Below are 72089 nucleotides of genomic sequence, written 5' to 3'. Positions count from 1 at the left end.
TAGAGCTAGACCTAATTTTTACATCTGGTTTGATAATTTAACTAATAGTCTGAAAAAACTGCTGACTAATAATCAATATTTACAATGGAATCTGGAAAGGGAAGCTACTCAATACAATTACATGGAAACTATAGCGAGAAGCTTTATCATTCCACTTCGTTAAAATCAATTCATACAGGAAAGAACACGCAATAACGGTCACTCAATCATAGTAGCTGCAATGAAAACACTTTTGCGGGATTCTATCATGAAGATCCTTTCAACTATCAGCAATTTCATTTGAGAGAGCTTAGAATTTTTGGGAGTGGAGGTGCAGTTGTTTTAGCAAACACAACTTCTTCTTGTCGCCTCTATGTTACAACAATGAAAGCAATGCAGTTTAACGAAGATTTTCCAGCTCTTGATATGTATTTTTTTCGAAGTCACAATTTTCTAGTTTTCGACTTGACTTCACCACAGGATGCAGCTGAACAATTGCCTTATCCGGAACTTGAGATTAGATGTTTTTCTAGTTTTCATTATAGCAATTAATAGAAATGATAGTCTTAGGAGAAGAACTATCAATTGTTCTAATTGACCAATCGAAACAGTCGCTGAAAAGGTTTATTTTTCTTTTTGAGTTTTCAGTTTTCTATAAAATATAATTTAAGTTTTTGGGATTTTTCTTTTTATTCTATTTGAACAATCTATTTTTTCTTCGGACCCCGTAAAAATAGATAATGAATGCTGCATAATTTAAAACTCAAGGAAATAATACACCCAAACCATAAAGCAATGTTTTATAACCTTTTCCTGTGTATGTGATTTTGTTGATTCAGTACCTAAATGCATGTAAGTCATCAATCCTACTTCTTTTCTTATCCTAAAGTGTGCTATCAAACTATCAATTTTTTCATTTTAGATATAAATTAGCTTAAAAGTACAATGATTGATGATTTTTAACTTGTAAAATTTATTCAAAGATTTCCTTCTCAGCTTCAAGTACATGGGATCTCACCCATCTGATAAAGTACCTCAGCTAAAAAATCTGATTGCTCGATTGGACAAAACGTGATACTTTGCTATTTATTTGGATAGAAAAAGATGAACTTATTTTTCTAACAAAGTGTATTGGCTGCTGGTTCCCAGAAAACTACAAGAAACTGATAACTTTAGTAGATTTTACTCATTTTATTCAGCATTTCTTCTTTTAATTTCAACCACAACAATTTGGACAAAAATCTACACATTTGCTAATTCTTTGGGGAAAAAATCACCTATTTCTCTGTAACAAAATGTTTCCGAGAATGGTTCCTGGAAAACTACAAAAAACTGATAATTTGTGTGGATTTTACGCATTTCATTCAGCATTTCTCCTTTTCATTTTCAACCACAACAACTTGGATAACATTCTGCTCCGTTTGACAAAAATCTACACGTTTGCTAATTCTTTGGGAAGAAAAAGATCACTTATTTCTCTTTAACAAAATGTTTCGGCGGATTTCTCCTACAAAACTACAAAAAACTGATAGTTTTTGTAGATTTTACGCATTTTATTCAGCATTTCTTCTTTTCAATTTCAAGCGCAACAACTTGAATATAGTAAATTTACTATACGATGCAGTGGTTTATGTACTTTTTTGTAATTTTATTTTTCTCGGAAAATTTGATTTTTTTTGTACTTTCGGCAGGTTTCAGCTAGGTTGAGCATCCCATTATCTTATAAAACATGTCTTGGCTTGCATTAAATCAAATTTTATAGTGTTTTGAGTTTTCATCGAAAAAGTTTCATTTTTTTGATAAAAAATTAAATTCTTGCGCAAAAACTCTTAACAATGACTTACAATGACTCAAAAAAAGTCTTTGTAGCCTCCGTTCGGCTGATGGCCTAGAAACTGTAATGCGTTTATCGACAATTAAAAAGACCAATCTAACTGGAGAGACTTGAGATATTCAACTATTTTGTTGTTTGTTTTCATGAAAGAAGTCCGCAATATTGCTACATTCCTTTGATCTTCTTCGCTGTTTTGGATTCCACAATCAAATACCTAAAACATTGTACCGTTCAAAATTGCTCCAAAAATAAACGAGTTTGCGGAATCTGCAACCGTATTTGCGGAATCCAGAACAGTTTCTGCAATACACAAACAAAAATGAGACATGTGTATAGTTGAATTGAGCTGTTGCGGAAACCGCAACTGTCAGTAGAATCCGCAAATTGTAAATGGAATACGCAAATTGTAAGTGGAATCCGCATTTTGTTTGCGGATTTCGTTTACATACATGTATATGTAGTAGCGTTTAAAAATATATCTTTTAATTACTACACGTTGATCAGCTACCAGTTGGAATGCCAAACGTCTGATTCGGACGTTTGTCAACCCAATAATGAATTAACCCAATTACCAAATTAACCCAACAATTTTGCTCGTTGATGTGTTTTCAAAACTATGATCCCAAAAACTGCTTGCAAATACAAAAGTGTGGCATTCATCGATTTATTAACCATTGTTTTAAGATTTTTTCGTGGACTTTGCTGACAATGAATAAGTCCCTATCTTTAAATTCCGCAAGTGCATAATCAAGTTCACTAATAAACAAAATTTCTGAATTTTTTACAGTTTGTAGAATCCGCTTAATTTTGCGGATTCCGCTCACAAATTTCGCGGATTCCTCTTACGTTTGCGGATTCCATTTATTTTTGGGGAATCCACTTACAGTTGCGGTATTCATACATAACAACTAGCTATATTTGCTTGTTGCGGATTCCGCAACAAATTAAATGTGCCGACAAAATTTACTTTTCAAGTATATGTACGCGGATTCCACGTAAGTCTTGAAAATGGAATCCACTTACATTTTAGAACATGTTTAAGTACTTGTCTCTGGAATCCAGGAACATGCAGACACAAAATTGTGCGCCTATCCAGTGCACAGTTCGGCCTCGTATTGAGGTAATCTTATCAACTCTATTCCTTCACTAGCCTAGATCAAATACGATTTAATGTACTCAAGATGCCAAAACGCATGCACCAAACAATGAGAAAGTTGATCCATGAGAGAATACTCATGGATCGAAACTGTCCATCAATTTATCAACAAACATCATCTTTGTATGGACTTGATCAATGTCAATCTCTTTTTAAATGTCTCTTAATAGTTTGCCAGCAAGATTTTGGCTTTCAAAGTAACTAAAATTCATTTTTTTTCGAGAACTTAAGATTTTTGGTAATTTGGACCCACGCCCTTTCCTCCTTACATTCGGAAGCTTTCAGCACATCACAATTTCTTCTCATTAAGCTTTTCGAGTGGCGAGACATGCTCGACAAACGTAAACACTACGAAGCAGAAATCACTTCCTTGACCACCAAACTTGGTTCACCACATCGAATCTCTTTAACTACATTACCTTCGGGTACCTAGTAACGAATACCCCTCCCCCTATGAAGAAACAAATCAACGGCTAAAGCATATGAGGATTTTGTACCAAAAATGAATGCGCGCTGCTGTCTAATTTCAAATTGAACGATGCACTGCCAAAATACGTTCTGTTTTTCCTCGAAAAATATGACCTCAAACTTCTCTTTTTTTGAAGCCTCCCCGCTCCGAAATTTCTCGGATAAAAATAGATTATATTGAGAAAATTTTGCCGAAAATGTTGCCATTATAATCGATTATGTGTAACCAATTTAGGCAACATTTTCTATTTTAATAGAGAGGAAATAGATTATTTTCATGAAGATTATATTGCATTATAATTCCACTAAAATCTATTTTTATCTCCACATAATCTCAACAAAATCTATTTTTTCGCCCTGAAATCGCAATAAAATCGTTCATCCTTTGATTGTTTATTACTCAGGGCTTTTCTACCGTAGGCTATTGGTTTCAAGATTGGTTTAAAAATCCATTATGTGGTCTAAATTTGACATGATAATCGATTATATTGACAATATTTTAGTCAACGAAAATCCATTATAATCGCTAATTATCCATGAAACTTCGGTGCGGGACCGCTTCATGAGTGTACTGGTTTAAGTATTCCTGAAACTGCCACCACTGAGGCGTCCCCGTCATCCACATACCACTTAATCAAATTTTTTAGAGTTCAAAACGCATGCGTATCTACTGCAACGACCTTAATTACAGTAATACCATGTCTTCTAAATGTCTTGTTTTCTCAAAGGTGCTTGCCAGAGCGCTCATCCGAGGTCAAGAGTCGCAAATAACATGAAATCAGTGGGTTCGGGCAAGCTTCCATATAAACTTAGGCTAGGCGAGAGGTTAGGCATCCTTTACCGTAACGTAATTCAAATTTTGGAAAACACAAAAAAATTGTGTTTGATCCACTTTGTTTTTTTTTTGCCATCACATCTGCGCTTACTTTTGGCGACTTCTAAAGTTCTATCTTATCACACTGTAATTCTGTTTTTGTTTGTTTTCTTTGCGTAACAAATTTTCGTGGTGCAACACGCCTCACCGTCTCCTTTTCTGAACAGTCTTGCAAATCTGTTTTGATGTTCACCAAACTTGAAACTACAAAAATCAGCCTTGTGTCTAAAAGAAACGCATCTTAGTTTTGATTTAGAACATCTAATCACATCAAAAAATAACAAAATTAGCCGGTTGCTGTGCAAGTGCGACTTAATGCTAAAAAAATCCAAATTTTTTTTTTAAATTAGTTTCTTTTTTTTTGTGCGTGGTGTAATGAAAAGATTTTAAAAAAGACTATATTTTATTCATTTCCGATATTCATATTAAAAAAAAACGTGAATTGGAAGTTCGTTTTTTCACAAATGGTTAAAAAACGCACAAATTCCGACAGAAATAAGGCCTTTATTATGGTATATCACTCAACCCAGTTCAATGATGATTTATTGTGGTATTTGAATTTGCGCGGAAAAAACAGGAAAAGATAAAATTTAAAAAAACTTAAGCACAAATTTCAAATTTCCATCCCCATTTTACAAGAAAAAATTTGCTAGTCAGTTTTTTAGTCAGTCCAAAACTTTTGAGATTCATCTATGACGCAGAAAAATTTATTAGAACATGTTTCCTTTGGTGCCTCGCAAGAGCTTGCAGCTTTGACGTTACCCAATTTTTTTTCTAAGATTTCGTGCAATTTTTTAGGACAACTAATTTAGTATTTCAAACTTTCGTCAATTGATAAAAAAACCTTATTTCAATGGAAGTTATGCGCCACAGCCTTGTTTTTGAAAATCGAGATCAAAAAACCGTTTTGGGCATTTTTTAATCAAAGTTTTTATATCCATCTTAAGGATAGTAATTATTGGCGGCTAAGCCACCTCTACAGAAATCTTAGGATTCGTCTGCCAAAAAATTGGTGAAAAACAATATCACAAAACCCCGTCTTACCTCCTAAATCCAGCCCTGATGACTTTTTTGAGCCACAGATTTCTTTTAAAAAGGAGGCGGTAGTCGCCAACATAATTAAACTCTTCTCAATAATTCTAAAAAAGTGTCTAAATTCTAAAAAAGGAACACATTGTGCCCTCGCATCACACCAGAAAATCATCAAGCTCAAAGGTGATTTTATTGAATTCAGTTAATATTATTTATAGCACGCATAACCAAAAACATTAATCCAATCCAGCTTTTAGACTAAAAAATTGTACTATAACTTTGCTTTCATCTGGATTCAAACCTAGCTTTTTGAAAAACTTGCAGACCGTAGGGCAAAAATGGTCTTCATTTTTGGCAAATAAATCATTTGATTTTTTTTCGCAATTTAGGCCGGCCCACTTTTAAATAATTAATTTGCTCCTCAATATTTTGAAGTAGGAGATATGATATTTTGTTAGATATGACTTTTTGATAGTTTTGAAAGCTGATTCTTATTTATTTTTATGTACTTGGCACATTCATGGTTTTTAGACTATTTTACGAACATTCAGCAAAGTTTTTGAGATTGAAATGACATCAAGTGATGGATTTTAATTTTTTTTCTAGGCTCAGCATGTAATGTAATTGAGCTTGTCAAATTTAGACACTCGGCTGTTCCTGCAATAAAAACAATTTTAATTGCATAATGACACTTTCATATTCCTAGCTCGGGTCATCAGGTGTGTTATTATATTGGGAACCCGCTAATTTCCTTACAAAAATTTACTATTTGTTCACCCGTCAGAAATACGTCAGAGAAAAACCTGCGTCATTGCACCATCAAACCAAAAATATTCATAGTTGGAACTGATAGCCGGTGCATTTTTTTCATAGGTCGAAAATTTGACGTTTTGCAGAGAAAGGTGAAAATCACAAAAAGGGGCTGCTAACTATCCAAAATTTGGACTGAAGTCTCAGTTTGAACCAATTCCAGCCAAAGTCACCTACTCACCTTTGTGATATTTTCCCGGCTGAGCGACTCAGGAAAAAAGAACGTCAGAATTCAACGGATCCATAATAAATTTTGACATGTCAAGCTACTCAATCATCGAAAGTCAATTATCTTTTACTTCATCAAAAATCAATTCGTCACGCAGCTCCCAAAAAATGAACTCCGATTACTCTCAACGCATTTCTAAACTTCCCAAAAATTCCAAAACATTTGCAAATTTCAATAAAACATCAATTTTGACTATCATTTCGACTGTTGCTCTATGCACGATAGTTGCGACGCCGGTTTCCGCGTTTCCGAGGCCAGAAGGCAATTCGCGGATAGACGAAGTTGAGAAAATGCGAATGTTTTTCGATCAATTTCTATCGAATTCAAATTCGAAAACGTTCGGAAGAGAAAATCTGTCTTCTCATAACATCGGTGGCGGACATTTGGAGGCTCCCAATTTCTCATTCGAAGAAGCCAACAGCAACTTGGTGAGTTTCTTGAAGAACTTTGATTACGTATTTTTTTATAAAATTCAATTCTATATTATACAACAACCAGTACTCGATCTGTTTAGCTATTTACTCAAAGAGCAGGCAGCAGATAGCTAATCGTTTTCTGGGCTGAGAGTTTTTCTGGACTGCTATTAGAACTTTGAACCCTCCGCCGCCTAAAGAGTCCCTTTTTGCTTCTTTTCTGCGAAATCTTGCTTTTTGGTCAAAGAAATCTTGAAACTTTAAATACAATCCAATTTTGAGGAGAGGCGGAGGGGATGAATCACCAGCGGAATTAAGGGGGAAGGGGGTGGGCAGCCAAAATATACTAATTTTGAGGGGGACGCGCGGGCCGATTTTTTTCTAAATTATCAAATTTTCCTAAAAACACCTTTTTGGTCTAATTTTTTTTTCTAATTTTGCCTGCGGCGCAGAAAATTTGCTCGAAATGGGGAGTGATTTGGGAGACCTCAAAAGTTATTTTGGTTGACCTAAAAAAAGGTCGACCGAAAATCTGCCCCCCTCAAGAAAATGAAAATCCTAGATCCGCCCCTGAGATGAATAACAACAACTTTCTGGTAAAATGCCTACAAGCTGCTTTATCAGCCCTTTTTATGGAAAACTCGTTTGTGTTATTTTGTTGCCTTAACAAAAAGTTCGAAAGCTGCTTTGGTTGAGCTATACAAATGTCGTTAGAATTTTTGAAGCCTTTTTTTGATAATCAGCGCATCTCTTTTCTGAGAGTCTATCTCTTTAATGCGTAAATTGCCAATACTTTTTCTCCTGGCGGCCTTTTTTTCGTTAACAATTTGATTTCTTTGTAACTATCATAAATGAAAATTCGATTTTTAGTGACTGACTGTGACTTCGACTGTGTTTTAGGATGACACCAGCCTAGCTAATATGTATGAAGATCTCAACCACAATATCAACATGAAACGCGGCGGCAAAAGAGGTAATGTTAATATTGGTTTATGATTATTTCTCATATTTAAATTTAACAACTCAAGTTTAACCATTAGCATGAAGCGCAAAAACAGTTGATTAAAAAAAATGCACTCAAACAGAAATAACACTGAATCAGACTATGTCAATTGATTCGATTATCAATTTTTTCTATTTTGTTTTAATTTTTTTTGCTATATTTTCTTCTATTTTTTGGGTAGCGAGACTGAACTGAAGTTAAGCTCTAAACTGTAGTAACATATTAACCAAAAATTTTTGTTCAAAAATGCTTGTCATACAATTTTCATATGTGGAAGAAACTTTATCATACAATTTCGGGCAGTTCTATACGTACAAAAAAATTTTAAGAAAACTCTACGACAAGCATTTTTTCATGAATGAAAACTTTATGGATAAGCGTTTTTCCATCAATCTAAAAATAATTAAATTTCGAGTTTTGCCAAATATTTATGTGTTTTGTCAGAAAACACAATTAACAGGGATTTTCCAACACAAGAAACCCCCCATGGTTAAAGGGAAGAAATCTCACAGATACTCGGCATTTGAGTAGTAACTGTAAGCTATCTTATCACAGATCGCTCAGAGGTATATACAAACGCCTCACACTTTTGTATATGGCTAAAAACTTCTAGCCAAAAATTTTATAGTCGAAAAGCGTGGTATGATTTTTTTTTTCACATATTGATGGGTATCGTATAGTATAAAATTATCACAAATTTCAAATTCGAATCAAAAAATTTCATCAGACAAATTTTTTTTTTGGTATGAAAATTCAAACTAGACTGCGCTATAGACAAAAATAAGAAATTTTGGCTTATTTGAGCATGAAAGGCTCAAATAAAGGCTTATTTGAGCATGAAATTGACATTGCAACTAAAAATTGACAAAAAAAAGTTCTTGAAATTTTATTACTTCGGAAACTTTTTATGCAGCACTAAAAAATTGCTCATCACACATTTTTTCATATATGGAAACTGTATGATAAACGTTTTTTCCATACACTCCGTGTACGAAATTGCACGATAAGCATTTTTCTTTTATGGAATTGTATGATAAATATTTTTTTGTGTATGGAGGTCAACCCGGGAATGCAGACACTTCCTAACGCCATTTCTCACCCGCGTTGACAATTCTGCAAAGTATCCATATCTAAAAGCTTCAGAGGAATTATCCAAATTTTACATATTTCCTTTTTAATAAATTTCCCGTACAAAAATTTGAAAACGCCAAAGAAAATTTTTGAATGTGTTTCTACCGTAATTAAGCATTAAAACAAATTTAGGAAATACTTTGGTTTTCCACCTTGAAGCTTCGTTATCATTTTATGGCGTATTGAAAACATTGAAGCTTCGTTATCATATTATGGCTTCGGAAATGTTCTTCATGTTTTTTTTTTAAACTCCTATATTACAATTGTTTTGTATGAAAAGTCAATATCTTACAAATTTCCTATAAGAAAGTACCTATCTTGTAAGATTGCCAGAGCCTATTATCTAAAAAATTGTAAATTTTTGTTAAAAAAATTCCTAAAATTGCAACTTTTGGTCAACCGTGTAGCTATTTTGAAGTATTTTTCAGATTCGAATAACGACTGAAAACATTATGATTTGATTCGATGCATTCTAAAGCGTTCTTTGCTTCTAAGTAACCACGTCATGCAGTTCCATTCGACATTTTAAAGCAAAGTCGGATCAACAAAGACACCCGTATCATTTCAAAGATTTAACTGCTGCAAAATGTTTGGGTGAGTTTTGACCACATCAATAGGAAAGAATAGCCAAAAAAATTTAAACATGAGGTCAACGTTTTTCGAAATTTTCCTTCGCTGAAATAATCGCAATTTCAAAAAATGGTGACGAACTTCACAATTCTCGTCATTGACAGAATGATACGGAAAATATGTCAAAAATAGTGTTTTAAAAAATTTAGCGGCCAAACCGTGTATTTTGTGAATTGTAAGCGGATTCTGCAGTTAGGACGCTCTCTTTGATCTTCTTTGTTTCTTTCGTATTCTTTGATTGTGCCGATAAAATGTTAACAGGCTCAAAGTCTTTTCTCTGGATTCCAAAAACCTACAATCACGCACCAAATTGTGCGCCTATCCAGTCCACAATTTGGCCTCGTAATCAAACATATTTAAAAAACAAGAATAGTTGATATAAATTTCCCGTAGCTGTTTTTGACAATCAGGGCAGCAAAGTTTTTTGTAAACTCTTGAACGAAAAAAAAAATTTTGTTTTATTGAAATGATGGGCTTAAGTTTTGAGTAGAAACTCTATCAAAGTTGATTGCATCGCAAACAAAAACACGAACGTTCCATTTTCCCAATAAATTGATTTGAAATTTTTATGTAAAAATGATTTAAAATTCAAAATTTTTTTCGAGAAATATTGAGGCCCAGAATAGCAATAATTCTCAGATGATTTAACGAAGACTGTCTAGCTTGTCTCAGGATAGTTCGCTTTTCTTCATTCTCCACGATCCAACTTTTCGTTTTTTTTCTGGAACAAAGCTGAACTCATGATGTTTTTGTTGGGTCTACAAATTTCACGTGGTGCCAGTTTTGCAAAAAAAAGTTTCTGAAATTGAAAAAAAAAATTATTTTAATTGGTGATTTCAAATCATGCATAGTTATTTTTTTTGTTGCAATTTTTAAGGAAAATAACGGAATATATCTGTTGGAATGGTTTGCTTATAAAAGCAGTTGATTTAAGACATAGACATAAAACATAAACATTTTGCATTTACAGTTGATTTATTGTAGCCCAAAATTATTTATTCTAATTTGTATTTTCGTCTGTACATCGGCACCGTTAATTTATCGAAGCCCAAGGATAATTACATCAACCTAATTTGAATACTCGATTTTTTTTTCAGTTGATTTATTGTAGCCTAAAAATTTGTTTTGTTCTACTATTATTTAACTGTCTATCTACATTTGATTCACTGAGACCAAAAGTAGTTACCTTGATCAACGAAGATATCAACTTGATTAGCTCAAATAAAAAAGGTCTCTTAGCCATTCGTGAGGCTTGGAGCATTTTGAAGATTTTAATTATAGTGCTGAAAACGTTACAATTTTTTTTTAATGTTTCCACAAATAATCTTTGGAATGCATTGAGTGATATATCATACTAAACACCTTTAAGATGTGATTGGAACGACACTCGAATTTTTTCTATAAGTTTTCTCGGGGTCTCAGTCAAATGTTGTGCAAACAATGCAAGACTTATACTAAGACAATAAACTTTTAGGTCAGCCGTGACAAAACTTTTTTACTCCAGTAAAATTGTTTTTCTGTGGGTTTTTTTAGAAATATATATTTTTTCAATTTTATGGTTCTTTATGGATTTTTTTAAGTTTCATAGGTTTTCTGTGCAGTTTAACAAACAGTTGTCAATTATGCTTATTATAATTTAATTATCAAATATGACTAAGTTCAAGGCTTCTGACTATGTCCTCTCATATCACGGACAAAAACGACACCATTTGATAAAAATTTACTTTAAAAAAAAACGTTTCGTTATTAATTATCGTGGCCAGAAATTTTTCTGCAACTTGCCCAGAGCTATTTTTTAAGTTTTTAAATTGGTGTTCCAGCTTTTGTGACTTGCAATTTTTATTGTGATTTGAGTTTTTTGTTGTTGAAAACTTTGACCCTATTTGATAACTTTTTATCTATTTCAGCTTATTATGATTGCGTTCACGCCTACAAACTACCCTGTTGAGGCCATGAGATCATCGCCAACGACAAAGCTGCAAAAACTTCTTCACGGAGACGATAAGATTAACAATAAGTACTTGATAGAGATTTGCATTAACCGCCAGCAATTAACATTTGCATCATTATCTTGGATTTGATTAATAATGAATGAAAAGAGTATTGATTACTGATGCTGCGATTTAAAAGCTAATTAAACTTTTGAGCAAATTGTTGTTTTCAGTAGAATAAGGTAACGATTAAGGTTTATGGCTAGAGGTTCGCTTTGCTAGCACATTTTTCTTTCAAAATGAGAGAAAATGTGCTAGCATCGTGTCCCGGAGCTAAATAGACTAATAAAAAAATCAGCGACACCGTTTTATCGCACTTTCTTCTATCATTGAGGCTGCTTTTGCAACTTAAATGGCATTAGCACCATTACCCGTTGTTTTGCCTTGAAGGTTTTGACCTGATATAACCAGTTATGTTAAGCTATTGTTCCAAACTTGCAAAAAAGTATGCCGGCTGTGAAATTTGTTCAGCATGTTTTTGAAGTGATTATTTTTGCAGCACTTTTTTGTAAACTTCCAAAGACAGTCTGAGGCTTTAATTTCCTTTCTTAATTTTTTTAAAGGTATGAAATTCAAATTCAAAATGACATCCAATTTTTGGCTGTTACTGACGTTACTTGACTGTTACTTGACTGTTACTGACTTTTTCGACTGAAATAGGATATTTTTCAAATGTCTTGACCACATGGGGGTATGTTTTGAGTATCATCTGGAACCGAAAAAAAAGATGCATGAATGCATGAATTTTCCTTCATTTGCACCAAAAAGTCGGGAAAATCTAGAATTGATATTTGTAAAAAGGTAATTGCAGTACTACTTTTTCTTCCCCTAAGTCCCATAAGTCAGTAAAGGTTCAATTTCAAAAACATGCATCTCAAATTTTTTTCGGTTTGCGGTTAACAAGATTCCTAAATTGATTATTTCCTAATTCAAAACATTGACACAGTTTTTTGTGCAAATCTACTTTGCTCCTTATTTTTAATTTCGAGAAAAAAAAACAAGATTTTTGAAAAAGAGACAGTACTCGACCTGTTTGACTGTCCTTGGCTTAAAACTGCTTTTTGGTCTCCACTTTTTCGTCGCAAAACTGCGCTTGCTCGACTATTGAAGTCGAAACATATGTCGAGCACCTTGACCTCAGGATGGGATAATGCAAATTAAGGAGTGGGGGAGGTTTTTTGGGGGAGTGAGTTTTTTGGGGGAGGTTTCTGCACCCCTGGTATCCAAAGATATTGAACTAAATTATGGCCCCCCACTGCGGTTGGTGGAATTTCCTAAAATGTCATTTTTTGAAATGAACGAAAGTGAAGCGGCCAATTGGCACTGACTTTTCTAGGCTTAAGCGGAAACCAAATAAAACCTTTTAAACATGATCTTAAACCACAGTGAATTGTGATTAAACTCCGTTCCAATGTTTTCAACATTTAGACAAGGGATTTCGCTGCTGAAATTGCTTGTGGACAATCGAAAAAACCCATGCCTAGTAATGGCAATTTTTTGAGTCTGGCTTCTTACAAAATGCTTCTGAATCTTGGACTGCAGTATATAAAGAGTGTTTTTTTTTGGAGTTTCAGGATAGTTCGAAAAAAATTGGCATTTTTTTGGCATTTTATACCGTTCAGCAAAGACCCGCACCTTGTCATGAATATATATGTCAACCAGGGGCGGATCTAGGATTTTCTCGAGGGGAGGGGGCGGTTTTCCAAAAATTGTTCGAAAATTTTGTTGACCTTTTTTTTAGGTCGACCATATTGATTTTTCGAGCTCTCCTAAAGCACTATTTTGTCCCTATTTCGGCCAAATTTTCTGCGCCGCTTGCAAAATTTTGAAAAAACAGACCGAAAAAAGGCGTTTTTAGGCACTTTTTGGAAAATTTTGACCAAAAAATTGCGTTTTTTCGGCGCGCGCTCCGGCTTCAAAATTAGTATACATTGGCACCGAAGGCGCGCGCCTTTATATACTAATTTTGAGGGGGGAGTGCGCGCCGAAAAATGTTTTCTAAGAAAACTTTTAGGGTACATCACCAAAAATGGATATTGGAAAATAGTACAAAGGTGGGACCCTTTGGGTCGGCAGGGGGTCGAACCCCTGAGGAAGAAAGCGTCCCCCCCAGGGGCGGATCTAGGATTTTCTCGAGGGGGGGGCGGATTTTCAAAAAATTTTCAAAAATTTTGACGACTTTTTTTTTTTAGGTCGACCAAATTGATTTTTTGAGCTCTCTCAAAGCACTGTTTTGCCCCTTTTATGGCAAAATTTTCTGGGCCGCAGGCAAATTTTTGAAAAAACAGTAAAAAAATCCGTTTTTGGGCACTTTTTGAAACATTTTGACAAAAAAAACGCGTTTTTTTTGGCGCGCGCTCCCCCTCAAAGTTAGTATATATTGGCGCCAAAGGCGCCTTTAGAAAAATTTTAAGGTCGGTCGGCCAAAAATGGATTTCTGAAAAAGTATCAAAGGGGGGACCCTTTGGGTCGGCAGGGGGTCGAATCCCTGAGGGAAGGGGCGTCCGCCGCCCCCCCGCCCCCCCCCCCCTAAATCCGCCCCTGGTCCCCCTCCCTAAATCGGCCCCTGGTCCCCCCCCCTAAACCCGCCGCTGATGTCAACATCGAATCTTATCATGCTGCATAATGATTTGTTCTGCTCTTTGTAATTCTTCAAAAATAGCATCAATAAGAAATTTTTTAATTGCAACACACATTCATTAACACACTCAACCAAAATCAAAAATACATCAGATATTTTTACGATCACTCTTGAAAACCTTTTAAAAGCAACATCAAAAAATATCACTTTGACGGTATTTCTTCTCGGTGGTAGGCCAACAAGCCGAACAGCCAACAAACCGAAAATAAAATTACCATTCCAACAAGCCAAAAATTAATAATATTATACAACATAACAGCTGATTTTCACTGTTGTTAAGCAATTGTTATGTAATTCCGATGTAATTTAGGTAAATTTGATGTAATTTCGGCTTCAAGAAATGGCGGTTGTAGATATGGTGGTTTGTTGAACATCCGCCAGTTTTTCATTAAGCCTCAGTGAAAGCTGTTTATATAAACTCAAAAAAAAATTCAATGAATTGCAGGATTTGCAGCTTTCTTTTTAGTCCGCAGAATCCATAAGTAACCACCCCCTATGCCGGCAACTAGAAGTACAATCACTCCTGCTAGACATGCTATGATAGGTGTGGACGCTTGGGTCAGGGCCGGATTGTCAGGTTGAGATCCGTCGCCCTCTGTGTTGTGGTATTCAGTGTCTAAACATTGGGGTGAAAAGTTAAGCAATTAGAAAATGTAACAAAAATTTAAATAACCCTTATATCAATGGACAATAAGAACAAAAGTTGAAGCTATAAAAAAATTTGCTGAGTGGGTGGGGGTAAAAATTTTGTAGGTGTGTGTTGGGATCTAACTAAAATCCCCCCCCCCCCCCCCCCCTATGGTACCTATTTAAGAATCTCCACCCCTATAAATAAATGCAGTAAATTAGCACTGAACTTTCTATTGAAAATTCTAATTTTGCTGCATTCTGATTGGTCGAAAAATCGACCATTTTGATCTACTTAACAATGTCCCCCCTTTCTTGAAAGGAGTGGAGCATGTTAAGGAGATCCAAACACTGCAGTGAAGGGGGGTAAAGTATTGCAGGCGGGGGGGGGGGGGGGGGGGTAAACTGACCTTGTGCGTTCGTTGGTCTGTTCTGGTCATAAACTTGTCCTCCCGCAACCTCACTTTCAGCTTGGGCGGTCCCAACTTCGAAGTGAATGCTTACAGACAGAAGTCCTTTCTTCAGATTTGAAGCTGTCGATGCCAGTTGTCGGCGATGTCTGTTCCTGTTTGACGATCCAGGACAACTCGACTCGTCTATAAAACAGCAGTATATTCTTGATTGATTTAAATCCAATTTTTATTATTTTATCTTGATTTATTTTGGTTTTCTACTGAAAACTTTTTTTTGTTTCAAGAATCAATTAATTCACGTGAAATTACTGATTCAGTACCCGAAAACAGAACTCAAGTTTCCACAGTTTTCCAATCCCAGTCGGTTTCTGAGGCTGGAATGGACAAATCCAAAAGTGTTGAAAAGTGCTGCGTTGTATTTTTACTGCGGCCCTTGGCAGGATGACGCATTAAACAGCGCGGTTGATTTTCTTAAATTTTTACTCTTCGATTAAAATCGCATTTATATCAGGTTGATTTTAATCATGCAACTCTGGTCGTTTGGTGCTATTGCTATAACATTTCACTGGACATGCCAAAATATTGGCTATCGCGCATTTCGCATTTCAGCCCTTGCACCCTTCACTTCTAACGTTTCAGTCACTAAGTACGTCTGAAATGTAGGTCCAAGTGTGCTAGGAGTACAAAATGCCGCCCAAATCAAAAGAATCCAATGTGTGTGGGATATATTTTTCATTATTTGTAATATTTCACCTCCATATTTTTCAAAACATTTAAGATAAACCGACCGACCTTGGCAGACTTCGTTTGAGTCGGGAGATGTGTCGCATAGCGAGTACTGGCATATGTAGAACACACTCTGCAGTGTACTGCCATCTGGGGATATGATCACCTGTGCCTGGTAGGAGAAGGGAACGAACCAGTCCCGTCTGAATTGAGACACGTAGTCGAAGTCACCACTCACAGGACAGCTGTGAAAAACAAACAACGAGTATGACACAGAGACAAACGTGTTCTTGCTCTTTTCAAAAAGTGTTCTAGCGTTTTTTTTCCTTTTTTTCACGCAAAAACTCTTCACGCAATAAATTTATGGTGTATTGAGGTGTGTTACAAGTTTAAGTATAAAGACCTAATATCTTTGTTGCTTGATTAGTCATGGATCCTCATTTTTCTTAATAGTCCGGAACCCTAGTTTTGTAAAATCGAATATATTTTGTGCGTGGTGTGTGTGTGTGTGTGTGTGTGTGTGTGTGTGTGTGTGTGTGTGTTTATGTGTGTGTGGGAGGTAGATCAGTGAATCGATGCATCAGTAAACCAAAAACGGGCGGACCAGATCAGTAAATCGAAGATTCATGATTCAATTACATAATCACATTAGCTTAAAACTGAGAGTTTACAGAATAACAATGTTTTTCCTCAAAACAAAAATTGAAATCAAAAATGCAACAAAATAACCCTTACCATGCGTCCCTTAGTTTTAAATTAATTTTCTAGCTCTGTAAACATTTATTTTATTAATTTTTACTTCCGAATTTGATGTAAGTATTACAAAAATCGGTTTACTGATCAGGTAATTTACTGACACATCGGTTTACGGTGCAATTACCGAGGGGGTGAACAGTATAGAGAGCCTGTTTTGACAAAATTTTGTTCCGCGGGCAAATTTTTGAAACAACAGGTCACAAAAAGCCGTTAGAAATATTTGACCAGAAAATTGCGCTTTCTTGGGGCGCTCACCTTCAAAATAAGTATAAAATCAAAATTATATACATAAACATTAATCAAACGTCAGAGGGATGGGCTACTATAAATTAACTGAACAACTGAAAAAAAAATTAAAAATTGATTAAGGCAACTATTTTTGCGCTCAATGAATCAAATGTAGATAGACGGAAATAATAGTAGAATAAAATAAATTTTTTAGGCTACAATAAATCAACTGAAAAAGAAATCGAGTATTCAAATTAGGTTGATGTAACTTTTTTTTGGGCTACGATAAATCAACTAACTGTGCCGATGTACAGACGAAAATATAAAATTAGAATAAATAATTTTGGGCTACAATAAATCAACTGTAAATACAAAAAAAATCCCTGCTTTTATGTTTTATGTCTATGTCTTAAATCAACTGCTTTTATGTCTTTGGTTAAGTCATAAATCAATGTAGTTTGGTTATTTTTGAAAAATTTGGGATAAAACAAACCTTTTTCAGTATATATAACCAATTAATTCTGAATTGATAGGGTAGCAAAACTTGTAATTTATCATTGCAACCTCTCATATGTAGAAAAAAAACTCGATCGAACTGTGGCTGAAGTCTGGAACACTCACTAGTCCTGCATGATGTAGTTCCTCTGAGGAGTGTAGAGATTGTTGGAGTTTGAGATCCAGCAGGACTCCAAGTTTACTCGGAGGGAGGCGTCGGAGGAGGAGAGGGCAGCTGCCATGAACAGAGTCTCGCTGTCACTCACGCCGACCGGGAATGACCTGAAAATTATATCAATTGTCATCAATTTTTCATCCAGATCTTCATCAAGGTCGGATTCAGAGAAGCAATAGTCGGTTATTAAATAATTTGTAGAGACTTTTCAATAGATCTGACTTTTTAAGTTTTAAATATTTGTTTTGAATTATTACTCTTTGAAAACATTTAGCAACCAGAATCAAAACGAAGTACGAGCTTTAGGCGTCTTTTCTTTGCAAAAACATTTTTTTCTTGATGCCACCATATAAACTCAAATACTCAAACTTAAAGAAAAATGCCTAAAAAATTAGTTAGTTTTCAGAAACCATCATTAGATATTCGGAAGTTTTTGTTTCTGACAAAGTATGTTGTGACTTAGAAAAAGTGGAACCAGATCTAAACTATATTTTTATTATTGGTTATAAATTGGATATTTTATCACTATAAAATAATTAATATTAACCAATCACGATCCATCTAACTAACAACCCACTAATTTGTGAGTGCTGAAATTACTTGTAATTTCAGCACCAGAGAGATTTGAATTTAACTTAGAAATTAGTTACCTCTCCAAGAGAACTTTAGCAATCGCAATAAGCCTGTATACTCTAGATCTATTGAGCCTAGCAGAGACTAGTTAAACACCCTGAGACTAGTAGATATAAGAGTAAGATTAGGATCGGTATTAGACTAAGAAGTTGCACGAATCTATCCGGCCGAAAATAAGATAGCGTGACGAGCAGACGGTGTACCCTATCCGAAATTACTCTATGAGTTACACTTCGGTCATAACTCAAAAGCGCACGCGGAATATAAAATGTCACCAAGATTTCTAGAAACTTTTTGAGAGCACAAGAAAAAATATTTCCAGAAACACTCCTTTGAAGCTCACGCATCCTTTTCTTGCACCTTTGCAAAACCACGGAGTGAAAGTAAACTTAAATTTTTGGCAAATTTTGTAGGACCTACTTGTGTAAGAAAATGGTTAAAATATCAAACTAAACATGTTTTATTTTCTATTGAAGCTATAAACGCTTTAAAATGTGCTCGTTGCTTGAGGGCGCAGCAACATTACCCAGCCCAGAAAAATAACCGTGCATGTAGTTCTTAAAAAGTGCATGTAGTTCTTAAACAGGGGCACAACAGCGGTTCGCCGTGATGAGCTGTACAGCTCTTGTGCTGGTCCTCTCACCCGTGACGGACAATTTTTTCGAGACGGACAATTTTTTTAAATTTTTTTGCTGCACGCAAAATTTTGATGAAAAAAAAGTTTCTCAAATTTAGTGCATTTTGGCTGTAAAGGCGCCTTTCGAAAACATTTAGGGTTCTGCCGCCAAAATAAGACGCCGTAAAGTAGTTCAAAAACTTAAGGGGTCGAATACCTGAAAGAATACCCCCACCCAACTTGAAATCGCTACGGTTTATACTAACGTATGCTGTTGTGTGTAACTTGCATCCGTGTACAATAGCAACTCCACTTTGAAGTTGCCCGAGTCCGCCACTGTCAAGGGGTCGTTGTCGGCTAGAACCGAGTTAATCAGCAGGGAGTCTCGGAAGTACTCGCATCGAAGCACTGCATAGATACTGGAGTGGGCAATTGACATGAGTCCCGATGAGTCATCCAACGGGTCCACGCTGTCATTCATCAACACGTACTGCGTGTAGACGATTGAGTCTGGTTGTGAAAAAATATGAATAAATTAAAAATAGACAACTTTTGGCGTGAATTAATACTATGAGTACTCAGGTTCCCAAGATCCCTTTGAAATGATTTTTAGGTGTGTGCTTATGTAAAATACTCATTTAGTAGTTTATGAAAAATAATTTTAAATCAGATTCAGATTATACCAGATAATCAAAAACCAACAGTCGACTTAATCTTGTTGTTTTTTTTTCTATTTAAATTTGCATTTTTTCAGGAGATTTAGTTAATTGTTTGTATATTTGGAAAATGTCAACAAATGTCAATTTTCACTAACACAGTTAATTTGTTGTTCCGCCATTCGAAATAAAAACGGAATATTTATGCTTGTTTTATTTATTGAAAGAGCATTTTAGAACAATATTTCGATCCAAAATAAGAAATTTTCTTTCTCAAATACGACAGAACATAAAAGCAATAGTATAAAGTCTGAATACTATGGCAAAAAATGATAAGATGAAGAGGCAGAGATTACCATTGTTCGATGTTCTGAGACTGGAGCAGTTGAAGTATCGGAAGTAAATGTGGTAGAACTGGCCATCGGAAGTTTCTTCCAGCTCACAACTATCATCTAGCAGACTCAGTCGCACGTCACCTAAAAAAGTTATTATAAAAATTAAAAATCATTATTGTTCCGACTTTCGATACGAAAGTAACGGAATATTAGTGCTCGGGTTGGGTTTTTTTTCTTCAGACAAATTCGACTTTTTAACTATTATCATTCAAAAAGTATTGCGGTTCTGAGCCTAAATTTGAAAAATATTTCACCTGTGATCATTTTTCGTAAAGTTATTGGGGTTTAAAGGTGATTTAATCCGTCTTAGAAATCGTTCCAAATTGGTTGAAAGAAGCTTATTTGTCATAATTGATTTGTTACGAGGAGCTAAATCTATCCTTTTGTACTTTATATAATTATAATTGTAGCTCCTGCGAATTGCAGAGGAGCTATCAGTAGCAGGGCCTTTCAAAGGTTAATCGCAATTAACCGAGTCGGTTTTTTTGGCCCCGATCAATTAATCGATTATTTAACTAGGTCAACCTCGATTAATCGGCAATTACTAGTTCGAAAAAATTAACGGTCATCAACATTGAATTAACTTGGGTTCTTGTATCAAAAATACAAGATGAACACATTCGAACTACAAATTATTCATGGCCTTCTGCACAGTTTTTCGGTCCCAAAAAGACTTGTTCACTTTTAAAAACAACTGCATTTCAAGATTCGCAGGCAGGATGCTACTCCGCAGATCCGATAGAGCATATCCAGCTGAACTGAAAAAACGTTCAACAATGTCGGATGTAGGAAAAATGAATTTTGTTGACTCGTACTCAGTTACTCCTTTTGCAGACGTCCGCTTTTTCTTGATGATGTTTTTCGCAAAATCTGTTTCTGTGACAGCAACTTCTTGTACAGCATCTACATCTGAGTGTTTGAGTAACCCTTTCACTGCATCTCGTTCCTCTTCGTCCAACTCCAGTTGATTTTGTAGTTTCACGATGGCTGCTTCGAAAACCGGATTTGCAACAATTCTAGAAGTTGGTAGCAAGTAGTGGGCCATTTCAGGGTAAATTGCGACCACTCCACTCCCTGACGTTTGAAAACTGTAACTTGTATAAATCCTGAACAACCCAGGCGATTGTTCGAATGTGTTGATCCGCATCAAGTGAAGTTTCATCACACAACGGCGTGAAAGTCAGCAAGCAAGTAGCGAAGCTAGATTCCGTTTTCTCAGGATACGCAGCAAAAATAGCAAGATAATACGTGCTACCTTTGCTCCAGCCATCAATAAGAAGAGAAAATTTCTTTCCAGATAGAAGATTACTTATCTTCTGCTCAACTTGTTTTGTGACACCAATCATGTGCTTCAGCAAAGTGTTGCGGCAAATCGGTTTGAGTTTCGTATAGTTCCGCGTTTCTTCTTCTTCTACAAATGAAAAAGGCTTGAGGTTGGTCGTAACCCAGTCAATCCAGCAATAAACGTTTTCAACAGGAGATGCGGTGAATGCAAGTTGGGACTGCTTTGAGTCTTGTTCCCACTCTGGATGGAAGGACTTCACATGATTAAACGTGTTTGTCCAACCAGCACCTGCTTTTCGAACAATAATCCTCTCGCAGGGTTCATTGCCAACTTTTCCGTGACATTTCCATGTTGACGAAGTTGAATCTTCGCTTTCCTTGTCAAAGTATCGTAAAGTTACAGTTTTCGGCTCAGTCATCTTGCTCTGAAGTAAACAAATACAAAAGTGAGTGGCTGCAGCTGTGTGAATATACTTGAAAGAAAACTGAAGTGTTGACACAATGTAAATAATCGACGATTAACCGGCGCTCAACGATCAATTTGGACTCACGGAGAAAGCGTCGCAATCAATCAATCGATTCGCGATTAATCGATTAATCGATTATACAATTAACCTTTGAAAGGCCCTGATCAGTAGGCCTTAACAGTCCTGTCGAGGATAGTCCATTTGTATTATCTCCCCACATTCCAAACAGTGTTATTTTGCTGAGCGAAGCTGTTTTTTGCGACTCAAGGCCGTTTTTTTGCGTCTAGAACTTTTACGTGGTACCACTATTGCAGCCTAATTTGGTCAGGTTGTGGTAGACCTGAAGCTGGAGGTCAAGTGAGAGCTTGTCCTCACACACTATCATTGCCATGGCATGGGATCGATAGTGTGTGAGGACAAGCTCTCACTTGACCTCCAGCTTCAGGTCTACCACAACCTGACCAAATTAGGCTGCAATAGTGGTACCACGTAAAAGTTCTAGACATATGGCGTGTGGGGGGATGATTTTCATAAAAAATTTCAAATTTTAGAAAAAAAATTCATTTTATTTTATCACTTTTAATTTTGTAGGTTATTACTGCTCCATAAACCTTAAAAGGCAGTCGGAACATTCAGGGCTTCGCCCTGATACGAGCAGTCTTGTTAAAACATTTATTTTCATTAGATAATTATCCAAATTAATAAATAATTATTAGTTATTATGGGTTTATTATTTCAGACAATTAGAGTCTAAAATTTAGAAATTTACAAAATCGCACCTATTAACTTATTGCGTGGAAGGCTACCAATGTAATGTACCTATTTTCTATCCATTGGTCGTTTTCAGTTAAGACCAGCCAGTGGCTCTTTAGTATCACTGATTAATGCATATATATATACAATTTTTGGTTATATTTTTTTGGGTTGAGAAATGTTGCTTCATCTTAAAGCGACGAGAAAGCCCTTAAAATCAGGTCCCAGTGAAAATTCTGAATTTATGTTTGAACATTGAAAAGTGCACACAATGTCAAGGCTCGACCAAAAGTTTTTAATCGAAACATAGGTTTGGATCGAGCATTAAATCGAATAATTCTCGAGCCCGGTCGAAGAATAACTAAAAGTAATCGAGCATGGTCAACCTTGAACTTGAGCACGGAAGAAACATCAATAAAATTGAGCAGATTGAGAAAATCGCCATTTCATATTTTTTTCAAAATAATTGATACTAAAAGAATACTTGCCACCAACATAATCCTTTCCGGATTGTGGATAAAAGTGAACCTAGGACGCCCCGCTGAGTTCATTAGCCAAGGAACGAACTTAGAAAAGCTATACCCTAAATCTACAGAGAGGCTTGATCTTTTAGATTTTTAATAGGACTTCTTTTGAAAACTGGCGAAGGTCAAATCTGAAAACTTTTTTTGTTTTAATCCCCTTGAAGAGAGAGAGAGAGAGAGAGAGAGATAGGAAAGATTTTAGTTAGTTGCATTTTGATCGACGAAGTGATAAAAAATATTTTCTAGTTCCTATACATATGCGGGGAGCGGAGGGCAGGGGTTAACTGGCAAAAATATCTTTGAGTTCTAACCCGAACTTCAAAATTGGCTGACATAAAAGAACTTTGTAAAATTTTGAATTCATTCTTACAAGATATAAAGTTCGTTTACAATTTCGAACTTTAATATTACCCGGGTTTTCAGGTTGCGGTTAGTTACTACTTTCCATGGCTAAATATTCGAATGCGGTACCCAATGACAATCAAACACAATCTTTCCTTCTTAAAAACCCGTTGTTATTGAAATAAACTAACTGAGGTTGCCAGTGTTAGGCACCAAAACCTCCATCCCGTCCCAATGACACGTCAGATACACTTCATCCGTGTCGCCATCGCCCTCTTCGCTTTCCACAGATCCAGTCGCAAATGAAGCCAGATTGAAACTGTCGCCATCCAGCCCAATGTCGCCCACTTGCGGGTCCAAGTTGTCTCTAATGTCAATTAGGATTATCATTTGTGTATGTGCGGGTGTGTATGTCTATGTATCTGTGTGTGTATGTGTGTGTATGTGTCTGTGTGTGATGTGAGTGTGTGTAAATGTGTGTGATCGTACTCCTCCTGTGATAACAATCGTACGACCGTGAAATTTGCATGTACGTGAACATGATTACCAGAAGTGCCTGCCATGGGCAATGCGAACTTTCCAATATCGTCCAATTTTCATTGAAAACGGCAAAAACGTGGTGATCAGTGGCGGATCGGATTTTGAAAAATTTTTCGAAAATTTGGTAGTTTTTTTTCTAGGTCAACCAAATTGATTTTCCGAGCTCGCTCCCAAAGCACAAAAAAGAACCTGTTTTGGCCAAATTTTCTGCGCCGCAGGCAAAGTTCTGAAAAAACAGGCCAAAAAAAGAGCGTTTTTTTGTACTTTTTGGAAACTTTTGAAGTTTTTTTCGGCGCGCACTCCCCCCTCAGAGATAGTATATTTTGGCGGCAAAGGTGTCTTTAGAAAGTTTTTTAGATTTCGTCACCAAATTAAACATATCTCAAAATAGTACAAAAAGGGGACCCTTTGGGTCGGCAAGGGGTCGAATCCCTGAGAAAAAGGCGTCCACCCCCCCCCCCCCCCCTTAAATCCACCCCTGGTGGTGATAACGGATTGCAGCGAGTTCTATGTTTCTTTTGGAGTCCATTTCAATTAGATGATTAGAATGAAACACGTATAACTTTTTTGAGGAATCAATATCATTTTCATTTTTAATTTAATCAGTCTGTTATGAAAAATTGGGAAATTGAGATAAACATTAATTTACACAACGGAAGCGGTAGTTTTCTACGCACGAATTCATCTTGCTTCAACCAAAAATTACTCATGTAAATGGTACATGTATGCTGCAAACAAAAGTGGAATTTTTAAGCTTGAGTTTTTTTATTCAGTCAGTTTTCGGCTTCAAACTAATAGTTTTTGACAAAAAATTTTATACCCCATTGAAGTTAGCTTTCAAGTTGAGATTAAAATTTTAGTCGATCTGGCTTTTCTCGACACTTAATTCTTTTTTCCCGGTCGACAGAATGGATCATAATTTCTGTCCCATTTTTTTCACGCTACCCGGGATGACCAAAAATACTTGTCATACATTTTCCATATATGGAAAAATGCTAGTCATACACTTTCTGTCGTCTTTAGGATTTTCACACACAGTCTTGCGAAGCTATCCCTTTTACCGTGCTAAAGCAGGGGGGCACTAAGGCTCGGTATTAACGACAATCCCGAAAGGGTTATTTTTAGTGGTGAGTTGTCCTCTACTGTATTCTATTGCTCCCCCTTAGTCAGTGATGCTCTTGCTTGCTATATCTGGCTTGAAGTCGCGTATAACGAATTCCTTTCTCTCAAATGAATTCAATATATGTATAAGTCTGAATGAATACAAAGGGCCTACTAATTCGGCCAGCATAAAATTTAGCAATATACAACAGAATGGTTTGCGATCTGTACACACTTAACAATTTCTTCTCTGCGTACTCGGTCAGTACACGTGTCGACTAAGCTCTCTGACTTGTACTAACTTCTGCTCTAACTAATTTTCCACAAGGCACTTCGACTTACGTTCTTACTTCACTCGCTGTGAAACAATTAACAGATGAGTTCAGATAGCGACCACACTGGGACCTACTGAATCTTACGCTCGTTAACTCGTTCTCTTTTTAATCCGCTCTCTAACCTCCACTTCTTCTTATCTCTATTTGTGCTCCGTTTTTGTTAATGTCACGCCACTTCATATCGGTGCTGTCATCCCCTTAATCACAACTGCCCCCTATGGTTTTTCCCTTTTACCTACTCCCCCTGTCAAAGCTGACGGGTCCCAAGTCCGGGGTTTTTATCGACTTGTTCACGTTTTGTAAATACATCCCCCTGCGGTTGGCATCGTAAATCGGGTAAGTACCGAAGTCGTATGATTCTTATCAATTAAATCCCCCCTTCGCTACTTACTTAAATAACATCTGACTACTTACTTAAATAACATCTGACTTCGGTGTCAAATCTTGACCCAAGCAACAAAGTCATACGACCCCAATAAACTAACCATAACCCGATTTTGAACCAAATTTACTAATATTTTCACTATCATGTTAGGATAAAATGCGCAGAAAATACGCTAAGTCGAAAATTTGCTAGAATTACCAATTCTACAGTCTTCCCTTCTAGTCTATTATTCTCCCGAATAATGTTAGGTTTTTCTCTTCCCCTTTTTTTTCTTCATTAAATACTGAATTACTGACTATATACAATCTATACTTTATTTAGGTATAAGATATAGTTAAGTTTAAGTTTGAGATATAAGTTTAATCAGTTCCTTCCTTTATAAATTCCTTGGTTATTAGCGAGAGTTTATAAACTGTCCTCTCCTAACTTTCGGCCCCCGAATTGGTTGAGGATTCGTCATATTCGTCTGACCAATTCCCCTCTCCCCATTGGGCCTGGAGCGCCCGATATTCTTCCGCGCCAATGGTATGTCTGATTTCGTCAAAGAGGTCCCTAATTTTGGGCCTATCACTCGGCCTCCTCCTCCTAGCCCTTGCTATGTCGGAGAGGGAAATTGAGTGGGTGCTTGCAGAGTCCTCATCCCTCTCCCAACTGAGAAATCTCTCCCGCCCAGACTTCTCCGAAGGCGGTTGACCCCTCGGTCGAGCAAGTGTCAGTTGCCGTGTCCCGCGCTGGCTCATGTACATGAAATTGGCCCGCAGTTGAGCAACTCTCCAGATCGGGCTCCCCCGGATTGAACTTCCAGAGAGCTGTGCTCACATCCGGCACCGTCTCTTCGACTCTAGGGTAGTGTCGGAAAGGCCGTGGGGCACCCTGCCTTCGCAGAAACAACCGGAACTCATGCCAGGAGGCGGTGTATGCCAATAGGTGCAGGGAGGCACCACTCTTCAGTGAAAGAGTTATATACTCATCTTCTTCCTGGCAGACTAGGATGGTGAAGAAGGCTCGGAGGATGAAGGATCTCCACACAATTGTCATTTTAGCGACTTTTTTTTTCTTTTGTAATTTAGAGAATATATTAAAATTCGAAGGTTTCTTAACGACTGAATTTTGGTAGTAACAATGCACGGTTTCAGCCTTCGTGGTTCTCTTTTTCCCTTATCTTCACCTGTTCAGATGTTCGTATCGAGGTGACACGACGGCCCGTCAATCAATCGGTTGCCTTTACTTAAGATTGTAATCTGTCATGTTCGTCGGTTAACCTGCAAGCCTGGTCACGAAAGTCTTGTATGCTAAGAATTAGCCTGAGCTTGCGCTAAATTAACCTGATTAAGTGTTTAATGACCCTCACTAAATTGTATCGTGTGATCGCAAACCTCTAGTCAGTCCCCGTCAAATAAAAGCACGTATGATTATATCATGAATGAGGGGTCAGCTGATCTGACTCGGGGACATGACTGCTATCAAGTTACTCCTCACGGTGTGATCCAACCTCATCCATTTAGATAGTAATGAATGTTTGAAACGAAATAATGATATCCATGAGGTGGGGTCACACCCTAGTATAGTAGCACCGAATACGATGAGCATTATATTGAGTTCATGAATATATAAAATGTTTTAGACTCACAACCGGTCGGACTTGTTCTCACCCTCTTGGTCGCCTCATCCTCCCCTCCTCACAGACTGGTGTCCATCAGCGCGCTTGTACCGATCCGGGGTCCACGTCCAGAAACCCCCTTCCACTTGCCTCGCATATAGTTAAAGCCTCGTCCCATCAGCGGTGTGCTCGACGCCCCACTTCCCTCTGTGGTCCTGGTAAGGTTCACTTCATCGAATGATGAGCTAGCGGGTACTCTGGGGGGTAGGTATATCTGCCCAGAGAACGAATCATCTCTGGAGGGTCCCTGGGGATAACTGTTGGGTCTCTGTCATCCACCCTCGTAGTTGGGATCGTATCTAGGTGGCGGCACCCCTCGATGTCGTCCTGGTGGCGCACAACAGTAGGAGTCCTCGAAGTCCGCGCCTCGTTGGCGACGCCTATTAATTCCCAGTAAACGCGCCCTCCCTGAAAAACAACGCCAGTACGCGCAACCCAATATTAAAAAGACTGCGACCAACAGCCAGATCACCAGTCCTAGTTGTACAGGTCCACTGCGCATCATCTGCCAATGAAAAGGGGTGTGTTTGCGTAAAATTTCATCAGCAAAGGGTTTGGCAATCTCCGATAGGGCTTCTTCGTCCACCGACCCCTCTGGCAACTTGATCAGATTGAGTCGGAGTGCTTCGACCATCTCGCTCCTCGCCTGCTCTCGTAAGATCTCCGGTATCATGACTCCTGGGAGGTTCTTTTCAGCTTCCTCCAAAGTCGCAAACAAGGTCCGGATCAACGGGTGTTGTCTGATCATCACCGTTAATCCAGTCTCGTACTGGCAGGTGCGTGGATCTGGCACTAGGACCAAAGCACCATCTGGCGTTTCGATCCTACCATCGCAACTAGGTCGTAGAAGGCAACTTCTGCAACCGGATATGGGTTCACCCCTCCACTTAGCTCCTCTGCTGTAGTTGAAAAGCGTATAATCATCGTCCCCTGAGGTTACCAAATAAGTTGAGTCGTCCAGGTACACAGCCGTGGGGATTTCTGGCAGAACAATCACCTCCTGAGGGCACAACTTCAACGCATTTGTAGGCAAGTCGAAGAAGAGACTTGCTAGACAAGATGATTCACTACTTCGGGACATCGCGAAAGGTCGGAAGCAAAGCTTCAACCGGCTGCTTCCACTGCAGTGAGCTGAGATCACTTCTCCAGATACTTCTGCAAAGTTGTCCCGTCTCTCCGACACCAGCAAGTGCGTATTTACAAACTTATACTGAGTCGCTGTCGATCCCCCATTCGCCGGCTGGGGAAGAGGAGTCGTCCGATAGACGTCGTGCAGGCCCATCGTGTGGTGTACAGGAATGTTAATCAAAACGTTGATCCCCGTTTCCGTGATCACCGTCGACTGCACCAACTCGAATCCATAGTACGTCATCAGTTCGTTCCTGGGTATAGCCTCTTGCATCTTATCCAACTGAATTCCATCTAAGATACTCGTCAGTACTTCCGGGGGAACAAGAGTAGCGGGAATATCTCCTCGCGTCAAGGAACTCAACGCATCGTCCAAGATATACCTGTAATTGTGTACCGCCATTTTGAACGCTATCAGTTCGGCTCTGATGGTGTCAAAAGTCGCTGAGTGGTTCGCAATCACTGTGGAATACTTCAATGTTTGTCCATAGAGGGAGTTCCACCTATACATCTTACAGGCACTTTCCTCCTTTCGTTGGTCGTCAGTCCCACCTAGAACATGCCTCAATAATCCCCTGAACAGTTCGAAGTTTGCATTCGAGTCGTGCGATATAATTTTCAGCTGGGTCTGCGTCTTGTTAAGAGAGTGGCCCAAAAGATGCAACCTCTCCCCAGTCTCGAGTACGATGGTCCGGACAGCCCCATCCAAGAACGAAGCTTCCTTGCCCAGCTCATCCAAGTTCGAGTCTCCGTCACAAAGACCAAAGAAGGAGAAGTAGTGACAAAACCCTTCCTTGAGTATCGGAGCTAACACTATGGCCGCCGCAACTCCTCCCAGCGCTGGCTTGATCCACCTTTTTACTCTCGTGGAGCTCCTTTCAAGCTTGTCGACGAACGTCGTAGCTCGGTTCTTCATCTCGTAGAGCACGGCCTCTATTTCACTAATTTCGTACTCAATGCCTTTGAATGCCAGGTAGGTTAGATTCACAAATGCTTCCGTAGTGATGTTGTCACCGCAGATCTTGCCATCCCATTCTTTCCAGCGATCCGCCAACATATACTGATGTTCCTGGAAGGCTATATCGAGGAGTGTCCGTTTAATCGCAGGGACCACGGGGAATGGTACCGAAACCCAAGAAGTTTCCATTGCGCTCGCAATGATGAGGGGAGTCTCCGCCATGAACACTGCTCCGGCGGTATGGTTGATCGTCACTGCCGATGAGGGCCATACTCCAAGTAGCAAGAGGATTGCCAGCCCGACCAGCCATGAGTTCATATGTAGATTACAATTTACGATCTAAACAGCAATAATAATAAAAAAAAAAGAAAGACTAAATGAATAAGACCATCGCATCCCTAAGTATCTATTTTCCCCTGGAATTTGGAAAACCTATAACCATTAAAGTATAACCATTAATTTGATTAAAAATGTCCCTTAAGTTTTAAGTTTTGGTCTCCCCCCTTATGAAGTTATAGCAAAATTTTTTTTTTTTTTTTTTTGAATGCCCTATTTTTAAATTTTTTTTTTTTGACGGAGAGAAAGTTTTAATAGTGTTTGTCTGATTGGGGTTGGAGTTAGCCCCGCTTGAACTCATCAATCCCAAAGCGAACAGGAGGTCGCCGTCTACGACTAGGTCGGCCCTCGCCCTCTGCCTCGTGCTCTCCCCTCAACTCCAAGGACTCGTTAGGTTCTAGCGGAGCGAGTTCCTGGTCCGCTGGCGCGTTCAGATGATCGTCTCCCCTTCTGGTCTCCAGTTCGGCTGCGTCGTAAGTCTCCACTACTTCGACTTCGTTTTGGTTCGGATCCTCTATTGGGTTAGGGTTCTCTAGGGGTTTGTCGTTCAACCGGGCATTCGGAGGTAGTCGTGAGGCAGGTAACCTCAATGGTCTTAACTCGTGGGTCTCTCCAATAGCCATTTCCAATTCGTCGTCTCTAATTTCAGGGTCGTCAAAGAATCTGACCGACCGTGAAGGGGTCGGACGCTTAGGGTGGGAAGTCTCGTTGGATTGCATGTTCTCCCCTACATACGGCTTCAACATGTTAAAATGCAAATACCTGGTCTTTGCGGGGGTGGAGGGTTTGGCCACCTTGTAATTCACTTCAGAGACTTTGGCCAAGACCACATAGGGCCCATCCCATGGTAGGAAGAACTTCTTCGACTTTATCTTCTCTTTCGCCCAAACCCACACTTTGTCTCCCGTCGCGTACGGTTCTCCATGAACTCTTTTCCGATATTGATCCTTCTGGCGTCGCTGATTAGTTCCCAGTAGCTCTCGAGCGCTGCTATGGGCGTCTCGGAATTGCTCGTCGAGCCATTCTACAAACCCATCCTGTGTCGGAACTTCGTCGTAGGGTTTTGGGTAGAACAGGTCGATTGGGTACTGGCATTCCTGTCCATGTACTAGATTGAAAGGGGTCGCACCGGTTGTTCGGTGGACGGTAGTATTATAGACGAAATTCAAGAAGGGCAATACTGTATCCCATGTCCGGGGGTTGTCCGCGCAGTACTTTGAAATGACATCCGCGATTACCCTATTATGACGTTCTACCTGTCCATTGCCTTGGGGGTGGTACGGGGAAGTGCGGGATTTATCGATCCCCAGCAGTCGGCACATTTCGAGGATGAGATTACTCCCAAAGTTCTTCCCTTGATCGGTATGCAGAATGTTCGGTGCCTCAAACTTGAGTACCCAGTTCTCGACTATCTCCCGGGCCACCTCTGCCGAATCCGTGGATACAAGTGGGACGGCAATTGCATACTTCGTGAACAAGTCCGTCATCACTAAGATGTGCTTCGCACGAGACTTTGCTGCCAACGTCATGGGCCCTAGGATGTCCGCCGCCAATGTATTGAATCGGATCCCCACTTTAAACGGGACAAGCCCAGCGACCCTCTTTTTTCCTCCTGTGCTCCGCGCTGCACAAGTGAGGCACCATTGTATCTTCTTCTCCACGTCTGTCCTCATAGTGGGCCACCAGAACCGTTGACGAAATCGAGCGAGGGTCTTTTCAACTGCAAAGTGTCCGCCGCTAATCTGCGAGGAGTGCAGCTGGTTGAGGATCTCCTTCCGCCCGGTTGCAGGAACAATCGTCTGCAATACCGGACGCAAGTCATCCCTTGGGAACCATTTTTTATAAAGCACCCCCCCTCGGATACTTAGTTCGTTCCATCTAGACCAGTAAGCTAGGGCCTCGGGTCCGTACTGTATCGCCTGCTCTTTGGGAATGAGGTTTGTCCCCAGAGATGGCATATCACCCGCGTCGCCTCCCGACTCCGCCCAATAGAACACTTGAGACATCGCGTCATCCTCTCTTTGCAGAGTCGATTTTTCAGAGGGCGTCCGTTCCCAGGTAATCATTTCTTCCTCGTCCTCTTCCTGGGTCTCGCTGATCATTGTGACAGTTTCGACTTGGTGCTGCTTTGCTTTCTGTAAGGCCAATTCGAGAGACATAGGCTCTGGGCAAGACCCGAATGCCTTCTCCTTCTCCCCTGGCATCCAGTCGGGCCCTTCTTCTAGCATCCTGGAAAGGCCATCCGCATTTCCATGTTTAGCCCCAGCTCTGTGGACTACATTGAAGTCAAACTCTTGAAGTTGCTGTTGCATTCGGAAGGTCATTCCATCGGGTTCCTTCTGCCTAAAGAGCCATTGAAGGCTGGAGTGGTCGGTGCGAAGGACAAATTTTACCCCCCAGATGTAGGGTTTGAACCATTTCACCGCTTGCACCACAGCCAAGGCTTCTCTTTTTGTCGTTGAGTAATTCGTTTCTGTTTTTGATAGTACCCTGCTAGCGTACACAAGTGGTCTCTCCTCCCCGTTATTGACGTTCAAGAGTACAGCGCCCAAGCTGGTATTGCTCGCATCCGTGTCCAATATGAAGGTTCCCGTATAGTCAGGAATTTCCAGAACTGGGGCCGTAATAAGTTCTTTCCGTAGTCTATCGAAGGCTATCTGACATTCGTCGTTCCAGATAAAGGGCACCTTCTTTTTCGTCAAAGAGGACAGGGGACTCGCAATCCCGGCAAAGTCCTTCACAAATCGACGGTAGTAATTGCAGAATCCGAGAAAAGACCTCACCCCCTTAACTGTTTTCGGCACTGGCCAGTTCTCAACCACTTCAACTTTCTTGGGATCCACTTGGATACCTTCATTTCCAATTATGTGGCTCAAATAAGTCACCTCCTTCTGTACCAACCTGCATTTCTTCGGCTTCAGTTTCAAATTTGCCTCCCGTAGTAGCTGGAAGGTAGCCTTCAGGTGTGCAAAATGGTCGTCTTCGCACTTGCTGTACACCAGCACATCATCGAGGAATACTAGGGCCCACTTCCACATGTGGTCCCGAAAAAATTCATTCATGAGCCGCTGCAACGTTCCTGGAGCATTGGACAGCCCAAAGGGCATCATAACGTACTCATAGAATCCTCCATCCGGTGTCACAAAGGCTGTCTTGTGTCGGTCTTCCTCGGCTACTGGCACTTGCCAATACCCACTCGCCAGGTCGAGGGAAGAGAAGTACTTCTGCCCGTTAAGAGCATCGAACGTTTGATGTATCTTCGGAATCGGAAATGCGTCCTTGACCGTTACATCATTCAGCTTCCGATAATCCACACAGAACCGCCAACTCCCGTCTTTCTTCGTTTGCAAGACAATTGGTGCACTATAAGGGCTTTTTGAGGGTTGAATCACCCCTTTCTCCAGCATGCTCTTAACTTCGTCCCTGATGATCGGCATTTTTGCGGGAGATGTTCGATGGGGGGGGGATCTTGATAGGGGCCAAGTCTCCAGTATCAATCCGATGTGTCACCAATTTAGTTTGGCCAAGTTCGGCATCTGTCAAAGCGAACACATCCCTATAAGTACTGATCAACTGTTTCAGCCGGTCCCTCTCCGTTCCTGTCACTTCGGGAGCTGCCAGTTCTAGAATCTTCTCTATATCTTCATCTAGATGTTGTTTAGCCCGTACCTGAAAGTCCATCGACCCTTCCTCTTGCATTCCCTGCACCTCGGGGTCCTGACTGACGGGGGGCAAACCTTCTACAACATCCCCCATGGCATATGGTGACTCGACGTTTGACCCACCAAGAGAAGTGTGTGGTTCGGTTAACGGGGTACTATGCGACGAGTTTACATCCCAGTAATTATCGTCCTCTGGCGAGTGTTTAGGGTATGAGGTCACCTTCAATATTTCATATTGCAGGGGAACTATAGATCCCTCCTTCCGTCCCGTCCAGAGGTTGTCACACTGGAAATCTAACGAGCATTCATGCTCCTTCAAAGACCGAAGTCCTATGATCATCTCCACTTTCAGCTCAGGCACCACCAGGGCCTCGACCTCATCGTCGATTGACCCTAGCTCCAAATTAGCCGTCACCCATCCCTCGACTCCCACTTGCCTTCCATCCGCTGTTTCTAGTGTCCCTTTGTAGGGCCGTAACGGTGGGGCTGTAGTCAAATTATGGTACACCTCGCTTCGTATTAGGTTGATCGTAGCTCCCGTATCCACTAGTGCTTTTACCGGTAGCCCGCCCAAAATCGCTTCCGCTATTAGCCCGAATGGCGCTTCGGGCACTCGGCAAACACTCACGAATTCCAAGGAACTCTCTGTCTGACACTGGATACTCGTGAGTTGTTTAGGTTCTTCCGGTCGACTGGGGGTCGTTTGGTGGAATAAAGTCTGAACCTGCTCTGTTCCTCGAAAGCCTTCGCCTCTCATTTGCACCTGAGGGCTCGTCGTGGGGTCCAAGCGGTACATAGAGGGGTTGGAAGTGGCGGATGGGTAATTTACTCGCTGTTGATTCTTTATCTCGGCCGGGACAAAACCTCCCTGATGCATATTCAATGCCCCGGCCCTTGGTAGTTTAAATGATCCGAATTCTTCTGGGGACACTCCTTCGCAAAATGACCCGGCTGGCCGCAGCCAAAACAGTTCCCACGGGGTATCTGGTTTTTTATTCCGTAACGACCTCCAAGGCCAGGAGATAAGTTCGATCTATTCTCGCCGGGTTGGGGTTCGTATAGTTGTCGGGGTCTTTGGGAAGGTTCCGACCGCGGTAAGTTTTCCGGGTGGGGAACGGGGATGATAGAATTAACAAACCTACCCATCATGGCCGTCATGTTCTGCATCTGAGCTAACAGATCATTCTGGACACTCACCAGTTGGTCGATGCGGGGGTCATTGCTCGCCTGCTGACGTCCCTGACCAGCTCCCACTGGTTGGCTTCGAGGGATCTGTCCGCCTACATTCCGACCAGCCTCAGCACCCGGCTCTGGGACATTTTCGGCAACCCTCGCAAGGTGCAACTTTCTCCGGTTCCTGGCCCTGGACGTTTTATTCACAAGATCCAAGGCTTGGGCACGGGCAACTGCTTGCGCTAGGCTTCCAAGATCTTCTCGCAGAAGTAGGTCTTGAAGGTCCACGTCAAATAGCCCGTCTATGAACTGTTCTCGGTTCATATCGTCTCGAGCTTGAGCTCCCACATTTCCATTAGCAACATCTCCAAGTGATCGGATTCGCCGAGAGAATTCCCTCAAACCCTCCTTGTCTCCTTGCATCAGACTTTTGAACTCCGCCCTAGCCGCTGCTTGAGTTTGGAAGGGCATCATACGCTGGTCTAGTTTGGCCAGCATCCGTGCAAGTGTTGGAGCTGGGAAACCGTCTTACTCCTCTCTGAAGTGGGCTGGCATGCTGGTAAATTCATCCAGAGCCCATCCTGTCAGACACGTAGGCAACACCATCCGAGCCTGTTCATCTTCCCATCTGTTAGCATCCGCAACCCAGGCGAAATGCTTCCTCCAGTCGGCCCAGTTTTGATAGCTACTGGAGGGAAACCGATCGAGGCGAATGGTGCCAAAGCCAAAGACTCCTTGCTGCCTGTCCAAAGCATTCGCTGCCGCCACAGCAGCCTCTGCCAATGCAGCTCTATCGTCGTTGTTCATCATCGTGTTTGCTCACGGGATGATTGTTCGTTCGTTTGCAACTTCAGTCTAGGACAAAGCCCACCCAGGAGCGCCAATGTCGTCTTTAGGATTTTCACACACAGTCTTGCGAAGCTATCCCTTTTACCGTGCTAAAGCAGGGGGGCACTAAGGCTCGGTATTAACGACAATCCCGAAAGGGTTATTTTTAGTGGTGAGTTGTCCTCTACTGTATTCTATTGCTCCCCCTTAGTCAGTGATGCTCTTGCTTGCTATATCTCGCTTGAAGTCGCGTATAACGAATTCCTTTCTCTCAAATGAATTCAATATATGTATAAGTCTGAATGAATACAAAGGGCCTACTAATTCGGCCAGCATAAAATTTAGCAATATACAACAGAATGGTTTGCGATCTGTACACACTTAACAATTTCTTCTCTGCGTACTCGGTCAGTACACGTGTCGACTAAGCTCTCTGACTTGTACTAACTTCTGCTCTAACTAATTTTCCACAAGGCACTTCGACTTACGTTCTTACTTCACTCGCTGTGAAACAATTAACAGATGAGTTCAGATAGCGACCACACTGGGACCTACTGAATCTTACGCTCGTTAACTCGTTCTCTTTTTAATCCGCTCTCTAACCTCCACTTCTTCTTATCTCTATTTGTGCTCCGTTTTTGTTAATGTCACGCCACTTCATATCGGTGCTGTCATCCCCTTAATCACAACTGCCCCCTATGGTTTTTCCCTTTTACCTACTCCCCCTGTCAAAGCTGACGGGTCCCAAGTCCGGGGTTTTTATCGACTTGTTCACGTTTTGTAAATACATCCCCCTGCGGTTGGCATCGTAAATCGGGTAAGTACCGAAGTCGTATGATTCTTATCAATTAAATCCCCCCTTCGCTACTTACTTAAATAACATCTGACTTCGGTGTCAAATCTTGACCCAAGCAACAAAGTCATACGACCCCAATAAACTAACCATAACCCGATTTTGAACCAAATTTACTAATATTTTCACTATCATGTTAGGATAAAATGCGCAGAAAATACGCTAAGTCGAAAATTTGCTAGAATTACCATTTCTACACTTTCCATGCAATTCCATACGTACAGAAAATTGCATGAAAGGTCTATGATTAGTATTTTTTCATATATGGAAATTGTATGACTAGCATTTTTCCATAAACCAAAAATATTGATTTTTTTACATTTTAATTTCTCAAAATTTTTTGGTTGTGTTCGTAACCGAACACAAATGACATAAACCTTGATTACTCAAACGTAGTAACCAACGGTTTGGCCGTTTCGCATTAAAAATGCATTGGAAACAGCCTGATATGTGTTACTTCTGTCTCAGACAAATAATATAACGAAAGCAATGAACTTTTGAATTTTGGCAATTTTTTTATGGAGAGATACCAATTTCGATACCAAAACAACCAAAGATACCTGATTTCGTCCAAGATTTGAGTTTCATTGAGCATACTCAAGTCATCTGCTGATCGCCTGGCTCGATCTCTATTTACAACTATGTTTGTGAAAGTGAAGTTCATATACACGATGAAATCAGTTTTGGAGATCCCGATGACAGACGCTGAGACCAGTTTTCCTCGCAGCATTTCGGATCGATTGATTGCACGTGTGATCTGAAACGAATAATCAGAAAAATCAACTGCGCAAAAAATGCTCTTCGATAAAATACGAAAAAAATGTTTCCAAAATTTTTTTAAAAAAGTATTATAAATATTACTATATTTTGATTAAAATCAAGTTCTGATTAACCCATCAAGTTTTTTTCTTCCGGCTTAGCGTTTTAAATTATCTCAAATTTCCATTGAATTTTTACTTGTGAAATTGCGGCTCGAAGTTTTGGTAGTGTTGGTACGCATTTGCGTTTTTTATTAGATTCATGTTAAAAATAGGTCTATATTTCGACGACATCTATACCTGTTGCACGATATTTTGTGTGAAATATCGGTATGTCTCAGAGGATTTGTTAAGAAGCTCGTCTGTCCAAACTTCTTTGACCAGAATTTGAGCTTCGAAAGATCGCTCTGAAAATCAAAATGCAGTTGATATAATTTAGTCTGTCAGATTTGTGATGCAATTTGAAACACAACTGCTTTTAGAGGAAATCTGAAAAAAAAAATCACGCCATGCATTTAATAGTACTCACCGTCTAAAACAAAAAAAGGCAAAATTAGAATCGATACTTTTAAGTTTTAAACTTCAATTAATCTGGCAGTCAAATTTTTGGAAAAACAAATTCAATCCAAACTGTTCAAATATCTCAGAATTCACATTTATGTTCTAAACGCTCTGCTGGTATGCATATAAATTTTAACCTTGACCTTGCTGGTTTCTTGAATTTGTATATTGTGAAAAAAGTTAGTATACTCACATTGGCATTGAAAACCATCTCCGTTCCAAATTCCTTCAGCGCTGCAATCACAAAAATAGCTGCCATTTGAGTTCACGCAACTCGCACGTTCGTCACGACCACAGTTCACGAAATCACATTCGTTCACGTCATTGCAAAAACCAGTTTCAGTCTCCAATCTATAGCCCGAAAAGCAGTCGCAGTAAAAGAAACCGATAGTATTCATACAAACGCCGCGACCATCGCAAGATATACTCCAACACTCGTTAACATCTTCGCATACAGATCCTTCCGACGCGTTAAAACCTTTGATACAATTGCACTGATAGGACCCTACAACGTCATCACAACTGGTTGAATTGACACCGCAAAGATTCAGAAGTTGCTGCTCGGAACATTCGTCGACGTTGGTGCAGGGTTCCGATACATTGCTTCGGAAGCCGTCGGAACACTCACATAGGAATCCCCCGTGTGTGTTGCTGCAGCTTGTGTATGTATCATTTGCTCCACAGATTTCGTCTCCGAGATCCAGGCACTCATCGTTATCCTCGCAGGTACTCCCGATTCCTCCAACGTATGCAGGGTAGTCACAGGAACAGTTGAATGAACCAATCAGGTTAGAACAGTTACCATTGAACTGACAGAAGTCTTGTTGCAAGCATTCGTTAACATCTTCACAAACTTCACCGATGCCACCTAGACAAAGTTTCATCGTATATTTTAAAAGCTTTGAAGTTGAGCGAATTAGTTAATGGAACGATGTTTGCTTTTGTGATTAAATGAGATATAAAGGAGAAATTCCAGGCAAAATTTTAGCCACTATTAACTGACGAAGACAATGCACACTGTGGAATGAATTGTTTTTACCATTAAGTAAAACAATTTATAAGGGAAGATTTTGTCATAAAGCATAATTTACATTCTCGAATTACACTCAACGGAAGTTTTATCAATTTTGTAAAATTCAGAAAAAATAATTCATAGTGATTCTGTATCTAACATGTGTGACTTCTGAAAAGTGATTTTATTAAGAAAGAAGTTATACCTTCGTATCCATCATGGCACAGACATGCATATGTTCCCTCCATATTAGTACAGTTGACAGCCAGATCGGCTGAACCACAAAAATCACTAATAGTACACTCGTCTACATCAGCGCAAGGAGAGAAAAAGTCGGCAGAATAACCAGGGTTGCAGCTGCACTGGTATCCAGGGGTCAAGTCTACGCATCCGGCACTTTGGGCTCCACAGGGATTTGCAGTACATTCGTTGATGCCCTGGCAGACTCGGCCAAGGCCAGTGGTGACATATCCTGGATTTTAAAAAACATGATCTAACTATGTCAAAAACGTGATGTAATTATGTCAAAAAATATGATGTAAATATATAACTTAGGGTGATAAAGTCCGCCTATGGAATTGACCTCAGAGAGCACATCACATAGCTTAATATTAATAGCAGCACTCTTTGAAAATGCATAAAAAAGTATAGATCAAAGATATGAAACAGATTTGAAAAATTTATTCAAGTAAATTTCAGTTTTGGCAATTTAAGATCATTCGAGTACGAGTTTTTATATTACTAGTTTAGTATAAAATCAGGAAAAAATTTTTTTATTCCTATTTCTTATTATATATGATGATATAATTCAACCCTTCTCTGAAATCTGAGATATTTTCTACCATATTTTACGCATAACATTGAATACTAAATGACTTCCTGGGTCGAGGTCCGCGACTAATTCTTCGACTTTGTATGTCGCGGAAATGTTAATTCCGCGACCGAAAACCCATAGTCTGGACAGCGTTTTAAGTCGCGGACACACTCTGGAAATACCGTATCTCGGTCGCAATGGTCGAGAAATTAGTCGCGACGGCGGAAAAGTTTTTAAGCATAGAGATGATATTTGGATACTTTGGATGAAAAACAAAAAGGGTTCAAAACTGTTAAGGAACCTGTTTCTGCTTCATCTCAAGTTATCTCTGATTTTGCGAATTTTCTCTATTTCGAGAGTGGTCAAATATTACCAGGGTTGCAGTTGCATCTGAAAGTGCCGTTGAAGTCTTCGCAGGATCCGTGCAGACAACGTCCAGGGTCCTCCTCGCATTCGTCAATGTTAGTACATGCAGTCTCATTTCCCCCCTCGTACCCATCAGAACAGACGCAAGACCAGGAGCCGTTGGAGTTGACGCAGGAGTCGAAGTGAGTTGAAGGTCCACAGATTGACTGTTGTCCAGACTCCGTCTTAAAAGACGAAAAACATTTTATTTTTAGTATGATTGTTTCAGTGTTAGTATTTTTGAATTTAAGTTTTTAAAAACCAGGGAAGGTTCTTGTATATCAATTAATTTGTTTCATTTGTCGTCCCGAATGCCATCCTGAATTTCCCGCAAACTAGCTTAAAAACCACATGAAGACTATTGAAGACTAAAAATGACTATTCTAAAGCTACGAGCCAGAGGGATGTTGACAACCGGTGAAGCCGCGCATGGTACACATTCAAAGTCGGCTACCAAAATCAAAATCAAGTCGCTTTCAAGCCAGCCAAAAACCCCTTGAGGATTGCAATTTGGACCGTACGCACGCTCTTCAAGCCCCCAGCTAGTCGACGATCTGAAGACGCATGTGATTGATATCGTTTGCCTACACGAAACAAGAACCGCTGACGACATAAAAAAGCACCCATTCTCAAAGTGTTCTGCTCCGGGAATGAGAGCAGAGGCATTCACGGTGTATGAATTGGCATCCAACATCCACTATCCAACCATGTCATGGAGTAGAAAGACTGGGACCCAGTTTATACTACCCGAGATTTCATGCGGTGCCAGTAGCACTCATCATCATCTGTGCATACGTCTCCTCCAACAGATTATGTGTCAATGAACTGTACCCCAAAAAGATACGCTGAAGACAATGTTGGTTCTCCACTGAACAAAAAAAAAAAAACAGGTCATAGGGAGCTTCACAATAGGAACCCCGAACGCCAATGAAGATCGACTTGCCAACTTCGCTGTACTTATGGTCTTGTAAGTTTCAACACAACTTTCCAGAGAAAAAACCTCCCAGTCCAATTGGAGCTCAAATGATGGAAAGACCAAGATCAACTACATCGTTATTTCCAGACAACGGAGAATACAGCTATACATCGCTCAAACCGCAAAAAACTTCATTGATGTTGACACGGATGTTGCCACGTCATCTCTGAGAACCATTTGAAGCCTAAGGCATACACGCAAAATATCAAGATAGTCAGACACAACCTGGAGTGCCTACGCAACCGGCTGCAGCCAAGGAAATCGAGGATACGCTACATCAAATGTTTGACGCTGAGGAACGATGTAGACGATGTTGAAAAAAACTGGAGACGAAGTGGAAACAAATTGATCACAGAGGAAAAATTCTTCCAAGCAGCAGCGCAGAAGAAGCTCGGAAAATATTCGCGCAGAAGTTCGAAATTAGATTGAAAACTTGAATCAGCAGCGACACACTCAAATTGAACGAGAAATGCGACAAATCCCGTAAGCGATCAGCGAAGGCCGAAATGCGGAGCATATTAAAAAAGGCAGTGCGTAGAATTGGAACAACGTACTACGATAAACGTTCGTAGGAGTTGTTTAAATCAGCGAATTGTGCAACCTTGAGAACGTCTTCTCCGTAGCCACGCAACTGACAGGCAAGTGGGCAATATCAGCGAAGCTGTGATGAGTGCTGACGGTCAACATATCTGGGACTCCAAAAAACGAATAGAAGAATGGGCCAAGCGCATCGTACAGCTGCTGAACCCATCTCTGCCAGAAAAGACCAACTTAGGAAGTGAATTGCAAAAATTCTTCACCGATGTAAACTCTGACCCGCTACTTCTCAATGAAGTGAAGCAGGCAGTAGAAAGGCTCAAAAAAGCAAAGCAGCCGGACTGGAAAATAACCCACCAGATTTCATTTTTGATGGTGGCTCAGCGATAGCCGAGAATCTCACGGGTATCCTTCGATGCGCATGCGACAACCATAGAGGCATTTCTCTGTTAGTAATTGAGTACCAAATTCTCGAAAAAGTTGTCAAAAACAGTCTCAAGCCCACTTACGATGGGCTGGTTCACCAAGCAGGATTCGAAAGAACAAAATTGTAGGGATCAAGTTTTTACAATCTGTCAGAGCCTGGATCAACGACAGAAGTTCAAAGATTGGCGTACCTTATTTTTATTGACGTCGAGGATGTATTGGACAGTGTCAATAGAAACTACATCTGGAATGTGAAATTCTTGGACTCCCCGTGTGTGAAATTCTTGGACTCCCCAAAAACTCCTGAACGTACCCTGAATGCTTTACCCTTATGATTTTAATCTTATTATTGATTAGATAATGGAAAAGAACTCCGCAATGATAATGCAGGAATGGCATTAGATGACATGAAAATTACTGAACTGGGTTTTGGAGACGGCACTTGCCTTTTGGACGGCAACAAAATCGACAACAAAATCGGGAGTTTTAAGAGCCTTAAAAAAGTATGGTATCAGAGAAGTATCCCCCAATCAGTTGGAGTGAAGGTATACAGGACGTGTCTGAGAAGCGCACTCTTGTACAGCTACGAGAGCTGGCCGGTCAATTAATCTGATTTAAGCAACATCGAAATCTTCAAATATCCTTCGACAAATTATTCACTAGGGACAAGATCTTCCAACACATCTCTAGCGAAAAAGGACTTCGTGGATAAAACGATAGAAACGTGACGACTGAAATAGCTAGAACACGTACTCAGGATGAAAGACACATATTGCCCCGATGCATCATTCGTTTTCAAAAAAATGATGAACAGGAAAAACCGCCTGGTTGAGTTCAAACAATCTGGAGAAGAAATATTGGCGATGAGCTCAAGAAACATAAGAATCCCTTTAGCATGACGGCGAACGAACAGGGAGATACTATGGTTTGATTTGCGCAAATAAACCGCTCGGAACAGAAGCCAATGGAGAGCACTTATTTGATGTCTGAAATGTGGTGGGCAAAAGGCAGCATTGCTCGTAAAATTCTTGTCTTGACCTTGACCTTTTTGCTAATTATTGTAATTGATAAGTATCTATCTTGGCTGAGCGGTCGAAACAAATGTTTTTTTTTTCCGGAAAATCTCTGAACGCTAAACCTCTTTAAATTCATTAACTTCAGCCACAGAGCTTATGGTTTAAGCTAAGCCCTTGGGTTCATTAATATAATTTAATAACTGTTAATAAATCAATGGTTTAACAAAAGTTTTTGCTTGATGGTTTAATTTTTTTTAAAGTGAGCTCACAATGCATTCGTCCACATCCTGGCATAAAACATTGGGCCCACTTTGGAACCCGGAGGGGCAGGAGCAGTTGAAACTTCCGACAGTGTTGGAACAGACTCCTCCGAACAGACAGTCCACTGAGTCACACTCATTCAAATCCTCACACGCCATTTGCACGCCTCCTACAAATTAAAGGTCATTGAACAGGAAAATATTTTTATAATATGTTTAATTTTTCAAAACAATAGAAGACAAAACTTAAGAAAAAATTATAGCCGATTGCAGTGCAAGTAGTGCAGAGAGTTCTGTCAACAAAAATTATTAAAAACATTTTTTTTGCAAGCTGTGATTTTTGTTCCTTCGGCCATGAGCGCATGGGAACAAAAGCCTAGAAACTTCGACATTAGAAGTAAGCTTTCTATATTTTAAAACAATTTGTATCGCAAAATTAATCGAAAAACAAAGAAAAAATCAAAACAATTTTGTATTTTTTTTATTATTATTCTTTTTTTATTGTTGTTATTAATGGGCTAAAAGAAGCGTCAAAATGTATTTTTCTTGAATAAAACATCTAATTTCTAAAGTATAGACATGCTCGCTAGGTTTATTTGCTGGATTTAAGACCAAAAATAAAAAAATGAACCGGTTTTTCTCTTCACTGAGAATATATATTTTTTGAAAATTCGTTAATAGTGTTCAAATGACGACAGCAAGTATTTTATTTTATTAATTACTCGAACACTCCGACGATTATTTGTGGCAACTGATTTTGCGTGGAAAACAAAAAGAAAAGAAAAAACTAAAACACAAACTTTTTCACCGCTTTAAGTTGTCGGAACAATCTGATGCAATTCGATTTTATGGCCTTGAAGCTTTTCTTAGTGGTTGCGAGAAAATATTTTTGATAGTAATCGTTTATTTTTTATCGAAACTTACTTTATCGTAATTTAATCGTTAAAATATCATCATTGACCTTTATTGAAAATTAGAATGTTCTCAATTTTTTTCGAAAAAATTTTAAAAACTTTTTACTGGCCAAAATTTCCGTGAACAAATGGTTGTTTCCGTGACCGAAGTTTGAGTCAAGCAGTACCTTGATATCCATCCTGACAGAAACATTGAAACGTTCCATTGAGATTCTGACAAGAACTGACTTCTGAACCACAAGCATCGACACCTCCGTTCACAGCACACTCGTCCACATCGAGACACGAAGTGTTGTCGGAATCCGAGAGGAGGTAACCCGCGTCACACGAACAGTCGTAGGATCCGACTGTGTTTGAACAGTCGTGATCGCAATCGCTCGTGTTTCGCGAACACTCGTCGATGTCTGAAAAAAGGTGTTGTCTTTTTAGATAGCATTTTTTGGAGAATTTGACGAGAAAAATTTTATTATTGAGGTTTGTTATTTGTCAATGGAATGGGTTTTAAATTTTTTTCATTAAAAAAATCAAGTTTCCGAACATTTTAACTGTTATAATTTTCGCTAAAAAGTTTATAATTAATATAAATTGTAAATTAAAACTAGCCGATGCATTTTCCACTTGTAGTGTTAACTTCCCATCCCTCACTGCAGATACATTGGAAGGACCCGTTTAGGTTATTGCACTGGGAAAAGGGTCCACAGAATTCACTCTGCAGCTCACACTCGTTGATATCTGAAACAAATAAGATTAAATCAAACGGGACCAATTGCGGTGATACTTTCATGTACCATCGGGGGGAGAAGTTAATGCAAAAGACACCCGCCCGTTTTTGGGCGCCTGAAATCGGGCTGCAAAGTTCCAGGACGTGCTCGATTTCATTTTTTTGAAATCTTCTAGGTTTTAGTCAACATTGAATCTAAGTTGTAAACTATTTATTATATTTAAAAAAGTATACGTTTATTTTATTATAAGATAAAGAGATCGTATTTCAGACCTGATTACCTTCATAGAAGGGGCTAAGGATGTTACCTTGACAGAAGTGAATGTTGAATGTTTCGTAGCCATCGGGACAAAAACACTCGTAGCGGGTGCCGTTGTTCACGATCGGGTCCAAGTCCACACATTCGTGTTCACAGGCCGCAATTCCGCACTCGCATTCGTCGATCTCTGTTCACAAACCAAATAGAACTTTTTCAGTATTTTTAGGGACGTCACCCTTTTTTGTAGTTTACGTTTAAGCGCTTCTAACTAACCGCAGCAGTTTTACATTTTTTGTCTTAATATGAAGTTAAGATGATTCACACTAACTTATTTTTGAGTTAGTGTTTAGTTTTTTTGGAGTGGTTAATTAAATTTCAAAACAACAGGGCGTTACTTTCTTTTAGCACTTGAATCTGAACATGAGTTGATTACATTTATACTAAACCATTCAGGAAGATAAAGGTAAAAGCAAGAAAAAAATAGACGTATATATTTAAGTTTTTTGAAATGATCGCTACCCGAAGAAAATGCTTTTCGTCAGGTTCAATTTAAATTCTAAATTTGTTTCTTATAATCCCAGAGGCTTTTACAGGAACCCAGTATTGCTTAAAAAAGTATTGATTCGTCTTCCATCCACACACCATCTTATTGTCGTCATGACTCGCTTGTTCTCTTTTTAGTTATGAAATGAGAGGAAAAAGCCATACTCACGTATGTCGCACTTGTGCGAAGTGGAGTTCAGGGCGTACCCACTCTTTAGAACACACACGCATTGTCCAGTGATAGAAATACACAGGTCGTAGTCGCCCCAGTTGCACCCGGGAGTCGTATCATTACACACCGGGTTGTCTGAAACAGCCAAAAAAACTAAGTCCAATATTTGAAAAAAATACAATTGAGGAGCTTTTCGGATATACATTTGGAAATATATATATGCGCGAGATAATGCAGAACCGGGAGGGGGGGGGGGGGTGAGTCGAAGGTATGGTCGGCAACAGTTCGTTACAGGTTCGTTGCAATTAGAAAAAAATTTTCGTTCTGAGGAAAAATATCAGCAATTTATTTCTAATAAAACCCATCCAGAGAAACTAACTCTGTGATCCTAGCGCCGTGTCTTGGCCGCCGAACGCACATTCCTCCACATTCAAAATTGCCTTCACCTAAAATACAAGCCAATCATTCAGTATAAGTTACAAGCCATTCGGCTCTTGTTCAATCACCCCTCATCGCAGCAAATAGCAAAAATAGGGGAGGGGGGATTCGAAGAGATTCTAACCCCTCGCCACTCACCCGACAGCTCCCCTTTGCTTTTATAATATCCATTTTTGCCGACCAACCCCAAAAAAAATCACCTAAAACGCAATTTTCGGCCTGTTGTTTCAAAATTTGCCAGTGGTGCAGCAAATTTGGTCGAAATAGGTTCTAAATTTGATCATATTGCCACTCAAAGGGCTCTCTTTGACACTGTATAGGAAATCCATTCAGTTTCGACCGACGGATTTTAAATTTTTTTGAATGAATACTGAATTTGAGTGGAGTGAGAAGCGCGCCCCGAAAAACGGAACTTTGGGTTTAAAGTTTTCCAAAAACTGCTAAAAACATTCTATCTTTCTTCCAATTGCCTGCAACGCAGAAATTTTTTTCAAAATTGAGCTCTATTCAGTGTTTTGGTGTCCTCGAATACTGAATTTGATCATTAAAAAAATGTGGTGTCAAAATTTCTTGAATTTTTTTTTGAAAATCCCCCTCCCCTCGGAAAAATCTTAGAGCCTCACCTGGATGGAGCGTACAGCCCAGAAATCCGGAAAACTTTTAAAGGGGAGGAGGTAAACAAATTTTACTGCAAGAGAAAAGTCAAAAACTAACCTGCGGACCAAAAACGAACAGCAACCATAAAAAACCGCTCATATTTGACAATTTCGGTTTCAATTTTGATTAACAGGTTCCAAATTAAATGTATGGGCCAAATACTAGACTCAAATAAAAAACCACAGATTTAAACCGTCAGCCAATTTATGTGGACTCTGATAACGTTTTGTTTTGCGACGGTCAGCTGATTGGAAAATAAATTAAAAACAGGTGCGTTTTTCCAGTTTTATTAATTATTGATTATCTATCGGAAAATGTCAAATTTCACCTGAAAACTAAAATCGTTGAGTTGGTTTCATGGATGATATATGTATTCAGTTTTTCATGAAAACAGATTGATCAATTTGTCGCCGCTTTCGAACCATGAAATTGTATCAAAAGAAACCATAGTCGTTATTAGTCATCATCCTAATTTTATTCATCAACTGACTTCTTCATCAGTTTTCATTTTTTATAAAAAAAAAATACTGGGAAATTTGTTTTCTGCTATTGCAACATACCATTTTAAGTTATTGTATATATTATCAATCAATTTCGGCTTCCTGCAAAGACGACAGAAAGAAAAACATCATTGTAATAAAAATATAAAGTAAATCTTTACCATCAAATTTTAATTCATTTTTGCCTTCGTTTTCTATAGTAACAGATCAAAAATAGAAACCAACGAATACTACCATTACCATATATGACTTTCTGACTGGTTGTGAGGTATTGAAATTCAATCTAAGTATAGATCAATAAGTTGATTGATATTTGATTTATTATTTATCTCCTTTTTTGATGATCACAAATATAAATTTGAAGGAAAAAAGCCATTATGAAGTTTTGCATGTTTACACGGCCGGCATCAACGAAAATTCAGCCAGATTCAGAAATCTATAAGGAAAATGATCATATGCTACTAAAGTTACTCAAAATGTATGGGCTGTGATATTAATTTCTTTGAACCACTGAAATGGGATCCACCTTATTGCATAATTACCAACACTAATTTGAAAAGATGAGATGGTATGAACTTTTATTTTCGGTTCAATTATTAATTCAATTTCAACGCGCACGTTGTCGGTTTCAAAACAAAAACAAAAGTAGTCGGTGTGACATGTTTTGTGCTACCTGGTTTTGCGTGGAAAAAAACTCTGAACTCACATAAAAAAACAACAGTAGCCTAAATTTTCCGAGTGTCTTGTAAAGTATATGAAGTATGAACTTTTATTTTATTCTTTTAGCCTAAAAACAACAGTAGCCTAAACTTTCCGAGTGTCTTGTAAAGTATATGAAGTATGAACTTTTATTTTATTCTTTTAGCCTAAAAACAACAGTAGCCTAAATTTTCCGAGTGTCTTGTAAAGTATATGAAGTACTGTTTGCCTAAAAATGAGTTGAACAAAAGAAATTTTTTTTCAAAGATTTTCTACACGCATTGACTAGAAAAAAATGATGAATATCTCATCTAGTATCACTTTACTTGGACATATTAGCTTGCAACTTAAGTTGAAATAAATTCTGAGTCCGATTAACCTGCCGCATATGTTCTTTAAAGCTGGTGAAATGTTTATCACACATTGGCCACATTGGTAAAGATTATACTCTTTGTCTTCGCAAAAAATGTCATGCGAGAAAATTCGATCAATTTCTGAGCTCAGGCATCAATGTTTTTCCACATGTACGAAACGCTCGTCCTTTTTTTACAAAATGTTTTCGTCAAATAACTTTTTTTCAAACCACGGTTTAGGAATATCTTTGGTTTTTAAAACGAGCTGAACAGTGGCTTAGCAAAACTTGCGTAAGCATTTTTTCCCATAAAAACACAGCTAATAACTAAAATTTATAAGTTAACTAGAAACAATTCACCTGGTGTATTGATAACCTAGGGCAAATCTGCAAATTTTTTGCTTTACAGCAAATACCTGTAAATTATTTCGGGAGATTCAAGCAGTATCAACCCTAAAAACCAATGAGATTTTTTTTTGATTTTCAGTTTTTTATAAACATATTTCTACACTTTTTCAGTTGTTTTTTGTGTTTTCAGACGAGCCTTTTCAGAATTTTCGACAGATGTCATTAGATCGAAAAGCGGACGTTTATTGTTGATTTACCTTTTTCGAAAACGGATTTTTGTCAAAAAAAATCATTTTATGGGGAATCCTGCCCTTTTAACACCTAATTTTCACAGATAAGTTGTCCATAAAGGATAGGTCCAGGTAATGGCATTTATTCTGTAGACTTCAAAAACATGATTTCAATACTGTACGAATGTTAAGATATTGATGAAAAAAGAAGTCTTTATCCGCTTGAAAAATGTGAAAACGCTAGTTCAACTTTTTAGTTTTGCAGCTATAAGGTAAAAAAAACTAGTCATCTCATCTTAACAGTTTTTTTAAATCGACTTCCCAAAGGAGGTTTGATTTCAAGTACGTTTCGTTGTTGTTTAGACAGCTACTGGAAGCGACTACTGAAAGAATACGCCCCAACACTGATCAAACCAACCAAGGGGAAACAAAAAGAGGAAGCAATAGAAAAACAATACCTCGAGTGGATCCTCGAATACTTTACTCCACGGGTCCCTGGGTAAGGTTCTTGAAACGTTTACCCGCCCTGATGGCATTGCGCGCTCATGCGTAATCAAAACAGCATTAGGAACACTTACTGGGCCAAACTGAACAACGCATGTTCCCGGTATGACAATCTACGACTCATTGCGTTTCCTAATATCCTTCGGTACATATTCATCTGGTTGTCGCCGCTTTCTGGCATATCGCACAGAGGGAGATTTTGAAGGACCCTGTCTGCAGTCCGTATAGACAATAACCAGCCGCTGGTGTCTGCAGTCCGCTGGGATAGACAAACACCAGCCCGTTTCATCAAAATGCCTTAGATGAAAGTGCAACTACCACCTAACCATTTTTATAGACATAAACAACACAAGGATGCTTCGTTCAATGAAGTTGTTGAAAATTTTTGGAAACTCGACGAATCCTGCACAACTTCTAACCTAACTAAAGCAACATTTTCAAGCGAACTTACTGAACAATTATATAACTAAGTATTCAACATGACGGAACCCGCTACCAAAACAATTTGCTTCGGAAGAAGAACATAACGATGCGAAACAACAACGCGGTTGCTACAGCTCATTTTGAATCTTCACATCGGCGACTACAAAAATACAAACTCAAAATGCAACTCTACGATAAATCATTAATAAGTGATATTGATAAAAGTTACGTGATATCCATTACTTTCCTACATCCTCCACCGTTATGACTATGTTACCTAACGCACCATCCGGTTATAAATCCCCAGAAACCTGGAAAAATTCAACATGTAACAAACGCTGCATCGAAATCCAGGGGTTTTTCTCCTAACTCCTGTTTAGAACTGGGACCGGATCTTCTTAATAACTTGTTTGGTTTGCTTATGAGGTTTAGAGCAAAACCAATAGCAGTTTCTGTTGATATAGAGGGCATGTTTATGCAGGTAGGCGTAAAAGAAGACGGTCAAAATGTACTACGGTTCTTCTGGCATACTAATCAAGGAGTGAAACAGTTTCAGTATACGCGTCTAGTCTTCGGAGCTAAGTGCTCAAGCACAATAGCCATCGTTGCACTAAATCAAACAACCGTCGACTTCTGCAACAAAGAACCCAACACACAGCAATTAATTCGTAACAACTTCTACATCGATGACTTCGCTCATCCTTATGACAATCTAGTGGAAGCCCAGGAATCAACTAGAGCTGTAAAGGTGGCACTTCAGAAAGAAGGATTCAATTTAACCTAGTTGCATCGTTGCACTAAATCAAGCAACCGTCGACTTTTGCAACAAAGAACCCAACACACAGCAACTAATTCGTAACAGCTTCTACATGGATGACTTCGTTCATCCTTATGACAATCTAGTGGAAGCCCAGGAATCAACTAAAGCTGTAAAGGTGGCACTCCAAAAAGAAGGATTCAATTTAACCAAGTTTTTGTCCAGTACTACCGAAGTGCTTGATTTCCTCAAGGAACCCAAAACTGAAAATAAGAGTACTATTCATCATGTTTTGGGAGTGAAGTGGGATACAATGAATGACACACTCATCATTGAGCCTGTACTGATAAACAATATAACTGCTAAAGAAATGTCTCTACGTAAAATTCTGTCTAATGTAGCCAGAATGTTCGATCCACTGGGATTGATAGCCCCATTTGTCATAACACTAATTTGAAAAAACGGATAATATGAACTTTTTTTCTGTTCAATTATTAATTCAATTTCAACGCGCACGTGTCGGTTTCAAAACAAAAAGAAAAGTAGTCGGTGTGACATGTTTTGTGCTACCTGATTTTGCGTGGGAAAAAACTCAGAACTTACATAAAAACAACAGTAGCCTAAAATTTCCGAGTGTCTTGTAAAGTATATGAAGTACTGTTTGCCTAAAAATGAGTTGAACAAAAAAAAATTTTTTTTCAAAGATTTTCTACACGCATTGACTCGAAAAAAATGATGAATATCTCATCTAGTATCACTTTACTTGGACATATTAGCTTGCAACTTAAGTTGAAATAAATTCTGAGTCCGATTAACCTGCCGCATATGTTCTTTAAAGCTGGTGAAATGTTTATCACACATTAGCCACATTCGTAAAGATTATACTCTTTGTCTTCGCAAAAAATGTCATGCGAGAAAATTCGATCAATTTCTCAGCTCAGGCATCAATGTTTTCCCACATTTACGAAACGCTCGTCCTTTTTTTACAAAAATTTTTCATCAAATTACTTTTTTTTCAAACCACGGCTAAGGAATATTTTTGGTTTTTAAATACTTATTTCTACACTTTTCAGTTTTTTTGTGTTTTCAGACGAGCCTTTTCAGAATTTTCGACAGATGTCATTAGATCGAAAAACGGACGTTTTTTGTTGATTTATCTTTTTCGAAAACGGATTTTCCGATTGGCCTGGTCTAGTCCGCGCAACTGCTCGTGTTATACAGTTGAAAGATATTCTTCGTCAGAAGTAAAATCGTAATTTAAGAATTGCCGACCGGGAGATAGGTAAAACTTTACTCTACGAGCAATCACAACACGCTACTTTCGTTGATAATCCAAACGGTTTAACTACAAACAAAGCATTGGACAAAAAAGATGCTTTACTGCCGTACTCACCTTTCATGGATAGTATTCTTATTCGTGCGCGAGGACGACTGAGGCAATCACCAAAACCAGATGCAACAAAGTACCCTATTAATCAATATGCAAAGAAACTTTAGGTTCAATTTATGATCAAAAACGCTTATCATAAACCTATGCACCTTGGCGCTGAATTTTTACGACACTATTTGCAACAAAGCTTCATAATTTTGGGTCTAGAGAAGCCATGAGACATGATCACCATCACTGTTTCTGGTGCCGCCGCTTTTAAGGGAAAGGTTTTAAACCTTGTATAGCTGATCCCCCTGCATAGCGCTACGTAGCTGATCCATATCTATTCAAAAACGTTGGATTTGACTACATCGGTCCTTTCTACATTGCTGAAAAAATACCACGGAATAAAGGATATTTGTCTTTTTACTTGTTTAACAACGCATGCTATCAACTGGAAAACAAATGACAATCTGACAACTGAAAACTGCTTGACAACAGTTCGTTAAATTCATGGCGTGACGTGATTTCCCTACACCGTCGCGTTATGCAAATTCTTTGCGGATAACGCAGCATATTTTCTCGCCGCACGTAAACAAATATATGCTTGAAATTTGAGTCTATTTAAAAAAATTACTACTCGTTAGTTCGAGGTGCTTGATTTGTTTTTCAATTTTTTCGACCAACTTTCTGTATGTTTAGACTTTTCCAATCAAATCGTGTTGGTTACAAATTTTTTGGTAAAAATTTAACTTTCTCGATGCAACAAAACAATGTTTTTGACTGTGTTCAACCCAGTTTACACATATTTGTTTATGAATACTTTTGGCTGTCTCAATTTCATCGTTAAACAAAAAATTTCCGAATAGGATTTCAGTGCTGTCAAATTCAATCCAACCAGAGTAACTAACAAACAAGTCACTTGGAAATTTGCGCTTTTTAAAATAACAAAACAAAATAGTTCTAATTCATTTAAAAAAAATGAAAATTTTGAGAATTTATTGTATGCTCGACCCATTTTTTGACTGTGCTCGACCTTTGCTTTGACTGTATTTGACCTATTATTCAACACTCTCGACCACAAATGGATATGTTTTGACTGTGTTCGACCTATAAAAATCAGTTAAACGCTGAATATCAAATGCTAAACTATTTTCTAAATCAAAAATTCCAAGTTTGTCACGATTTTCTTTACAAATTTCAACTGATTCACAGATAAAATGAATATAAATAATAGATCCGGGTAATGGCTTTTAGTCTGTAGACTTCTTTTCAAAAACATGGTTTCAATACTGTACGAATGTTTAGATATTGATGGAAAGAGAAGTCTTTGTCTGCTTGAAAAATGTGAAAATGCTGGTTCATTTTTTTAGTTTTGCAGCTGTAAGGTATAAAAAATAGTCATCTCCACTTAACAGTTTTTTTAATTCGACCTCCCAAAAGGCGTTTGATTTCAAGTACTTTTGTTTGTTGTTTAAATAGCTTCTGGAAGCGTCTTCTGAAAGAATACGCCCCAACCCTGATCAAACGAACCAAGGGGAACCAAAAAAAGGAAACCATAGGAAAATAAAACCTCGAGTGGATCCTCGAAGACTTTACTCCACGGGTCCCTGGGTAACATTCTTGATACATTTACCCGCCCTGATGGCATTGCGCGCTCATGCGTAATCAAAACAGCATTGGGAACACTTACTGGGCCAAAGTGAACGAAGCATGTTCCCGGTATGACAATCTACGACTCATTGCGTTTCCTAATATCCTCGACAGTTCGGTACATTTTCATCTGGTTGTCGCCGCTTTCTGGCATATCGCACAGAGGGAGATTTTGAAGGACCCTGTATGCAGTCCGTATGGAGTGCGCAACTTGCTGGGTTGGACAAAAACCAGCCCGCTTCATCAAAATGCCTTAGATGAAACTGCAACTATCTTCTGACCAATTTTATAGACATAAACAACACAAGGATGCTTCCTTCAATGAAGTTGTTGAAAATTTTTGGAAGGTCAAAAAATCCTGCAAAACTTCTCACCTAACTAAAGCTACATTTTCAAGCGAACTTATTTAACAGTTAGCGTTTATAGAACAAAGTATTCCACATAACGGAACTCGCTACCAAATCATTTTGCTTTGAAAGAAGAACATAACGATGCGAAACAATTACGCGGTTGCTACAGCTCATTTTGAATCTTCACATCGACGACTACAAAAAGACAAACTCACAATGCAACTCTACGATAAATCATTAATAAGTGATATTGATAAAGGGTACGTGATATCCATTAGTTTCCGACATCCTCCACCGTTATGACTATGGTACCTAACGCACCATCCGGTTATAAATCCCCAGAAAGGTGGAAAAATTCGACAAGTAACAAACGCTGCATCGAAATCCAAGGGTTTTTCTCCTAACTCCTGTTTAGAAATGGGACTGGATCTTCTTATAACTTGCTTGGTTTATTTATGAGGTTTAGAGAAAAACCAACAGCAGTTTCTGTTGATATAGAGGGTTTATGCAGGTAGGCGTAAAAGAAAACGATTAAAATGTACTACGATTCTTCTGGCCGATTAATCAAGGAGTGAAGCAGTATCAGTATACGCGTCTAGTCTTCGGAGCTAAGTGCTCAAGCACAATAGCCATCGTTGCACTAAATCAAACAGCCGTCGACTTCTGCAACAAAGAACTCAACACACAGCAACTAATTCTTAACAGCTTCTACATGGATGGCTTCGTTCATCCTTACGACAATCTACTGAAAGCCCAGAAACCAACTAAAGCTGTAAAAGTGGCACTCCAAAAAGAAGGATTCAATTTAACCAAGTTTCTGTCCAGTACTACCGAAGTGCTTGATTTCCTCAGGGAACCCAAAACTGAAAATAAGTGTGCTATTCATCGGGTTTTGGCAGTGAAATGGGATACAAGGAATGACACACTCGTCATTCAGCCTGTACTGAAAAACAATATAACGGCTAAAGAAATGTCTCTACGTAAAATTCTGTCTAATGTAGCCAGAATGTTTGATCCACTGGGATTGATAGCACCATTTGTCATCACTCTCAAAATACTGCTTCAACAGCTTTGGCAATTTGGTATAAGTTGGGGTCAAGAAATTTCTCAAGAATACATCCCAATACTTGGAAAATGGACCCAAAAAATGATATTGTGAAATTACCGAAGCTCATAGGCCAAATCGGCAGACACAGTGATATACAACTACATGTTTTCACCGATACTTCTCAGTGCGCCATGGCATCTTGTATCCACATCCGCATTTCAAACCAAGCACAAAAGCAATCATCATTTACGATTGGAAGAACCAAGTTCTCGTCGCACACTTAACCAAAAAAACATACCCAAGCTCAAATTGCAGGCTGCGTTAATGGGTGCACGTCTCTGCAAATTTAAAACCGAAGACTCTCGACTAAATTTCAACACCCTTCAATTATGGACGGATAGTACGACGGTACTTTCATGGATCAACAGTCCAGAAAATAAAAGTTTTATTGTGCGAAAAGAATTAACGAAATTCTGTCAACTTCTGAAGCCCAACAGTGACAACATACACCCTGTAAACGGAGCCCGAATACTCTTACCAGAATCTGATTGGCCTCAACCAAAACTACAGGTCGTCACAAATTTCCAACCGATTTTCGCAACTAAAGATAAGGAGAAAACTACTCCACTAACATTCGACAGTACAATTCTACATACCAGCGCTATAGTCAAACGGGAAGACATTTCTAGAAGCGCAAAAAAGGAACCAATCATTGATGTTTCGAGATTTTCCGATTGGCTTCGCCTAGTCCGCGCGACTGCTCGTGTTATACAGTTGAAAAATATTCTTCAGCAGAAAACAAATCGTAATTTAAGAATTGCCGACCGGGAGATGGGTAAAACTCTACTCTACGAGCAATCACAACACGCTACTTTCACTGATAATATTAAAAGTTTTAACTACAAACAGAGCATTGGACAACAAAAATGCTTTAATGCCGTACTCACCTTTCATGGATGGTATTCTTATTCGTGCGCGAGGACGACTGAGGCAATCACCAAAACCAGATGCAACAAAGTACCCTATTAATCTACATGCAAAGAAATTTTAGATTCAATTTATGATTAAAAAAGCTTATCATAAACGCATGCACCTTGACACTGAATTTGTACGACACTACTTGCAACAAAGCTTCATAGTTTTGGGTCTAGAGAAGCCACGAGACATGATCGCTATCACTGTTTCTGGTGCCGCCGCTTTTAAGGGAAAGGTTTAAACCCTTGTATAGCTGATGCACCCGGCAAAGCGCTACGGTGCTGATCCATATCAATTCGAAAACGTTGGATTTGACTACATCAGTCCTTTCTACATTGCTGAAAAAATACCACAGAAAAATTTACATTTATCTCTTTACTTGTTTAACAACGCATGCTATCAACTGGAAAACATATGACAATCTGACAACTGAAAATTGCTTGACAATAATTCGTTAAATTCTTGGCGCGACGTGGTTTCCCTACACCGTCGCGTTATGCGATTTTTTTTTCGGATAACGCAGCATATTTTGTCGCCGCACGTAAGCAAATCATGAAACATCCCTTAAATTTTAACAAAGAAGTCAACCATTAACAACCAAGCCTCAGCGGAAGTCAATCGAATGGCGTCTTAACCCACCATCTGGTCCTCATTTTGGTGGGGTATGGGAATGTCTCGTGTCGATCATCAAACGAGTCTTTCTTTTGCAGTTAGGATCGGAATGACATTCAAGGTATCTTTTTCAACTATTGTAGTAGAATGCGAAGGCCTCATCAACTCAAGACCACTGTTCTATGTAAGTTGCGACATTAATGACACATTTTCATTTACACCTAACCACTTCCTACTTGAAAGGCCATTCATTTACGCTCCAGCAGCTTTATTCTACGATCAAACAAATACCAACTAAATAAGCAACAAATCCTGGAAGCTAACCACGGACCGACTAGACAGCTTCTCGAAGCGACTACTAAAAGAATACGCTCCAACCCTGATCAAACGATCCAAGGGGAACCAAAAAGAGGAAACCATAGAAAAACATGACCTCGTGTGAATCCTCGAAGACTTCACTCCACGAAACATATGGCCCCTGGGTAAGGTTGTTGAAACGCTTACCGGTCCTGATGGCATTGCGCACTCATGTGTAATCAAAACAGCGTTAGGAACACTTACTACGCCCGGTGAAACTAGCTTTAGTAGAATAAAAAACAGATTTTTTGACCTCACTAGGAATTGTAATACCAAGTACTAACCCCTCTGGTCTCCGAAACTAATCCCTCCCCGAGGATATTCATGATGTGAATAATCTTTCACGCGAATTACTAAAAAAACGGTACTTTCCAATTCCTAACTTAAAAATTATCGGAGTATGGTCATAATTTTTGGATGATGTAAAATACACATAAACGATGGCAATTTGAGACTTGAGAACCAAGAGTCTTACATAATAGCAAAAAAGAAATGTCAAAGAAAAATATTTATTGGAATATTCTTGCAGCGCGTCCCCGTTAATAAAAATCGGAAAATTGAAAAATTAGGCGACAAATTGTTGAAGTTTTTATAAAAAGTTTGTGATTTTTTTTTCATTGTGCTTTATTACAGAGTGTATTTCAATTTGAACCGGAAGTTACCAGGATTTGAAATTTTTGAAAAAATTGATGAGTTTGGGCGACATAATTATTGTTTTGTTTTTCCAAAACAAACTTCCAACCTGAAGGGGGGGAAGAGGCTCACGGGCTGTAACAAAAATTATTCAAACGAATCATCCAATCTGGGACTGGAGACGATTATAAAATTCAGTTACCACCCCTCAACCCTGTCAGCTGAAGGTGCATTCTACCTGCTCCCAGTTCTTACAACTTTACCGAACGTTCTCATGAAAATTCAAACTTGGGTAAACAAGATACATATGGGAAAAGATACACGCTAATGAATTGATGAACGAAATTTGAAAAACTGTAATTTTTTGCTTTTGTTTTTTCATATTTATAGCTTAAACTGAAAATCAATTCGAATTTCAGTGTGTTTTCATGCAAAATAGCAAAACTATAATACATTAGGGTTGATTTTTTTGGTGTGATATTACTGAAGAAGGATTTCAATCTATTATACTAGATTATATGAGATTTATAGGATCTTAAGGACTTTTAGCTCTTTCATAAAAAACTGACTAAGTATCTGCAATAAATCAGAAAATTGATTTATATCATTATTTTTTTTGTGAAAAACGCTTGTCTTGTAAGAGTTCGACTGACAAATGAATATCTTTTTAGGACTAGAAGAAATGCTTTTGCAAGATTTTACAAGAGTTTGAATTATTCAGGCATAAACAAACTGTTCAGTCGTAAAATCAATTTTACAAGATTTTATTCCATCGGCAATCATATTTGACTGGCGTTTTTTGCAATTTTGTCAGGTTTTTTTTTTCATTTAGGCTACTATTTCGTTGTCGCGAGTTTAAAAAAAGGCTGGTTTGATTTAAATTATTTTTGAATATTGAAAGAAAAGGTGATAGCTTTGCTGATGTTTGCTGATGTTTAATTATTCAATACCGCGTCAAAAAGAAATCTCACATGATCAAAGAACCGAATGCTCAAAAACATATAAGTCAATCAGAGTTCGTTATTTTTGAATTCGAAGTAGAGTAAACAAACGTTTAAATTAGTCAGCTTACAACAGTTTTAAAGGCTTTGATTGGTTCATATTTATCGCACACACGGATAAAAACACTCCTCTGCCCACAGAGACATTTGATGCATGAAATTGGTAACACAAATTGTACAAGTAGTCATTTAAAAAGTTGTGTCAGCTTCAGAAACTTAAAAAGAAAGTAAGCATATACAACAGAAGTTACTCAAAATGTAAAACCAATTACATTAATTTTTAAGAACCAAAAATGGGATTGCCTCCTTGCAAATTCACGTTACAAAAACGAGAACGTATGAATTTTAAATTTTTGTTCAACTAATAACTCAATTTCAACGCGCATGTTGTCAGTTTCAAAGCAAAAAGAAAATTAGCCGGTGTGACATGTTTTCTGTTAAGTAATTTTTGTGGAAAAAAACACAGAGCTCTTGTTCATTTTTTTAGTTTTGAAGCTGTAAGGTAAAAAAAATAGTCATCTCCACTTAACAGTTTTCTTAATTCGACCTCCAAAAAGGCGTTTGATTTCAAGTATCTTTGTTTGTTGTTTAAACAGCTCCTGGAAGCGTCTACTGAAAGAATACGCCCCAACCCTGATCAAACGAACCAAGGGGAACCAAAAAATGGAAACCATAGAAAAATAATACCTCGAGTGGATCCTCGAAGACTTTACTCCACGGGTCCCTGGGTAACGTTCTTGATACGTTTACCCGCCCTGATGGCATTGCGCGCTCATGCGTAATCAAAACAGCATTGGGAACACTTACTGGGCCAAAGTGAACAAAGCATGTTCCTGGTATGACAATCTACGACTCATTGCGTTTCCTAATATCCTCGACAGTTCGGTACATTTTCATCTGGTTGTCGCCGCTTTCTGGCATATCGCACAGAGGGAGATTTTGAAGGACCCTGTCTGTAGTCCGTATGGAGTGCACAACTTGCTGGGTTGGACAGCAACCAGCCCGCTTCATCAAAATGCCTTAGATGAAATTGCAACTATCTACTAACCATTTTTATAGACATAAACAACACAAGGATGCTTCGTTCAATGAAGTTGTTGAAAATTTTTGGAAAGTCGAAGAATCCTGCACAACTTCTAACCTAACTAAAGCAACATTTTTTAAGCGAACTTACTTAACAGTTAGAGTTTATAGAACAAAGTATTCCACATAACGGAACCCGCTACCAAAACATTTTGCTTTGGAAGAAGAACATAACGATGCAAAACAACTACGCGGTTGCTACAGCTCATTTTGAATCTTCACATCGACTACTACAAAAGGACAAACTCACAATGCAACTCTACGATAAATCATTAATAAGTGATATTGATAAAGGGTACGTGATATCCATTAGTTTCCTACATCTTCCACCGTTATGACTATGGTACCTAACGCACCATCCGGATATAAATCCCCAGAAAGCTGGAAAAATTCGACAAGTAACAAACGCTGCATCGAAATCCAAGGGTTTTTCTCCTAACTCCTGTTTAGAAATGGGACCGGATCTTCTTAATAACTTGCTTGGTTTGCTAATGAGGTTTAGAGAAAAACCAACAGCAGTTTCTGTTGATATAGAGGGTTTATGCAGGTAGGCGTAAAAGAAAATGTACTACGATTCTTCTGGCCGAGTAATCAAGGAGTGAAGCAGTATCAGTATACGCGTCTAGTCTTCGGAGCTAAGTGCTCAAGCACAATAGCCATCGTTGCACTAAATCAAACAGCCGTCGACTTCTGCAACAAAGAACCCAACACACAGCAACTAATTCGTAACAGCTACTACATGGATGGCTTCGTTCATCCTTACGACAATCTACTGGAAGCCCAGAAACCAACTAAAGCTGTAAAAGTGGCACTCCAAAAAGAAGGATTCAATTTAACCAAGATTCTGTCCAGTATTACCGAAGTGCTTGATTTCCTCAGGGAACCCAAAACTGAAAATAAGGGTACTATTCATCGGGTTTTGGCAGTGAAATGGGATACAAGGAATGACACACTCGTCATTCAGCCTGTACTGAAAAACAATATAACGGCTAAAGAAATGTCTCTACCTAAAATTCTGTCTAATGTAGCCAGAATGTTTGATCCACTGGGATTGATAGCACCATTTGCCGTCACTCTCAAAATACTGCTTCAACAGCTTTGGCAATTTGGTATAAGTTGGGGTCAAGAAATTTCTCAAGAATACATCCCAATACTTGGAAAATGGACCCAAAAAACGATATTGTGAAATTGCCGAAGCTCATAGGCCAAATCGGCAGACACAGTGATATACAACTACATGTTTTCACCGATACTTCTCAGTGCGCCATGGCATCTTGTATCCACATCCCCATTTCAAACCAAGCACATAAGCAATCATCATTTACGATTGGAAGAACCAAGTTCTCGTCGCACACTTAACCAAAAAAACATACCCAAGCTCAAATTGCAGGCTGCGTTAATGGGTGCACGTCTCTGCAAATTTAAAACCGAAGACTCTCGACTAAATTTCAACACCCTTCAATTATGGACGGATAGTACGACGGTACTTTCATGGATCAACAGTCCGGAAAAGCAAAAGTTTCATTGTGCGAACAGAATTAGCGAAATTCTGTCAATGTCTGAAGCCCAACAGTGACAACATATACCCTGTAAACGGAGCCCGAATACTCTTACCAGAATCTGATTGGCCTCAACCAAAACTACAGGTCGTCACAGTTTTTCAACCGATTTTCACAACTAAAGGTAAGGAGAAAACTACTCCACTAACATTCGACAGTACAATTCTACATACCAACTCTATAGTCAAACGGGAAGACATTTCTAGAAGCGCAAAAAAGGAACCAATCATTGATGTTTTGAGATTTTCCGATTGGCTTCCTCTAGTCCGCGCGACTGCTCGTGTTATACAGCAGTTGAAAGATATTCTCCAGCAGAAAACAAATCGTAATTTAGGAATTGCCGACCGCGAGATGGGTAAAACTCTACTCTATGAGCAATCACAACACGCTACTTTCACTGATAATATTAAACGTTTTAACTACAAACAGAGCAGTGGACAACAAAAATGCTTTACTGCCGTACTCACTTTTCATGGATGGTATTCTTATTCGTGTGCGAGGACGACTGAGACAATCACCAAAACCAGATGCAACAAAGTATCCTATTAATCTACATGCAAAGAAATTTTAGATTCAATTTACGATTAAAAACGCTGATCATAAACGCATGCACCTTGGCACTGAATTTGTACGACACTACTTGCAACAAAGCTTCATAATTTTGGGTCTAGAGAGGCCATGAGACATGATCGCTATCACTGTTTCTGGTGCCGCCGCTTTTAAGGGAAAGGTTTAAGCCATTGTATAGCTGATCCACCCGGCACAGCGCTACGGTGCTGATCCATATCTTTTCAAAAACGTTGGATTTGACTACATCGGTCCTTCTACATTGCTGAAAAATACCACAGAAAAAATTACATTTGTCTCCTTACTTGTTTAACAACGCATGCTATCAACTGGAAAACATATGACAATCTGACAACTGAAAATTGCTTGACAACAATTCGTTAAATTCATGGCGCGACGTGGTTTCCCTACACCGTCGCGTTATGCGATTTTTTTTTTCGGATAACGCAGCATATTTTGTCGCCGCACGTAATTAAATCATGAAACAACCCTTAAATATTAACAAAGAAGTCAACCATTAACAACCAAGCTTCAGCGGAAGTCAATCGAATGGCGTCTTAACCCACCATCTGGTCCTCATTTTGGTGGGGTATGGGAATGTCTCGTGTCGATCATCAAACGAGTCTTTCTATTGCAGTTGGGATCGGAATGACATTCAAGGTATCTTTTTCAACTATTGTAGTAGAATGCGAAGGCCTCATCAACTCAAGACCACTGATCTATTTAAGTTGCGAAATTAATGACACATTACCATTTACACCTAACCACTTCCTACTTGAGAAGCCATTCATTTACGCTCCAGCAGCTTTATTCTACGATCAAACAAATACCAACTAAATAAGCAACAAATCCTGGAAGCTAACCAAGGACCGACTAGACAGCTTCTGGAAGCGACTACTAAAAGAATACGCTCCAATCCTGATCAAACGATCCAAGGGGAACCAAAAAGAGGAAACCATAGAAAAACATGAACTCGTGTGAATCCTCGAAGACTTCACTCCACGAAACATATGGCCCCTGGGTAAGAATGTTGAAACGCTTACCGGTCCTGATGGCATTGCGCACTCATGTGTAAACAAACAGCGTTAGGAACAATTACTACGCCCGGTGAAACTAGCTTCAGTAGAATAAAAAACAGATTTTTTGACCTCACTAGGAATTGTAATACCAAGTACTAACCCCTCTGGTCTCCGTAACTAATGCCCTCCCCGAGGATATTCATGATCTGAACAATCTTTCACGTGAATTACTAAAAAAACGGTATTTTCCAATTCCTAACTTAAAAAGAATCGGAGTGTGGTTATAATTTTTGGATGATGTGATAAACACATAAACGATGACACTTTGAGACTTGAGAACCAAGAGTCTTACATAATAGCAAAAAAGAAATGTCAAGGAAAAATTTTTATTGGAATATTCTTGCAGCGCGTCCCGGTTAGTAAAAATCGAAAAGTTGAAAAATTAAGCGTCAAATTGTTGAGGTTTTCATAAAAAGTTTGTGACGTTTTTTTTTCATTGTGCATTATTACAGAGTATATTTCAATTTGAACTGGAAGTTACCAAGATTTGAATTTTTGAAAAAGTTGATGAGTTTGGGCGACATAATTATTGTTTTGTTTTTCCAAAACCTACTTTCAACCTGAAGGGGGGGGGAAGAGGCTCACGGGTTGTAACAAAAATTATTCAAACGAATCCTCCAATCTGGGACTGGAGACGATTATAAAATTCAGTTACCACCCCTCAACCCTGTCAGCTGAAGGTGCATTCTACCTGCTCCCAGTTCTTACAACTTTACCGAACGTTTTCATGAAAATTCAAACTTGGGTAAACAAGATACATATGGGAAAAGATACACGCTAATGAATTGATGAACGAAATTTGAAAAACTGTAATTTTTTGCTTTTGTTTTTTCATATTTATAGCTTAAACTGAAAATCAATTCGAATTTCAGTGTGTTTTCATGCAAAATAGCAAAACTATAATACATTATGGTTGATTTTTTTGGTGTGATATTACTGAAGAAGGATTTCAATCTATTATACTAGATTATATGAGATTTATAGGATCTTAAGGACTTTTAGCTCTTTCATAAAAAACTGACTAAGTATCTGCAATAAATCAGAAAATTGATTTATATCACTATTTTTTTTTAGTGAAAAACGCTTGTCTTGTAGGAGTTCGACTGACAAATGAATATCGTTTTAGAACTAGAAGAAATGTTTTTGCAAGATTTTACAAGAGTCTGAATTATTCATGCATAAACATACTGTTCAGTCGTAATATCAATTTTACAAGATTTTATTTCATCGGCATTCAAATTTGACTGGCGTTTTTTGCAATTTTGTCAGGGTTTTTTTTTTCATTTTATTTGATAAGCTACTATTTCGTTGTCGCGAGTTTAAAGAAAGGCTGGTTTGATTTAAATTATTTTTAAATATTGAAAGAAAAGGTGATAGCTTTGCTGATGTTTGCTGATGTTTAATTATTCAATACCGCGTCAAAAAGAAATCTCACATGATCAAAGAACCGAATGCTCAAAAACATATAAGTCAATCAGAGTTCGTTATTTTTGAATTCGAAGTAGAGTAAACAAACGTTTAAATTAGTCAGCTTACAACAGTTTTAAAGGCTTTGATTGGTTCATATTTATCGCACACACGGATAAAAACACTCCTCTGCCCACAGAGACATTTGATGCATGAAATTGGTAACACAAATTGTACAAGTAGTCATTTAAAAAGTTGTGTCAGCTTCAGAAACTTAAAAAGAAAGTAAGCATATACAACAGAAGTTACTCAAAATGTAAAACCAATTACATTAATTTTTAAGAACCAAAAATGGGATTGCCTCCTTGCAAATTCACGTTACAAAAACGAGAACGTATGAATTTTAAATTTTTGTTCAACTAATAACTCAATTTCAACGCGCATGTTGTCAGTTTCAAAGCAAAAAGAAAATTAGCCGGTGTGACATGTTTTCTGTTAAGTAATTTTTGTGGAAAAAAACACAGAGCTCTTGTTCATTTTTTTAGTTTTGAAGCTGTAAGGTAAAAAAAAAGTCATCTCCACTTAACAGTTTTCTTAATTCGACCTCCAAAAAGGCGTTTGATTTCAAGCATCTTTGTTTGTTGTCGCGAGTTTAAAAAAAGGCTGGTTTGATTTAAATTATTTTTAAATATTGAAAGAAAAGGTGATAGCTTTGCTGATGTTTGCTGATGTTTAATTATTCAATACCGCGGCAAAAAGAAATCCCACATGATCGAAGAGCCAAATGCTCGAAAATTTTTAAGTCAATCTGAATTCGTTATTTTTGAATTCGAAGTAAAGTAAATAAGTGTTTAAATTAGTCAGCTTAGAACAGTTTTAAAGGCTTTGATTGGTTCAGATTTATCGCATACTCGGATAAAATTACTCCTCCGCCCACTGAGACTTTTGATGCATGAAAGTGGTAACAAAAAACTGTACAAGTAGTCATTTCAAAAGTTGTGCCAGCTTCAAAAACTGAGGAAAAAAGTAAGCATATACAACTGAAGTTACTCAAATTGTATAGTCAATAATATCAATTTTTAAGAACCAAAAATGGGAATGCCTCCTTGCATATTCACCAACATTTCTTTACAAAAACGCGAACGTATGAGCCTTAACCTTTTGTTCAACTAATAATTCAGTTTCAACGCGCATGTTGTCAGTTTCAAAGCAAAAAGAAAATTAGCCGGTGTGACATGTTTTCTGTTAAGTGATTTTTGTGGAAAAAAAAACACAGAACTTACATAAAAAACTAACAGGAGCCTTTATTTTGCCAAGTATATGAAGTATGGCATGCTTGAAATATGAGTCTATTTAAAACATAATTACTCGCTAATTCGAGGTGCTTGATTTGTTTTTCAACTTTTTCGACCAACTTTTTGTATGTTGAGACTTTTCCAATCAAATCTTGTTGGTTACATATTTTTCGGCCAAATTTTAACTTTCTCGATGCAACAAAAAATGTTTTTGACTGTGTTCAACCCAGTTTATACATATTTGTTTATGAATACTTTTGACTGTCTCAATTTCATCGACAAACAAAAAACCTCCTAAAATGATTTGAGAAATTATTGTATGCTCGACCCATGTTTCGACTGCGCTCGACCTTTGCCTTTGCTTTGACTGTGTTTGACCTATTTTTCGATCTTCTCGACCGCAAATGGATATGTTTTGACTGTATGTCGACCTATAAGAAGCAGTTAAACGCTAAATTTCAAATGCTAAATCTTTGTTTAAATCAAAACTTTCAAGTTTGTCACAATTTTCTTGACAAATTTCAACTAAAATTGTTGATCTGAAAACTGATATTTGAGAAAATTTTGGATTTTTTTGGTCGCACAAACTTTTAGATCTCGCAAAGGTAAACATTTTTGCTGAATAAAAAAGTTCTCAACTTTTGCTTCTGGTTGCAATTTTCTAATGGAGGTCTTTTTTGAGCAGATGTTTCGACTCTCTCGAACAAAATTGGGTGTTTTGACTTTAAGCTCGGCTTGAAATTGCTTCTCTACCGCGGAGTTTTAATTTAAAAAAATGCAGCTATTCGATTTTCAAAGTCAACATAAAAATCGAGCACTTCAACCTGGGTCGTATCAGAGCGGAAACCTGAATACCCCTATTACCCTTTAACTGGTCTTGAACAGTTTTTGGTAATATAAACATTGGCAGAAATTTAAATTAAGGCTGATAATGTCAAACTTAGGGAGTTAATATTTGAGTCGTGTATAGAATTAACAGAACCAAGCAGCTTATTGGTATAATTCAAATTTAAACGATTTTAAAATGCGGGATATATGGTCATGCATAAAATATAAAACGAACAGTTTAGAAAGATTCGTGTCAGGATGATCTGCTGGTGTGCAAAATTCGACCGACATTGTAAATAGTTTTAATGTTCGACCCCGCAAACATATGTTCCAACTTTCTCGACCAAAATCGTATATTTTTCAACTGTCTCAGTTTTATCGACAAATAAAAAGCATCCTGAAGTTGTTTCATTATCTCAGATTTGTTTAAGCCCGCGTGACTAACAAACTAGTCAAGTGGTGAACTGCACAGTTTCAAGAACCAAAAGTAACAAATTCTGATTCCATGGTTTAAAAATAAGACTTTTGAAAAATTAGGGTTTGCTTGACCTCTCTTTTGAATTTCTTAATAAAAAATGTGTTCGATTTGACTGTGTCTGACGTATGTTTTGACTTTTTTGACTTTCTCGACAAGTAATTTGACAAAAAAAGTACGCTTTTCAGTTTATTTTTTGTAATGAAGTCTGAAGTGAATATGTGCTATAGGAATCAGTTAAAAGCTAAATTTCAAATACTAAACTACTTTTAATTCAAAAATTCCAAATTTGTTATGACTTTCTCTATAAATTTGAACTGGAATTGTTGATCTGAAAACTGTTGATTGAGAAAATTTTGGATTTTTTGGTCGCAGGAAATTTTAAATCTCGCAAAGTTAAAAAATTTTCCCCATAATTTCGAGTTTTGCTAAAAAAATCTCATCTTTTGCTTCTGGTTGCAATTTTTTAATGGAAGTCTTTTCTGAGCAGAATTTTCTAGCTCAGTTTTCAAAATAAAGTTTGTTATAAAATTCAAATTTTTTAGGAACAACTTAGGTTGTGCTCGACCTATGTTTTGAATTGCTCGACCAAAAATAAATATGTTACGACTGTAATTGGCGTATGTTTTGAGTTTCATAGCCAGAATTGGTTCATTTTTGACTGAGTTCGTCTTATATTTTGACTCTTTTGACCAATATTAATTATGTTTTGACTTTCAGCTCCTTCATTGTAAAATTTTGGTAAAAATACACTTGCTCGACTTATAAAGTCAAAACACAAGTTGAGCATCTAAACTCGTGTCGTATCAGGGCAACAGACTGAATATTCCGACTTCCTTTTGATTGGTCTCGAATTGTTATTGGTAAAATAAGCATTTGCAAAACTTTAGGTTGATAATATCCAACTTTTAGTGTTATAATTTGAGTCGTGTATGGAATTATTAAAAGTATAGATTTTTTTGCCCTTATTCAATTCAAAACAATTTCAAAGTACGGGATAACTGAAAATCAAGGGCTGATCCCCCGAGAGAACAAAGAGTTTTCTGAAAGCTTTCTCAATAAATAAACATCCAAGCATATATATTCCTCACTTGTTTCAAAAATTGGAATGGAAAGATAAAATTTTCATCAATCCAGATTTTTTCTACTCGCATTGACAACAACAATGTGAAAAGTTTTGTCATAAAGAAATCTGAGTCCCATCAATTTGCTGCATACGCTTAGCACTCTCTTTAAAGCTGGTGGTATTCTTATCACAAATTGGCCGAATTGGCAAAAATATTTCAAACTCTCGTTAATTCTGAAAAATTTTCATGGAAAAAGTCTTTTAAATTCTGAGCTCAAGCATTATGTTTTTTGTTTTCTCCTTTTACCTCCTCAGAAAATTTTACCTGCTCAAAAAAATTGTTTATGTTCAAATCAGTTCAAACCATTAGTTTAGCAGCTAAAAGACAAAAAATAGTCATCTAATACTAACGGTTTTTCTAATCCAACCTCTCGAAGGTGACTTTTGTCTTAGGGCATATTTCATTATTACTTTTTCACCTTTCAGAATCCACCACCTGGTTCCACCTTTCACAATCAGAATGGTCAATTATAAAGTCATAATAGAGTTATTTTAGTCTTGACTCGAGCGAGTGTTGAGAAATTTAAAGGTTTGTAAGGTAGTATGCAGTGATAAATCAGTTTCAAGAAAAAAACCAGTTTAAAAACAATTGTTATTATGTACATCCGTTAATCAACTTTCTTTTTCATTGTTTTTTTTTGGTTTTTTTTCAGTTTTGCAAAATAATTGCAGTGAACTTAAGCCAAAAGTAACTTTATTTAAAATTTCTTAGACTTTATATCAAAATTACCTGAAAAACACGTCTCTATCTCAAAAAAAGCAGAAAAAAATTAGTCAGTTGAAAAAAAGTTTTGCCCGAATTTTATGTGCTAGTTGCACAGCATTCAGTTACTCTTGTTTGTAAGTTGAAATTTGAACTATTTTCTAGCAGCAAATATTTTATTACTGGACAGCCAAAAGAAGTTTTTTTTAATTTATTACCAACAACAAATGAAGCCTCTTCCTTATTTTTCACACTAAGTTAAATGCTATAAGACGCAGTTTTTGTTTTCAATCTGCATGGAGGTTGCATTTAAAATACAGCTCAAGTTGAGCCTCTTATACGCTAAATCATCTTTTTGACAGTTATGATAATGAAAGTTTGATTCAGATTTTTGTTTGAGTGAAATCACTTGTTCTATTGAGGAGGGGGTCTTTCAAGTGAGTCAATACAAATAGGGTCTTCAAAGATTATCATTTTATGCCGGCTAGCTGAAACGCACTTATTTTGCTTAAAGTTTTGTAGAGAACAACTTACTTTACAGTTTTTACTGAAAAATGCTTGGATGCTGACTGAGTATCTGTAATAAGTAAGGAAAATGATTTTTATCCTTGAGTTAATGTGTATGGTAGTCACCTCATAGAGTAATTTCGGATAGGGTACACCGTCTGCTCGTCACGCTATCTTATTTTCGGCCGGATAGATTCGTGCAACTTCTTAGTCTAATACCGATCCTAGTCTTACTCTTATATCTACTAGTCTCAGGGTGTTTAACTAGTCTCTGCTAGGCTCAATAGATCTTGAGTATACTGGCTTATTGCGACTGCTGAAGTTCTCTTGGAGAGGCAACTAATTTCTAAGTTAAATTCAAATCTCTCTGGTGCTGAAATTACAAGTAATTTCAGCACTTACAAATAAGTGGGTTGTTAGTTGGATGGATTATGATTGGTTAATAGTAAATACTTTATAGTGGTAAAATATCTAAATTATCCAATAATAAAATGTAGTTTAAATCAGGTTCCACCCATCCTGGTTTTACAGAGTTTTTTAGAATTATCTTTCGCAATTTGAAGGATGGATGATGAACGTTTGTATTCGATGAAAATCATTTTCTTATCCGGTTCCTCTTGGGTAAAGAAGTTTCAGGACGCTGAAATTATGGATAGGAAATTGTTATGTCGTCATTCGACAATGTCTGTGATCCCCAATGAAATCAATCTGGTTTCAAGATGGTTTGCTATGACGGGTTTTTCTGTATTATGTAGAGAAAGTGTTTTGTGTGCAACCTCGTCTGGGAATGGCATGAAGATCGTGTGTGGAAGGGATGCCATGTAACTCGGATCTCTACGTATACTTGAACATCGAGGTGGTCATTGGTCTAGTTCAATGAAGTCCTTTTCTGCGAAGTCAAGTCGTACTCTAAATCCTTTGAGTCGTGATTGTGGACGGCATGTCGGTTGTGTTTAGCCATTCTTTGTGCGAGTGTGATGGGATCATCTAGTCTTTGGATGTTCGTCTTTGTTGTTGTGTATGATCTATATACTGCAAAGTATAATTTACATTTTATAAAATTTTGTTAGTTCGATTTTTTAATCATGAATTTAGTTAGTTGTTTTCAAAAAAGCGTTTTGTTTTAGTTCGGTTATTTTTAAGAGTTACTCACCTTTGAGTACCTCTCATTAAAAATAGAAGTGTGGTCACAAAGCGTGGATGTAGCGCGGTGGGTTAGGCCGGCTATAGAGCATGCTCAGGACGTCCTCTCTGGTGGGTTAGGTCAGGAGTGGGAGTATGATTGCATGCTGTTTCTTTGAGAGGTCCTGTTTTGTGATAACGTTTTATGTTGGGTTTATGTTGGTCTTTCTGATGTTACTTTGGTTGTGTCCTTTTTTCAAAAATCAAATTGTTTTTGGTATGGGTTTGTCTTGTGACTTTTTTGTGTTGTATTATTTCTTTCTTAGATTTATAATAGTCTTCAAAAGAATAAATTATCCAGTTTTAAACTGGGTTAATCCGGTTTGGGTACCGTTAGTTTTCTTTTCTTAGTCATGCTGTTATTTTATGATTTGTGGTGTTTAGTAAGCTGCGTTGGTTAGTTTGGTTTAGTATATAATTCCTTTCCAACCGGGTTAAAGGAAAATTGGAAACTTGTTATTGTTTGTTAGAGTTGTTGAGTGTGAAAACTTGAAACTTAAAATCATTATTTAAACAATTCTTCGTGGGCGAGCTGTGCGAGTGTGGATAGAATTCTTGTGCGATTGAATGAAAATATTGAAAAGGTTAGTACTGCTCATTTTATCAATTCATTGCATAGAATTTGAATTTTACTGCTTTTTGGGCAAATTTTAAAATTATAAATTTTCATCGTTTTTAATTTTACTGCTTCACGGGGAAATAAATTATAAATGAAATTACTACATTTGGTATGAATTTTACTACATTATTTAGTGCAAGAATTTAATGAATTTTTAGATAATTTATTAAGTTGTATTTTTACTTTTCTTTTCTGTTTTTTCGGTGATCGTGGTGTGAAGACTAGAAATATAAATCAAGCATTGATAAAAAATGGTTAGTACTAATTGAAATTTATTAGTTAAGAATATTTCAAATTATACTTACCTTAATCTTCTGGGAAAAAACCATGGGGGAAGATGTCGTGTATCATATCTGATGTTGTTAGTAATTTTGCTAGTATGCGTATGATGTTTTTAGTTTATAGCAGTGGCCAAAGCAATTGAAGTGCTTTAATGGTTTTTAGTTCTTTGGTGCCTACTGCAAACTCGTAAGGTGTGTTTTGAATGAGGTTATATATTTTATGATTATATTTAGTATTGTGAATGAATTCTAATATGGGTATTTCAATAGGTTGGATGAATTCATGCGGGATAAGGAAGGGTCTGGATTCTTCTGCATTGAGGGTCTTCGTAATGGGACAAAATATAAACATTTGGGTAACTGGGTCATAGTTGCGGAGGATGCCGTGGAGGTTAGTATCTTTTATACAGTATGTAAAATTAAGGAAAAATGGTGACGTGTACTTTGAGTTAAGGAACTGAAAACGATGGTGAGGTTATTTTGATGGGGTGTGCAAATCAAAATGATTTTGTATAAAACGATAGTATGTATATGTGTGGGTTTGTTTAGTGCGTAACATAATATTGTGGGAGCAGTGCAAATCGCGTTCATGTGGTGAAAGAAACTGAAAGGTTAGTGAAAATAGCTGAAATTTGTCGTGGAAACTTTCGTAAGCTTGAATATCGGCTAGTGATTCTGAAATGATGTGATCATACTTTCTATCAAAAATATTAAGTGTGAATACGTATGATGTTTTGATGAAAAATTTTTCTGTTAGTTGCGGGTTAGCGAGGCGGTCTTCATCTAAAAATTGGTCTTGATTAGGTCGGATGATATTATGATCGTAGTATTCTATTGTATACTCGTTAGCTCGGGGTG

The 72089-nt window shown here is 38.2% G+C and overlaps 2 protein-coding genes and 1 long non-coding RNA gene across 5 annotated transcripts; 2 read left to right on the top strand and 1 right to left on the bottom strand.

Annotated features, from left to right (window-relative positions):
- Positions 1–5416: 5416 nt before the first annotated feature.
- LOC134848222 (uncharacterized) lies at positions 5417–11710 on the top strand. 3 transcript variants are annotated; one of them, XR_010162910.1, is made up of 4 exons: positions 5417–5526; positions 6217–6810; positions 7696–7768; positions 11467–11710. It is a non-coding gene; the product is annotated as an uncharacterized LOC134848222 (long non-coding RNA). The 3 variants fall into 3 exon arrangements; XR_010162909.1 differs by having other exon boundaries at positions 5444–5458; positions 6050–6810; XR_010162908.1 differs by having other exon boundaries at positions 5452–5526; positions 6050–6810.
- Positions 11711–14214: 2504 nt separating this feature from the next.
- On the bottom strand, positions 14215–46980 carry LOC134848590 (fibrillin-1-like). Its single transcript, XM_063866106.1, has 20 exons — positions 46767–46980; positions 45994–46060; positions 45612–45749; positions 44949–45086; positions 44523–44651; positions 44087–44323; positions 43015–43175; positions 39759–39975; positions 38777–39043; positions 37753–38427; positions 37528–37530; positions 37299–37405; positions 36801–36997; positions 23473–23648; positions 19873–19992; positions 19127–19370; positions 17563–17718; positions 16024–16202; positions 15229–15414; positions 14215–14807 (listed from the first exon to the last, which is right to left on the bottom strand). Exons 1-20 carry the CDS (start codon positions 46806–46808, stop codon positions 14623–14625), a joined length of 3624 nt encoding a protein of 1207 aa, XP_063722176.1. The 5' UTR covers positions 46809–46980; the 3' UTR covers positions 14215–14622.
- Positions 46981–50186: 3206 nt separating this feature from the next.
- Positions 50187–50549, top strand: LOC134848589 (uncharacterized). Its single transcript, XM_063866105.1, has one exon. The coding sequence runs from the start codon at positions 50187–50189 to the stop codon at positions 50547–50549; it is 363 nt and encodes a 120-aa protein (XP_063722175.1).
- Positions 50550–72089: the final 21540 nt, after the last annotated feature.

This window comes from Symsagittifera roscoffensis, chromosome 6, assembly GCF_963678635.1.
Source record: "Symsagittifera roscoffensis chromosome 6, txSymRosc1.1, whole genome shotgun sequence".
NCBI classification, from domain to species: domain Eukaryota; kingdom Metazoa; phylum Xenacoelomorpha; order Acoela; family Convolutidae; genus Symsagittifera; species Symsagittifera roscoffensis.
The sequence above is the reverse complement of the archived record's forward strand: the minus strand, read 5'-3'. Positions and strand labels throughout refer to the sequence as shown.

Coding starts and splice junctions, on each gene's coding strand:
- LOC134848589 (XM_063866105.1), top strand. CDS start 50,187: ATGAGGTTTAGAGCAAAACCAATAGCAGTTTCTGTTGATATAGAGGGC.
- LOC134848590 (XM_063866106.1), bottom strand. CDS start 46,808: ATGAGCGGTTTTTTATGGTTGCTGTTCGTTTTTGGTCCGCAG. Junction 19,371..19,872: donor TCTCAGAACATCGAACAATG/GTAATCTCTGCC, acceptor TTTCACAACCAG/ACTCAATCGTCTACACGCAG. Junction 15,415..16,023: donor CTCAAACGAAGTCTGCCAAG/GTCGGTCGGTTT, acceptor GCTGTTTTATAG/ACGAGTCGAGTTGTCCTGGA.